The sequence below is a fragment of the Nicotiana tabacum genome, chromosome 9, assembly GCF_000715075.1.
Source record: "Nicotiana tabacum cultivar K326 chromosome 9, ASM71507v2, whole genome shotgun sequence".
NCBI lineage: Eukaryota > Viridiplantae > Streptophyta > Magnoliopsida > Solanales > Solanaceae > Nicotiana > Nicotiana tabacum.
In genome coordinates, this window is record NC_134088.1 from 279,720 (window position 1) to 351,808 (window position 72,089).

Consider the following 72,089-nt stretch of genomic DNA (forward strand, 5'->3'; position numbering starts at 1 on the left):
AACAATCATTTCTTTCCCAATTTCGAGAATTCCTATCCTCTTTTAGTGTTTCTTACTCTAGTTCTCTCATTATTAAGAAAGTCAAATAGTCACTTTTGTAAAATCTAATAAAATGGCAGCTCCGTGCACAAAATATTTGACATTTACGTAAGATTTAGAGAAAGAACACACCCCTATAGAGTATATTATAGACAACCTATTTTAAGGCCGACGTTAATAGCTGCTTCAATGGTTCGGACTCATAAGTTATAAATTACACGAAAATAGCTTCATCATTATTGCAAGGCCCCGTATTATAAAAACTGGTAAGAAAGTAAATATTGAGTTGTAAGATAAACAAAAAGGTATCATCATCACTGAGAAATACATCAGAAAGTTAAATATTTGATGAAGTTTTGAATTAGTGTTAACTATACAATCTATGCTTACAATGACAAAAATGAAGCTGAACGTCATTTTTAGTGCACCAAATGTGTAACTTTCCATCCTAATTAATAACCGTACTATACTTGCAAGTTTTTTTTATCATCAATAATGGAGTAATGACAAGGAAGTCACCGATAAAGTTGATGTCATGTTACTAGAAAGTTATGAATTCGAGCCGTGAAAAGAGCCTTTTATAAGACTGCATGCAAGATTCTTATGATTCGGTCCTTTCTCGGATCCCATATATAACGAAAGTTTAATGCATCATATTTTTTTTTAATGGAGTTATGAATAAACCGAGCTATTTATTAATTTAACCATTTTATATTCACAAACTTACCCTTATCTACTCAGCCATTTTATATGCAAGCTGTACGTCGATCACTCTTTGTTCCTTTTTACCTACACATGGCATCCATTGAACCTCCTTTTCAGGACACAATTTTGTCTCTTCCATTTTCATTCCTCTATAAAAAGGCAATGCAATTCCATTTTTCATTCTCATTCCACTAATAACACTTAAACAGTTTCCAAATATATACTCTGAAAATGACTTCTTTGTCTTCCTTTAATATTAAACTTAGTTTGCTTGTAGTAATATTTATAAGTTGTTTGGTTGTTGAATATTCTGCTAGTGATCTTAATCAAGATTTTGGTATTACGTGGGGAAATGATAGGGGAAAAATACTAAATAATGGGGAGCTTCTTACTCTTACACTTGATAATACTTCTGGCTCTGGTTTTGAATCAAAGAAAGAATACTTGTTTGGTAAAATTGATATGCAAATCAAATTGGTCCCTGGGAATTCTGCTGGCACTGTCACTGCTTACTATGTAATTTTTTTTTTTTTTTTTTTTTTGCATTAGATTATTATTAAAATGAAGTCTTGGCGTAACCATGTGATAGGAGGTTAGGGTTTAACCCATGAAAATAGCCTCCTGCATTTTCTAAGGTTGCGTACAATAGATCCTTGTGGTGATCTGGTCTTTTTTTCAGATCCCGCGCATAGCAGAAGTTTAGTAAAGTTGTCGTCACATGATCAAGAGGTTACTGGTTCGATCCGTGAAAACAGCCTTCTGCAGAAATGCAGGGAAAGACTGCGTACAATAAACCCTTATGGTCCGATCTTTTTTCAGACCTCGCACTGCGAAAGCTTAGTGCACCAGACTCCCTTTTTTAACATTATTATTATAAATTATTTTTTCCCAAAAAAAAGGTTTTGATATTTTATTTGTTATTTTTTTGATATGTTTTTTTTTTTTTTTTGTGAATTTAGTTGTCATCACAAGGATCAAACCATGATGAGATAGACTTTGAGTTTCTTGGGAATTTGAGTGGAGAGCCATACACAGTGCATACAAATGTGTATACACAAGGCAAAGGTGAAAGAGAGCAGCAATTTCATTTGTGGTTTGATCCTACTGCAGATTTCCACACTTACTCTGTCCTTTGGAATCCACAAACGATTGTGTAAGTAGTCTAACTATTTTTTTTTTAAAGAAGTTACGTGTTTCTTTTACATCTAAATATGTGTTTGTGTACCACGAAAATAGTAACTAGGCCAAGAGTTTTTTCCCCTATAATATGTACTCTTTAACTTATCTATATTGACATTTCAAAAGATTAAATTCAGAACTCATTTAGTAACACCTTATCACCTTATGTCGGCAACAAACCTGGTGAGAATCCCACAAGTAGGGTCGGGATCGGGTCGGGATAGGATGTACGCGACCTTATCTCTCGGGATAGAATGTACGCGATCTTATCTCTACTTTTATTCCTACTTTTATGAAGGTAAAGAGATTGTTTTCGATAGACCCTAAGCACAATAAAATATAAAAAAGAAACAATAGCAACAAGTACCAACAACACGATATTGAATAAACGGAAGCGAAAGAGACAATAAAGTGGATAGGAGAAAGAAATAGAACAACATATAGTAAAAACTAAGCCTAAAAGAATGCAAGAGCAATACGAATATTACTGGTATGGAAAAGAAAAAACGCTCAGTAACTTACTAACCATCTACCTAATCGTCAACCTTTACGTCCTCCTATCAAGAGTCATGTCCTCGGTTAGCTGAAGTTGTATCTGCTATCATATAATTTAGAATATATACAGTTCAAATCCTGGCTCCTTGCTCCGACTAATATGGTAACGAACCTTATTTTTCGTATTATTATTCTTGTCTTTCAAGAACAGTTAACGGTAGTTATCTTTTTGATGATCTGATAATGCAAAAAATATTCTTAAATACTATAAGTATGTTGAATTTAAACTGCACATATTGACAATCTTTTTTTGTCTCCAAATTCAATTTTTTTTTCAGATTTTCAGTGGACAATGTCCCAATAAGAGAATTCAAGAATTTGGAAGATAAAGGTGTGGCATTTCCAAAATCCCAACCAATGAAGTTATACTCAAGTTTATGGGATGCTGATGAATGGGCCACAAGGGGTGGTTTAATCAAGACTGATTGGAGCAATGCCCCTTTCTCTGCCTCTTATAGAAATTTCAATGCTCATACTTGCACTAATAATTCTAATTCTTCTTGCTCAATTTTAGCAGCAAAATTGGATCCTGTGAGTCAAGAAAGATTAAGATGGGTGCAGCAAAAGTTTATGATATATAATTATTGTACTGATACTAAGAGATTTCCTCAGGGTTTTCCTCTAGAGTGTAGTACCACTTAATAATATGTAGTAACTTAATTATGAAAAAAATTAGAAATAAAATATGTAGAATATTTAGTCTATATTAATAGCCTCCTCTCTTTCTGTGGCTTTTATTTTATTTTATTTTCTCCTTAATTTATGTTGAGGCTTAGCTTTTGTAGCTAAGTGGTAAGGGAGGAATGTTGCAATTCTATGTTTGTTGTTATTGAAAGTATTTGTGTAAATAATATATGTAACGTGTTAGTATTGCTATATATGAAAATGTTCTCCGCATTGACTTATTTATTTTCCTTTTGTTTTTGATAAATCGGTTCGAATTTGTACCATTTTTATACTCTTTACTAATATTTGGATTAATATCATATAAGTATTTCGTTTAAAATTTTACTATGAATTAGAAATATAACAATGTTTTAAGAAGTAAAAATATTGAATACATATATTATTATTGGTTTTTATATTCTTTTTTCTAAAAAGTGTACTCCCTTCATTTTCATTAGAAAATGTGGACTTTTTGCCTTTTCCAGGTTTTTGATATTTTAAAATATATATTTTTAATTGAAATTTCATGATTTGTTAAGGTTTTCCCCGCATTAAAAATTAAAATGCTTTGACTTATTTTTACCATGTTATAAGTTTCAACTATTTAGAGTTTGCTTACACATGACTTAAACATGTCGTTTCATGTTAATATAAACTATGTAAGTTCCTTTATGGGTAAAGCTAGCTATTTGTATGATGGTTGTCCTTGAATTTGATCTCTGTACAAGTGAAAGAAAAAACAGATTATAATTCCGTCCAATTTTATATGGGATTCAACTGTGGGAATTCGAACATAAAATCTTCACGTATATTAAAATATAATTTACATATTTAAAAATTATATAAATAATATTATAAGTTACAATAATTAGTAACTCAAAATATTTAAAAGACATACGAAAAATTACGGTTAAAGAAAAATTATTTTCGCTCATTTCATATATTTCACGTCCCAAATTACCCCTTAGACGTAACTAACACCCAGCACACACCACCCGCCAGGCGAATAATATTTTCATATCTTATCTATTAATCTGCAACATTTGATCAATTAAACGAGCATCTAAATAATCTGATAATTAATTACGAATAATTAATATCTCGAAATATATTAGAAACTATAGCCCAAATCACACCCTAGACCATGGAGCATCTAAAAGAATTACAAAGGATATCATATGAACAAATGATAAAGACTCTTTTGATAGCCTCCATGAACAATGCGGCGACTCACTTCAATAACTGAATCCACTCTATCGAACTCATCAGCTACTAGCTCCATCTTCTTAATATCTGCATAGACATGCAGGTAAGGAGTGAGTTGTACGTAAATATAACATAGTAATTAAGATCCTCGACCAGCTACTCTAACTATCTTTGGAACAAGTGTTAGAAAATACAAACACACAACGAGCACATAAATAATATGCACATAAATTCTTTCACCATATAATTACTCAATAAGGTCAAAACAATTATTCAACAACAATATTATATATCTCAGCGCAATTTACACTAAGGACTTGTCATAAATGGCAGTGCAGAAAATTAACTAGATACCGCAAAGAGTCCATGACAGTATACACAATGCCCCAAATCTACCACGGTGGCATACACAACGCCCCAAATATATTACGGCAGCGAAAAAATAATTTCTAATGCCTCAACGCCATAGCACGAGGCTATGCCACATCACATCACACCACATATTACTTATTAAATTATTTTAGCTTTTTACAAAATAATATATATTTGTGGCTGGTCAAAGACCACCGATTCTGCTAAGCGCACGCTCGTTCCAACACATAGACCAGACAGACAAAATATACTTTCAAAACGAGTTTTTGGAAAAGCATATCAAAGCTAAAGTCTCACTTACCCCGAATTCATAATCCAAGCACCTTTTCAATAACTCAAAACTATACTCTCGAGTCTCTGGATCACCTCAAACTACACAAAAACGAGTTTAGATAGAGGCTTAGGGGTAACAGACATAATAAAATGAAATGAAGCTGCTATTGCAAAATATGTATGGAATGTTGCTCAAAAAACTGACAATCTATGGGTGAAATGGATCAACAATGTCTACTTAAAGGAGAAGGATTGGTGGCAGTACAAATGCCCCAATGATGCTTGCTGGTACTAGAAGAAAATATGCAGGAACAAAGAAATATTTGCTCCTGGATATAATCAGAATTTGTGGAGCAGTGCCAATGGACAGTACACAATTAAGGAGGGATATACATAAGGCTGTATTGTGGTCCGGTCCTGGGCCTAAATGGGCTAAACGGGTCGGGCCAAACGGTCCCGGACTTTGGCGGGCTGGGCTCTGGCGGTCCCGGACCAAACGATCCCGGGCTTAACAGTCTTGGAGGGTGGAACTGGCCCACTGTGGTCCTAAGCCCACATGGTCCCGAGCTAAATGGGCCGGGCCTAAACGAGCCTAAGTGTTCAAGGCTATTTTTTTTATCTAAGGCAATTTCTTGTAAATTATATATATATATATATATATATATATATATATATATATATATATACATATACATACATATTAGATAATTTACAAGAAATTGCCATATATAGTATATTGCCTTATATAAGATTTTTTGATTTTTTTTTATCTAATGCAGTTTCTTGTAAATATATTATATAATTGTGACTAAAATCTTCTAATTCAAATTTAAACACACAAAAAATTGCAAAGAAATATTCAAGGGAATGCCTTATAATTTTTATTATTACAACATTAACAAAAAATGGCAATATCTTTCTTAGTCTTCCTCCCCCCAATGGAACGAGCACAACAAGGTGCTAATACCACCATTAAAAGAAAAAAAAACTAATGAAGATGTGCCAAAATACAAGTTACATATTAGTCTATGTATTATCTCTAACAAATTTCATAAATCCTTCAAGGTTCGGAGGAATTTCCGTTAGTGGTGGTGGAAAAGAAGCTTGTTCATCATCGTTTACGGGTGAAGCAACATCCTCCGCAAGTTCCGCTAGCATTTCTTCATAAGCTTCGTCTATCTTCGGTTGTGATTCAACAAGTCCAAAATTTCTTCTTTCCGAACGGATCCAATCTCTAAAGAGTATTGATTTTTCCAAGTAACAACTAAACTTTCATATAAGTAATTCCATCTAGTCGGACAAGGTTTAGGAATCATTCTTTCTCTAAGGTCAAATTCATCACATTTTTTAAAATATTCTCCAAGTCTACTTCTACGGTTTGAATAAAAAAGCCAATTAAGAGCGATTTTAACCTTTTTTAATTTCAACATTTAATATTTTCATACCATCACCGACGATTAAATGGTAAATTTGACAAATACATCTAACATGGAAAATATTACTAAATGCAAGATTTAGTGTAGTTGTAAGCAAGCCTATAGCATTAGTGTTACTAGAAGCATTTTCCATTAAAACTGACATTATTTTATCTTTAATGCAAAAATATCTACAAATATCTGCAACTGTGTAAGCAATAAATTTACCTGTGTGACGTGAATTAATTATTCTATAAGCAATAATGCATTTTTGCATTTTCCATTCCTCATCAATTCAATAAGTGGTAACAGTAAGATAATCACAGTCATTATCACTTCTACCAATATCAATAGTAATAACAACGCGATAATTTATATGAGTAAATAAATAGCGCAAATATTATTCATATTCATGTTTATATTTATAAATATCGTTCTTTACGGTTACGCGAGACCATCCTTTATAAGTAGGATTAAAAACTCTTCTAATATAATGTACAAAGTGAGGGTTAGAAGGAAAATTATAGGGTAAGCACATAACAGTAACTATTTTGCCAATTCTTCACGATCTTTATTTGGATCGTAATATAACATGCCACCGGTAACAGTATTAATTCCCCGTTGAATTAGATTTGACCCGGTACTAGGGTTAACCTCAGTACCTACACTTGTCCCCTCTTGCGCAGCTTTCATTTGAAGATATCTAGCTTTATCTCTAGGGTGTGTCTTTATGTGTCTAGTCAAAGTACCTGTACCGCTATGGTCTCCAATATATTTATGAGCCATCAAAGACCCACAAGTTTTACACTTAGCCTTATTTTGATCTCTTAGTTGAGTAAAAAAAGTGCCAAACAAAATATGTTTCGGGCCATCTAGAAGGTTGTCTATTCAAAGTAGGGGGTAATATAGGAGGGTCAGGCGGGGCATCATTTGAATTATTATCAGTTGGGGTAACAATAGGACTAGTAGGTGTATCATCTAAATCCGGTTGCATTTCATCTAAACCATCATTTTCATCGATAGTTGGATTACCATAAAGAGCATTCATATATTCATTATTTAATTGTTGACCTGGTGCAATATCATGGCAAAATTGACTATCGGTAAATTGAAAATAAGGGTTATCACTATCAAAAATAATAGGTGGAGGAGTAACAGGTCTGCGTCGGGGAGCTGGGGGAGGAGTAGTAGCTTGGCCACTAGATTCACCAATTTTAGATTTTCCCTTACCCTTACCACCAAATATTTTTTTCAAAGAAAAGTCCATATTAATTATAATTATACAAACTAAAACAAACAAAACTATAATATTAAAACTTAAGAGTTGGAACGAGTTTACCGAATTGACGAACAACTTCTTGAAAATTGTATATCGTTGAAGAATTGAATACTTCAATTCACCAACTTCACAATTTTTCACAAATTGCAATAATAAAGTAAGGAATTATAGAAGAAAATTAGAGAGAGATTGATGATTTTGTGAGTAAAAATGAAAGAATGAGGGGGTATTTATAGTTGAGAATAGGAAAAAAAGTGTAATTATAAAAAGTTTGGGGTTAAAACAAAGTTTGGGGGCCAAATGGATATTTTTTATAAAGCCAAACGGCTAAATTACAGGCCAACAGCTAGTTTTTAAACTTCCAATCGTTGGCCAATTTTTTTAAAAAAAATAGTCGTTGGGGCTGTTAGGCCCTGTTGAACCGGCCCAGGCCCGCCAGCCGATCCCGGGCTAGTCTCAACATGGAGGACCAGCCTACAGTGGGCTCCTAGGACCGCATGGGACCGGATCGTTTGGACCAACTCGTTTAGCCCATGGTCTCGGGGTCCCGGGCCGGTCCCGGGCTTGGCCCGGACCACAATACAGCCTTAGATATACATGGAGAATTGGAGAAAAGGAAAAGTGGGTATAGAGAAGATGAGTATGGAACAATATGAACCTACCCAAGCATAGTTTTATTTGCTGACTCACTATGCATCAAAGACTGCTGACAAAAACCAGATCATATCGTATGTGCATTAGTCAAGAAGATAGGTGCCCAATATGTGGAACAGAAGAGGAGACTATCCAACATTTATTCTTTGAATGTGTATTCTCACAGTAGTGCTTAAGGAAGGTGTTAAACTGAATGAGCATAGGTATACAAAAGACAGAGATAACAGGGATATGAAAAAGAGTGATCAGACTAGTCAAAGGAAAGAAATGCAGGGAAGTTGCTACTGCTATATTGGCTGCCCTGATGTACTGAATATGGAATGCTAGGAACACTGCTGTATGGAACTTCAAACTATCCACCACTACCTACATACTAAGTCAGATTAAACAAGAATGCAGACTGAGGAAGCTCGCCTATTTGAAGAGCAAGACAAGTGTTCAAGAAAGAGAATGGATTGAGAAGATAATGCAGAAATATAAGATAAGATAGATAGAAAAAATAATGTTTTGATGACAAGGAGTACATAGCTAATGTATATGTATATAGAAAGAAATAGGAGAAAAGAGGAAAGTACTGAGGAAAAAAGCCTGTAATAGTTTCGAGGTGATGAAATAAAAAAAATTTCTTCACCAAAAAGAATGATCAAAAACCCTTAAGTGAATATCCATTTAATTTTTAGAGCAAGTCCAACTTGTAGTCAAAGGTTGACACAAAAAGTTAACATGTCGGAATTCTCATGCCATGACCACCAACGGATTCTTTTCCACGAGAGGATTCCAGAACACTACTTAAAATCAAATTTTGATAACGTTTGTCCTTTCATATTCATGAATTAGGTTGAAGAACTCCAGGGCTAGGCTTTCGCAAATTCTGAAAATTTCTCCATATTTCTATCATAAAATTCTTCCCATAATTACGTAATAAACTCAAATAAAAGTTTAGGATCATTATCTTGAAGATTTGAGCAGAAAATCCCTATTTTTCTCTTCTCTTTTTCTCCCTTTCTTTTCTTTTCTCCTACTACATTTTCTTTTTCTGCTTTTGCGTTTTGCTTCTGTTCCAACTTTCAACCAGCGTTTATGTTTTTTTCGCTTCTTTTTAAGTGTTTTTTTTTTGTCTTCTTCTTTTATATTAATTAATTTCTTTTTTTTGGTCAAATTACCAAATAACCCCTAAATTAAATTAGGGTTATTACAATATAATAATTTTGTCGCATAAAATAAGACAGAGTACCTATCACAATAACACAGACGAAGTCCGAATGAAACTTCATTTATTACAAAACTCAAAAAACTTACAAAGACAAGAAATATTGTATTTGCACTGCGATTGTCCTATTCATGTAGCATTACATCTTATTACATGATTCTATTTGTAATTTATTATCTCTGAAAATGAATTCCGTCAATTACAAGAGGAATTTGATAATTACCAAGACTAATATACAAAACAATTTTAACTAGTTGTGGAGTTGAAATTACATTCTAGAGGAAAACCTTGAGGAAACCTTTTAATATCAGTACAATAATTATAAACCATATAATTTTTCTGCACCCATTGTAACTTAGCTTGGCTTGTTGAATCAAGTTCTTGAAAAAACCATGGATTTGTGCTACTATTACATGATGATTTTCCAAATTCCCAAACACAAGCATTGGCTTTGAAATTTCTAAAAGAGGCTATAAATGGAGCATTGGACCAATCTGTTTTAATTAGGCCACCCCTAGTAGCCCAATCATCTGCATTCCATAGACTTGCATATACTCTCATTGGTTGCTTGTTTGGGTATGGTATTCCTCTTGACTTCATGTTCTTGAACACTCTTATAGGTGTGCCATCCACATAAAATCTACAAAATTGGTAAATCAAACATAAAAATATATGTATAAGTTTTTGTCAATTTGTAGAAGCAGAAATAAAATAATGTCATGTTCAACTATTAACCAAGACAATTTGTTTTGGGACTGAGGCATAGGAGCAATAGTTATGGTGGTTGTTGTTGTTGTTGTTGCTGTTACATATTCAAATATTAAGAATTAACAATAATTTATTAGATTTAGTGGGCGCTTGAACATAAGAATTGTGAAATTAAAAAAAAAAAAGAAAAAATATAAGTGAAAATGTATTTGAAAATCACAGATGTGTTTGGACATGAATACAATTTGAGTTGTTTCTGAATTTTTGTGAGTGATTTGAAGTGAAAATTTTGAAAAATAACTTTTTTGGAGTTTTTCAAATTTTTGAAAAATTTCGAAATTCAACTGCAAGTGTAATTTAAAATTTTCATGACCAAATACTGATTCTGAAAAAAATAAAAAATAAATCGGAAAAAATAAACTTTTTTATGGCCAAATGGGCCCTTAATTAAATTCTCGTGCGTCCTGATTCTAACTAGTTATATCAATATTATGAACATTATTCAGCTTATAGTTTGCTTAATATTCCAGTATATTGGTTATTTTTATAAGAAATGTCAAATAGAGCAAGTCAAAATAAAGATAAAGTTAAATTTATAGAACTTTAGGAGCAAAAACCAAGAGAGATATATAAGTTTGGATATATGACACCATTACTATTTGAGGAGTTAAGCTAATTTTTTTTAACTTTAATTTCTCTTTTTTTTTTTTAAAAAAAAAAATATACATTGATTACTAACTATCTTAGCAAATCTTACGTAATTTTTTCCATAGTTTTCAAATTGTGTAAATTTTATTTCAAAATAAAATAAAATTGAAGGAGCAGTAATGGTTCTAATGAATAATGATATATGGTTTGTATAGTAAAAGGATGCTGACCAAGAGGTTGTGAGTTCGAGTCTATCCAAGAGCAAGGTGGGAAGTTTTTGGAGGGAAGGATGCCGGAAACAGACTCTCTACCCCAGGGTAGGGGTAAGGTCTGCGTACACACTACCCTCCTCAGACCCCACTAAGTGAGATTATACTGGGTTGTTGTTGTTGGTTTGTATAGTAAAAGGATACCTACATAATTGTTTGTGGGTTCCAAAGAATGGAGTAGGTATGAAAACCAGCAGTTGGATCAAACCATAAGTAGAATTGCTGTTCTTTGTCACCTTTGCCTTGAGTGTAAACATTTGTATGAATAATATAAGGATCACCACTAAGATTGCCCAAGAATTCAAAATCTATCTCATCATGTGTTGCCCCTTGTGATGATAACTACATAGAAAATTAAAATAAAACAAGATCTTAGTAATCATATGATATAAAAATAAGAAAAAAAATTACCATATGATCATAATTATTGATGTAGATTAAATGACAACATCACCAATAACTATGAGATAAGGCATTCCGGTACACAAAACCTATTCATGCAGGGCCTATGGAAGGATCACACCCCAAGGGATATAATATGCATAGTCTATCATAATACAAGCATTAGTGTCTGCTTCCACGGCTCGAATCCGAGACCTATAGGTCATAACGGAGACAACTTTACCGTTGCACAGCCTGATACATAAAGACTCCCGCATTCATGCAGGGTCCGGGGAAGGGTTGCACCCCAAGAAGTAATGATGTAGACAATCTACCATAATACAAGCATTAGTGACTGCTTCCATGACTCGAACCCGAGACTTATAGGTCACAACGGAGACAACTTTACCGTTGCACAGCCTTGTACATAAAGACTCCCGCATTCAAGCAGGATCCGAGGAAGGGTCACACCCCAAGGGGTATGATGTAGACAGTCTACCCTAATGCAAACATTAGTGACTACTTTCACGACTCGAAAAATAATTTTACCGTTACTCCAACACGTCCCTCCCCTTCGAATAACTATGATATAACACTTACGTAATATGTAGTAACAGTGCCAGCTGAATTTCCACGTACGAGTTTCAACTGCATATCAATCCTTCCAAATAAATACTCTCTCTTGGATTGAATACCGGAACCAGAGGCTTTGTCAAGGGAGAGAGTAAGAAGTTTTCCATTGTTGAGAACCTTTGCCCTACCATCTCCCCATGTAACATCAAAATCTTGATTAAAGTTATTATAAGCCAAACTATGATATTGCAAAGAGCATAAGGCAAGAAAAACCAAATATTGAGCTAACAAAGAAGCCATTGGGTAATTGATTTGGTTTTTACAAGTCAAAGATGGATTGTAATTTGTAACCAAATGCTATATATAGAGGTGTTGGGTTAAGGAATGAAAGTTGGTGGGGTTAAAAGAAGGTTTCTAGAAATTGGAGGGCCATTTTGGTAATGGAGTAGGACAGCTGGCAAATAGTTTATTCCCACTATAACAGTGGGTGGGCCCCATTTCTATGACGTGGCTTAATTTGATAGTTTAGCCAGCCAATAAAATAGTTTGGTCATCATTAGACATCATCATAGAAACAAACTACAAATTCTTGTACTAGTGGACACGGTTTTAGACTTTTCTTGTGTCATATTGAGTGATAAATTTTAATTTTAAAAAGTCTAATTAACTATTTTTATATGAGATTTTTACCCTGTATAACCGCTCAATCAAAATAATTGTCAACAAATACATAATATGTATATACAATTATATTAGTGTATAACTTATATATATAATAAATACAAATACTTTTGACCGAACAATCAAAAGTGTAACTTTCCCTTTTAATTTTGTTTTGAGGTGCTTAAGTAGTTCATATATTTTGAAATTGAACTCAGGAAACCATATTCTTAAAACTTTTTTTATTACATAGGGATTCATACAATCAAAAGTTTATGTTTTGTCTAATTTTACATTAGGAAAGGAGATGGACATATTTCACCACTATTGCAATTCTCCTTTGACATCTACAAATGCTAGACTTTAATGTTTAACGTATGGGTAAACAACGTATATGTGTTAAGAAATTAATTAAATATGTACAAACATTAAATTCAGAACACATAAAATTATTGTCGATCTAAATTCAGAATCCATAAAGTTAAAATTTTGACTCCGTCCGTAGAAAAAGGAAAACTCTAGCAATTTCTATAGGTTCATATTGAAGTTGTATTCACCAATAAAATATTTCTTTTGCGTGTATTCTAGTACATTCCTCATTGGCTTTTCAACGTGTTACTTTCTAGTTGAAGAATCATAGGTAAGTGTTGTTTAGTATATTACTAGAAAAGACCTTTTCATTTGGTCAATCAACACAGCTGGAAACCAACAACTTGGTGAACTAATGTTACTAGTTTTGAATAGTACTAGCTTTATTTACATGGGGAAGGTTCATATAAAGAAGTGACAAAGATCAAATTTGGTCACATATAATATTCGTTAAGCTTTTGGTCTAATATTAATTTCATTATTAGCAAATAGTCTCGTTCTTTCGTTAATCCCTAACGGAGCCCAACATGGAGGTATTCTTAAATCATAGTCAGAAGTGAATGTGCAAATTTGGTGAAAATAGGATGGGTTAGCCAGCTTTGGAACTGGTAAATAAAAAATAACTAGTGTTTGTAAAGTTATTAAAAAATAGCTATTATTTTGCTGTAACATTAAAAGTTTCAGCATAATATACTGGAGATCGGTGCACCTGTTTATGAACTTCCAGCATATTATGTTGGAACTCCAACACACGAAAAGTTCCAGCATAATATACTGGAGATTAGAGCACATGTGTATGAACTTCCTGTAAGATTATTAAATCACAGCCATAGCAGAGATTAAGACACAATTGTAGAATCAATCTAAAGTCAGAGTTTAAGGAAGAGTGCCGTTAAACTCCATGGATACAACAGCGACAACAAACGGCGATTAAGCCTGAGACCAACTTTCACGATCCACTAGCTACTCGCTCTCACAGCCCGGAGAACTTGACTGATGGGACGTCTACCGTTACCACGTATTCAAGAGGCAGAATACGCTAGGGTTTTCTAATAGCTAGGGAAATGGGGGTTGACCTCTATTTATAAAGAGTGCCTACCCATCACAAGCCAATAGTTATTGGGCCTCACTTATCCAACACACGATATTTAATATTAGGCCTTTTATTTATCCACCACTTGGGCCACGTCACTATCCTTTCAGGCTATAACCAATTAACGTAAGTCCAAATTCCAACATTCTCCCACTTGGACGCCAACATTAATTGAGGACAAGAAAACAATTTTAAATATTTGAGTTTTTAAGAAAATCATTTTGAAAAAGGATTTTAGACTCTACGGTGGCCACACTACTCACATAGCCAATGATAGAATGACCTATATAACAATCCATTCAATCTTAATAGGAAAGATTAACAATGAATCGTAGCAGGCATCACACCATTTTAAGGTATGAATTCTATCTACGACCATATATGCTAGAATTTCCATCAACATGGATCAAACATATGTGCTAAGCATTTTATCTTTCTAATCAAGGTGAATATATTCACACCTCTTAAAAGAAATAATCCTCCAAGTGATATTATAACCATATCACCTCAGGAGCCTCCAAGTGACACAAAATCATATCACCTCAGGAGGATTCCCTTGTGTCTTACCCGGGATAATAAAGGCAACAAGCCGCAAGACTCAAAGATATCATGAGTTTATGCAATGTCCAATTGGAAATAAAAATAAATAAATTATCATGTTAGTCATAAGCATAAGAGATATCAAATAATACAAGCTTGCATAAAAATAGGATTTATTAAAGGCAATATCTCAGTCAGCAATTACAAAGTAACTCCACTGACTAAAGCGCATCAAAAGACTCTAAAATACCCATATTTTTAGCATGTTCATTAAACACTACAGGTCTAAGACGTTTAGTCAAAGGATCAGCCAACATAGATTTTGTGCTAATATGCTCAATACATAAATCACCTTCTTTTACCATGTCTCTAACCTTAAGAAACTTAAGGCTAACATGCTTAGAGCCTCTTGTTCTCTTGTTATTCTTGGAGAAGAACACAGCTGCACTGTTGTCACAGAAAATAGTCACCGGCTTAGATATAAAATCCATAATTTGCAATTTAGTAAGAAAATTCTTTATCGAGACAACATGTGAAGCAGTCTCAAAACAAGCAATAAACTCAACTTCCATTGTAGATGTAATAGTGATGCTTTGTTTTCACTTTTCCAAGAAATAGCACCTCCATCCAACATAAAAGTATATCCAGAAGTTGATTTCATAGTGTCTTGACAACCAGCAAAATCAGAATCTGAATATACTAGAAGATCCAGGTAATCAACCCTTTTGTACACAAGCATGAAGTCTTTGGTGCATTGTAGATATCTCATCACTTTCTTTGCAGCCACCCAATGTGCCCACCCAGGATTAGAAGAAAATCTTCCCAACATGTTAACAACAAATGCAATATCAGGCCTTGTACAAACCTGTATGTACATCAAACAACCAACAACACTTGCATATGGAACATCTTTCATTGTTCTCATTTCAACTTCATTTTTCGAACATTGATCTTTACTAAGTTTATCCCCTTTTACAACAGGTGCAACACCAGGTCTACAGTCTTTCATATTGAAAGTTTTAAGAACACTCTCAATATAGGAACGTTGTGATAAACCCAATAAACCACGTGACCTATCTCTTTTAATTTCTATCCCAAGAACAAAAGAGGCTTCACCAAGATCTTTCATATCAAAAGACCTAGACAAAAATTGTTTGGTCTCATTCAACAAGCCCAAATCATATGTGGCAAGCAGAATGTCATCAACATAGAGAACCATGATAATGAAATTACCATTAGCTATTTTAAGATATACACATTCATCAAGCTTATTCTCCACAATTCAAAATTTTGTAATAATTTCATCAAATTTCAAGTAGCACTGCCTGGAGGCTTGTTTAATCCCATATATGGATTTGTTAAGCTTGCACACTAGATATTTTTTACCAGTCTCTTTAAACCCTTCAGGTTGAACCATGTAAACTTTTTCAAGTAGACTCATATTCCGGAAAGCAGTTTTAACATCCATCTGGTGCAATTCTAAATCAAAATGAGCCACAAGAGCCATCACAATTCTAAATGCATCCTTGGATGAAATAGGAAAAAATGTTTCTTTATAATCAATACCTTCTTTCTGAGTGTAACCCTTAGCAACCAACCTTGCTTTATAACGGTCTATGTTTCCCTTAGAGTCTCTTTTAGTTTTAAACACCCATTTGTAACCAATAGGTCTAAAACCTTCAGGCAGTTCAACTAATTCCCACACTCCATTGTGTTCCATGGAGCGCATTTCATCTTTCATTGCCTCACGCCATTTATCAACAAATGGAGAGGAAATAGCTTGAGCATATGATAAAGGATCAGTTAGCTCTCCAGTATCACTAAGATTTTCAGTCACATACACGATAAAATCATCAGAGATGGCAGACCTTCTTTCTCTTTGTGACCTGCGGAATGGTTCATTGTGTACATTTTGTTCAGGAACTATGGGATCTACGTCGTTATTCCCTTAATTCTCCCTATCATGAATAGGTTGGTTTACCACCTTTTCATGTATAACAGGTACAAGGACAATGACTTCCTTCTCTTTCAATATAATTTCCTTACCACATGAACAATCACAATCACAAACATCATGCTCAAGAAATTTTGCATTAATAGACTTAACGATTCCAGTGCCACGCCCAGGACAGAAAAACATAAAACCTTTAGAGTGATCAGAATAGCCTATAAAGAAAGAACTGGTAGTTCTAGGATCAGTTTTCTTTTCTATGGGTGAATAAATACGAACTGCAGCTGGACATCCCCAAATGTGAAAATGGTTCAAGCCAGGTTTTCGGGTTGTCCATAGTTCAAAGGGAGTTTTCAAGAAGTTTTTGTAAGAACTCTATTCAGGATATAGCTAGCTGTTTTTAAGGCTTCACCCCAAAGAGACTCAGGTAGGCTAGTCCTTGACATCATACTTCTCACCATTTCCATGAGAGTACGATTCCGTCTTTCAGCCACACCATTGTAAGCACGTGATTTTTGCCCTATATGAGAATTACTCCGAAAAAATTCAAAAATAAAATGATTTTTCTTTGGTGTGCAATTTTGTGATATTTTGAATAATTATTTGCATTTGTCTGTGCATGTTTATTTGCTAAATTAATAAAAAATACAAAAATATGTCGCATTTTGCATGTAGGATTTAATTCTACAATTGTTAGTAATTGAATTTGTTTTACAAAAATTAAAAATTACAAAAATAGGCATCGTTTGCATTTTTAGCATTTAATGTCCAAATATACAATTTTATGCTTAATTAATACTTAATTGTGCGTTAATTGTTATTGGGAGTTAATTTGCGCTTTTATAACTTAATTTAGTTCTTAATAATAGTTTAAGTATTTTTATAATTTAGTTTTAGAGAAATAAAAGAAGAAAAGAGAGCGAAAATATAAAGAAAGTCGGAATTGGGCCTCTTCTTCGATTTCAAGCCACAGGCCCAAAAAATGGCCCAATCTTCCCTACGACCCAGTCCATTTCGAACTGGGTCGACCCAGTCCATAACCCAAAAGACCCAATACCCCTATCTTGCATTTCAAAGACACAAAACAAAACAAAAAAATAAAAGGAAAACCCTAAAAGAGACCAAAACTCATCCGCCCCCCCCTCTCCTATCTTCTTCTTCTTCCTCAAGCTCACCTCCCTCCCAACCATGGCTGCCCGGCAACCATCCTCCAAATGATCAGTCCAAGCGCCGGAAAACCAGACCCCTCCACCGTCCGCCATTGACGAGCAACGTTGTTGCTGCGTTTTGCTCGTCGACCAGCTCAAACCTTACGTCCAAACACCCCTCGACGGACAGCTGCTTCATCGTCAACCTCCCCATCGCTGTTCTGCCGATGTTGCTTCTTCTCCCCGTCGTCCCCGTCATCGGACAGCTACTGCCATGGTCGCAGCTGTTGCTGCCGCGACGCTGCTTCTTCCCATCCATCTTCACGTCGAGCTGCTCGTCACTGCTGCTCACGTTTCTGCCATGGACGAGCAAGCTTGATGCTGCCATGGCCAGCTGCGGGCTGCTGCTCCTTTCCCTCCGTCTTCTTCGTTTGGTCGAGGGTTTTTCGTCGAGTCAAGATCTTGTACGTCGTGAGTTCATCGTCAAGTTCGTTGTTTGTTTGGTCGTTGTTCGTCGTTTCGATCCGGTACACAACTGAAAAGCTGGTTATTGTAATCCGAAATATGAAGCATGAATACATATGAAGAATGAAATTCCGAAGTTTTAATTTCGTTTTTCTTTGTTTCCTTTTGTTGATTATATTTAAGCTATTCCATGTATTACTAAATAATAACTGGAATAAAAAAAATAACTTAAGTTAGTCTTTAATGAATCAGTTCGGCAAAACATGTTAATTCACTAGTTATGAAGGTTTCAAGATTATCAACAGTAGGTTAATCATGAATAACTAGCTAAATTTAGCTAAGACATGAATTTAAATTAAAACTTCGTAAATTAGGCATTAAGGCATGACTTGAGTTCAAGCAAGACTAGAAGAACGTTTAAGTCTAACAAACTTTCTAATAAGCTTTAGTAATTATGGTTAAATCAAGTTTCAAATGGTTGTGAATAATTAATCTCAATAATTTTTTTTAACAATGCTGAGTTTTAATCTAGCTATATTTGATTCTTTTGGATATTAGTTGTTGAGCTTTTATTTTATTTATAATTTCGAAATTAAGAATAAAATTCCTTTTTCATCAATATTTGTATTAATCAAGCAATTAGCATGTCATGTTTTCTTAATAATAATAATAATAATAAATAAAAAACGTAATTAATTAGGATTTTCTTTATTCATTTTAGAGACTAATTTTAAATAGCAAAATGTAGTCGCTTTAAGATTTGTCCATTTAAAATAAATGAGACGAGCCTCGCTAAATAAAACACACAAATTGCGGGGGCCTCGATAAAAATTCAATTGATTACTTAAACTTCGGGATGGGCCATTTAGCAAATTTCACGGCCTTCCCCAAAGTAATAAAGCACTAATCGCTTTAGGCGCGATATAATAATAATACATTCTTAAACACGGGTACGCATTTATGCGACCCAAATCCAAATCCCAAAACATTGAATAAAAATATGTTCCGGATCGTGGATGCATTTTATGTAACGCAATCCAAAGACATGTTTTTAAACGATGTTCACACTCTTTAAAATATAATAATAACAATAAAAGCGGTTAAAAGTTAAAATTGCACTATAGTTTTTTTTGAACATGTATTAAAATCAGATATTTTAGCCATTACAACAGTTGAGCGACCATGCTAGAACCACGGAACTCGGGAATGCCTAACACCTTCTCCCGAGTTAACAGAATTCCTTATCCGGATTTCTGGTGCGCAGACTGTAATACATAGTCATTCTTTTCCTCGATTCGGGATTAAAATTGGTGACTTGGGACACCCTAAATCTCCCAAGTGGCGATTCTGAAATAAATAAATAAATCCCGTTTCGATTGTCCTTTAATCGGAAAAAACTCCCTTGTACCCTCGCGGGGGCGGAAAAAGCAGGTGTGACAGCTCTGGCGACTCTGCTGGGGACATCGAACCCAGAATCTCTAGTTCAGGGTTCAGAATTCGAGCTTAGATAAATTGTTATATTTAATTGTATCTGATTTTCCTACATGTTTTATGCTAAATGTGCTAAATGTTACCGCTTTTATATTATCTGAACTGTATATAAACTGTGCCGACACCCTTCTCTCTTCACCTCCGGGGATGTGCTTACTGGTTGAGACTCCCTATTCTGTTAGTGTCATACCCTGAAATAAGAAAGAGGTCGGACAAGTTACGAAGCCGGATGACCTTTTGGTTCCCGGTAAGTTGCCCCCTCCTCGACTTGAGTTGTCCGCTCGGGTACACAGTCTAGAACATCGACTCAAGTTTTGAACATAAAATAACATGACTTCATGCTGGATCCCTAGTAGGAACGATTATTTGCATCATGTTGTATTTGACTTAGGGGACTCAACACAGGGGTTGGGTCTGTCTAGGGCTAGCAACCTGAAATGAAAAAGACCATCTTGATGCATCCTATGTGCTACATGTTGCATTCCTTCAAGGGTAAAAGGGTCATTTGGTGGATCAATGATAAAGCAAATAGGGCCCGGTTATGTTTTGTTACATTTTTATCTAAAAAAAACAAATTTAAAAAAAATGAAAAATTCAAAAAAAAAAAAAATTCTTTGCACTTTTTATCATTTATGAAAAATCAAAAATAAAAAAAAGGGAAAAAGAAAATCCAAAAGATTTTACATGTTTCATCACCTTTTAAGAAAAAGCAAAAGAAAAAAAAGATATGTTTTCTCTGAATTAGTTATTTTTTTATTTCTCACCCGTATCCAATCTGGCCCGAACTACGCTGGTTTGATTCTCACCGGATGTGAGATACGTAGGCAACCTTCATCGGGTCCAACCCCCTTTTTTGCTAAAATAGTCAAAAACCAAAAAAATAAATAAAAAACGTGTCAAAATTTTTTATTTTGTCATAAATAAGTCTAGTGGTGTCCAACCTCCCCTTTTGCTAAAAATAGCCAATAAAAAACATGTCAAATTTTAATTTTGTCATAAAGAAGTCGGGTGACGCTGTTTTATCAAGACATAGCCGAATGTTCCCGAAAGGGGCGCCGGAAGGCTGACTTTGCATAAACAACCACCTTTTGGGTCATGTTTAGGATTTTTGGTTTAGTTGACCCACACAGCCTTAAAAATCTTCGTCCCCGAGGTGCTGAAGGGCCGTGTTTACAACACCCGGTTTTTATTGTAATTTGAAAAAAAAAACAACAAAGAGTCAGCGGTTAGGTGAATACCATTTGAATTTTTGGTCAAAATAAAGCCGAGCCAGCTTCCGCCGCGTCTTAAAACCGTTCTTGCCGAAATAGCCTTAGAGTATCTTTCAATCGTCAAAAGGTTATTTTCGTAAAAGAACGGACAAGTTTGTAAAGTGTCAAAATAATCCTCCCTGGCCTCAAAATTCATGTGAGATTTGGAAGGGGGCACATTTGCAAAAATAGCCGTTTGGTTGCATTTGTCAAACGGGGAAAGGAAGCTGGCCTTTTTGTTTTGAGGTTATAAATCTTTTGGCTAGAATATATGGGTTGTTTGATTTTTGAGTTTGTTGGTCATCTTTCAACCTTTGAAACCCAGTTTATTTTATTATGAAAATTGATAAAAAAAATGTGTCTTATTGTTGTTACCTTTCATTTGGTCCGAACTACGCAAGGTCTGATTCATGCGGGGTCATGATACGTAGGCAATCTCCATAAGATTCGACCACCACTGAAAAAGAAAAAAAAAGGGAAGAAAGAAAAATAAAGGAAAGCGCAAGTGCATCGCATCTCTGATAGAACGGTTTAACTGCTTAGGTGCATTGCATCTCTAATATATGATTATCTGTCAAATGCCCTGACACTAACGTGATGGCTTCCCTTTGATGTGTTCATATATAGAAAAGTGGTTGGTTGTGGTAACTCCTCCCTGCAAAGCAAATGACACAGAACCTCAGAACAGGGTGGGTCGGTACTGATGACCGACAACAATTGGTCGAACAGAACAACGGGTTGGTAGAAGAAGTGAAAATGCTGAGACAACATGTGGCAGACATGTATCAGGCATGGATAACTGGGAAAGCACCACCCCCACCACCGCCAAGCTTTTCAAACTCTGGCATTACCCATCCCCCATACTCTCCATCCCAGCCCACTTATGACAGCTTTCCTAGCTACCTGAGTAGCTCCATCACTCGTCCACGCTACTCCCCTCCCCAATGCTACTTCTCTCCACGAGATTCCCAAAGACGGGCTTCACTTTCAAAATACCCAGCTCCACATAAGGCCTATCCACCCTCACAAGCCTACCGGAAGCCCCCCGGATCAGGTTTCCGGCCCAATCAAGCATTTAGGAACGAAAGGTTGCTGAAACGAGGAAAGGCTCTCACCCTTATCGGAGTATCTTATGCAAGTCTGTTTGAAAGGCTAAAGCATGCTGGCTCGATTGAGCCACTCCCCGCATGTACTCCAAATCCACTTGCAAGGAGCTTTGATCCGGCAGCGCGATGCGCCTACCACTCCAATGTCATAGGGCACAACATTGAGAGCTGTCATAGTTGGAGAAGGGAAGTAGAGAAAATGATCCAAGAAGGGCGGGTTGTGATTAATAACAGTGACATGGTGCACTCGAGCCCCCTCGAGAACTTGCCAACGGATGTTGATGATATTGAAGCTGGTAATGGTCTTGACAGTATCGATGCAAAGCTCAGTGGCTAAGATGCCAGTCTTGATAAAGTGGAAGGACGCTCTGTTCCTTGGTTAACAAGAGAGAAGTTTGTGGTGGCTTATTTTGTTGACATTTATGTTGTTCGGATTATTAGGGTTATAAGTCGGATATTGTCTTGTCCAGTTTGTTTTAGGATTTTGTTCTGGATTGTTTTGTTTGTTTTGTTATTTAAACCATTTCACCGGTAGTCTAATACAAAATCCGGTCTTTCTTTATTTCCAGTCATCTCTTTGTTTGGTCCTTTTATCATTTTTGTTCAGTGCCGATTCTAGTGACATGACATGCGCACACAGTTTGGGCCTAACCTTAAAAGTTAATCGTAAAACCCTGGAAAGGCGATCAGACCATTTAAAGGAAATAAGAACGGTTTGGGATTATTTGAAGCCCGAGTCATGTGGAACTGGGGCAAGTTAAACACAAAGAAAACCGTTAAAATCAAGATTCTCCAAATTGGCGTGAGGGTCATTCATGATAATGAGAGTGTCGCCCAACGATGTTTTAGAAATAACAAAGGGAAAAGCAATTGTTTAACATAATTGTCAAGCCCAGCACCGTCGGAAGAGACTATAAATCTATTGTTTGTTGTGTTGTTTGCATTCGGCATGTTTTGAAGACTGGAATGACGAAGGCATTTTGTTCTGCTACCTAAACACTTTATCCTTCATTACCCCTTTTGAGCCTTACTTATTTTTCTTTCATACCCCTCGTTCGGAATCAGTAAAAACGACTAGAAAACGCGAGCATGGCATGAAAACATGAAAAAAAAAAAGAAAAGAAAACAACAAAACGAAAAAGAAAAGAAAAGAAAAATGATAACAAAAAAAAACAAAAGAAAGTCAAATGAAAAAAGAGGAATTGGGAACTACGTTTGACCTGATTCCTCAAAGAGGATACGTAGGCGCTTCACGGCTCGGTCATAGGGTGCTTAATGGCCACAATGGTCATAGTGTACATGGTGTAATAAAAATAATAAAAAATAAGTAAATAATCCCCAAGCAAGAAACTGGGTCAAGGGTTGTGTTTGTTGTAAACAAATATGATTTCGAAGGTTGTAATTTTGAACCCCAAATTTGATTTGTTTTTTAGCCTTTAATACCCTTTCTTTCTAGCCTGTCCAAAAACCCACGTTACGGTCCAAAGAAAGACCTTCTGACCAGTCTGCAAAAGATGCCAAGTCAGACAAATGAGAGTCTTACCGGCGAACATAACATTCTGTTCCACAGCAGAAAGGACTCTAATCTCCAGCAGAGAGAGTCATACCGGCAACACTCCAAATCCCCAGCTGGAAAGTGACACAAATGAGAGAGTCTTATCGGTGAAAATATTCACGGACACCATAAGGCGATGAAAGCTGAGAGAAAAACCAAAATGCGAGAGACTTGATAGTGAAAACCCTTCGGGCACTACAAGTCGAATAAGATTGAGAATCAGATGGGGAATTTCCAATTGAAGGTCTTGAAAGACGATTGACGATGGAAGATAGGCCACAAATGCATGCCATGACCATTAGAGTCGGTGTCTGCGTTTGATAGGTTTTTATTTATAGTTTCTTTTGTTACAGAGTCATCTTTTTCATTTGTCTTTTATTCTGTTCCCTTTTTATCTTTTTCCTTTCATAGAAAAACTCCCCAATAGAGTCTGTCTGGTCAAAACAAGTGTGAATTGACTTCAAAATATGCCATCAGCTTTCCAATTATGCAAGATAAGATCTGACTAGTACATCCAAGTGGTATAGTCAGCGAGGAACAAACGCGAGGCCAGTGTCAAAAAAAGATATCCCCAGCAAAAGGGAATTGACAAAAGGATTGACAAGTGTCAAGAGGGATACCCTTGCCGAAATCAAAGGTTATAAACCTCAAGGCCAAGGCCCGTTGAACAAAGCAAGGAGAGCAGTGAGCATGATTTAGGGAAATTTATACTAGACTAAAAGGTCGGGGAAATACTAGTTTCCGAGCTATGCCACAAAAGAAGAGGGATATCCCCAGCAGAAAGGGATTATCCCCAGCAAATAATATCATCCCCAACAAGTTGTGGAGCGCACAACAAGGAAGGAGAAAAGGAAAAGCCATCCCAGTAGGAGTATCACAACCAACCACCACGTTTTAAACTAACAAATTTTGTTTGATTTGAAACAGGTAAAGGAAATGGCATTGATGATAGAAATGCATGCCATAAGGGATACTGTCAAACTGGGGCAGAAAATTTTCCTTTCATTTGGAAAATTTTCTGGAAGTCAGGTACCCATTCGAGGAAGAATAAAGATAGCACCAGTCTCAAGGGAAGTGGTGTTTGAACCAGTGTTGCCCCAACATAATAAGTTTAAATGGAGGAAGTATTCCCCAGCAGACAGAATAAAGGGATGACACTTGTGCTCAGAAAAGCAAAAAGCCATTATCATCCCGAGCAGCTTCCAGAAGAATGAATCATCGACTTGAAGGGATAAAATTCCCCAGCAGCGTTATCCTCAACAACGTTATCCCGAGAAGATAACACTTTTATCCCCAGCAGTGTTGAAAAAAAAAATTGAATTTGAAGGAGGGGAAGAAAGGAGACTTCCCCAATAGTATTATCCCCAGCAATCAGGCGTCCACCTGGAGAACAAGGAAGAGAAGTTGGAGTATTAGCAATCAGGCGTCCACCTGGAGAACAAGGAAGAGCAGTTGGAGTATTAGCAATCAGGCGTCCACCTGGAAAACAAGGAAGAGCAGTTGGAGCATTAGCAATCAGGCGTCCACCTAGAGAACAAGGAAGAGCAGTTGAAGTATCAGCAATCAGGAGCCCACCTGGAGAATAAGGGAATACAATGGAAGTATCAACAGTCAGGAGCCCACCAGGAGAATAAGGGAATACAATTCAAATTTTAAGTAATTAGGAGCCCCCCTGAAAAACAGAATGGCGTTTTTATTTTTGACATTATTGGTTGAAGTCAGGAGCCCCCCCTGAAGAACAGAATGGCGATTTGTTGGTTGAAGTTGGAAGCCCGCCCATATAACAGAGGAATACATTCAGTCTTGTAATTTTTTTTTTAAAAACGAAAAAAAGAAGGGGGAAGTAGTTTGCAGAGGAATGAAACATCATACTCAAAAGGAAGTAATTTTGGAAGGAGTAAGATAACATATTTACTCAGCAGAGTTATCCACAGCAGTGTTATCCCTAGTGGATCATCAAGATGTAGAAGCATCCTCGACCAAGTTTCAAGAGGGTCGGACAATCCAGAGTGGGTAAGGAAGAAAAGGAAAAGTCATCCCCAGCAAAATAATCCCCAGCAGTTTCGAGGGAAGACAACACAGGTAAGTAAATAATTCAGGAAGAAGGAAATGGTTCACGCATAGGAGACGCACTTCCTAAGTGAAGATTTCATTAATAGGAGACGCATTTCCTCCTAAGTTTAGTTTTACCCATAGGAGAGACATTTCCTCCTAAGTTTAGTTTCACCCATAGGAGAGGCATTTCCTCCTAAGTTTAGTTTCACCCATAGGAGAAATATTTCCTCCTAAGTTTGTTTTTACCCATAGGAGATGCATTTCCTCCTAAGTTTGTTTTTACCCATAGGAGAAACATTTCCTCCTAAGTTTAGTTTCACCCATATGAGATGCATTTCCTCCTAAGTTTGTTTTTACCCATAGGAGAGGCATTTCCTCCTAAGTTTAGTTTCACCCATAGGAGAGACATTTCCTCCTAAGTTTAGTTTTTACCCATGGGAGAGGCATTTCCTCCTAAGTTTAGTTTCACCCATAGGAGATGCATTTCCTCCTACGTTTACTTTTACCCATAGGAGACGCATTTCCTCCTTAGTTTAGTTTCACCCATAGGAGAGGCATTTCCTCCTAAGTTTAGTTTCACCCATAGGAGATGCATTTCCTCCTAAGTTTGTTTTTACCCATAGGAGAGGCATTTCCTCCTAAGTTTAGTTTCACCCATAGGAGAGGCATTTCCTCCTAAGTTTAGTTTTTACCCATGGGAGAGGCATTTCCTCCTAAGTTTAGTTTCACCCATAGGAGATGCATTTCCTCCTACGTTTACTTTTACCCATAGGAGACGCATTTCCTCCTTAGTTTAGTTTCACCCATAGGAGAGGCATTTCCTCCTAAGTTTAGTTTCACCCATAGGAGAGGCATTTCCTCCTAAGTTTAGTTTTACCCATAGGAGACGCATTTCCTCCTAAGTTTACTTTGACTCATAGGAGAGGCATTTCCTCCTAAGTTTAGTTTTACCCATAGGAGACGCATTTCCTCCTAAGTTTACTTTGACGCCTGAAGAGAGGAATGACGATTATTTTCAAAGTTGTTGTTGAAGTCAGGAGCCCGCCTGAAGAGAGGAAAGGCATTTTTAAAAGTTGTTGAAATCTTGCCAACCTAAAAAAAAGGAATGGCGATGTATTGGTTGAAGTCAGGAGCCCGCCTGAAGAGAGGAATGGCGATTTATTTTCAAAGTTGTTGTTGAAGTCAGGAGCCCGCCTGAAGAGAGGAAAGGCGTTTATTTTAAAAATTGTGTATTTGAAGTCAGGAGCCCGCCTGAAGAGAGGAATGACGCTTATTTTTAAAAGTTGTTGTTGATGTGGGGAGCCCGCCCAGATAACAGAGGCATACATTTCAGTCTTTACATTTCAGTTGTTGAAGTTGGGAGCCCGCCCATAGAACAGAGGCATACATTCAGTCTTTACATTTCAAGCATTGAAGTTGGGAGCCCGCCCAGATAACAGAGGCATACATTTCAGTCTTTATATTTCAAGCGTCGAAGTTGGGAGCCCGCCCAGACAACAGAGGCTTACATTGCAGTCTTTACATTTCAAGCATTGAACTTGGGAGCCCGCCCAGATAACAGAGGCATACATTTCAAGTCTTTAATTTTCAAGTATTGAAATTGGGAGCCCGCCCAGATAACAGAGGCATACATTTCAAGATCAAGTCAGAGGACAATAAAACAGAGGGTTACAATAGGAATCCCCAGCAGGAAACAATAAAAATCCCCGGCACCGGGAAACAGAAGGTTGCAACAAGAGGTCACAGTACAAACTCAAGTACATGTGTCAAAAGAAGAAAAGCACCGGAAGAAATGCAAGCAGACAAGGAAGCAAGGCAATAAAAACAAATTGTACTCTAGCCTAGCTTCTTGTTTTTTTTAAGCATGGTGTAACAAGGAGATCGGTAAGCAGTGGTAATAGCATGCAACAACAGTAACATTGCAGTCCAACGGTAGTCCCAGCTACCAAAGTTTCCCCAACTACATTGACCTGATTCCTGTTTAGCCCAGGATATGTAGGAAAACCTTTGAAGCAAAGGTTCGGTCAAATCTTTTTCAAAAAATGTTTCATACGGAGTACTCGGATGGGCAAAAATCGCTCGCTTTATCTTTGAACGAAAACCCTTCGTGTCTTCGGGCAAAGAGGGGCAGCTGTAAGCACGTGATTTTTGCCCTATATGAGAATTACTCCGAAAAAATTCAAAAATAAAATGATTTTTCTTTGGTGTGCAATTTTGTGATATTTTGAATAATTATTTGCATTTGTCTGTGCATGTTTATTTGCTAAATTAATAAAAAAATACAAAAATATGTCGCATTTTGCATGTAGGATTTAATTCTACAATTGTTAGTAATTGAATTTTGTTTTACAAAAATTAAAAATTACAAAAGTAGGCATCGTTTGCATTTTTAGCATTTAATGTCCAAATATACAATTTTATGCTTAATTAATACTTAATTGTGCGTTAATTGTTATCGGGAGTTAATTTGCGCTTTTATAACTTAATTTAGTTCTTAATAATAGTTTAAGTATTTTTATAATTTAGTTTTAGAGAAATAAAAGAAGAAAAGAGAGCGAAAATATAAAGAAAGTCGGAATTGGGCCTCTTCTTCGATTTCAAGCCACAAGCCCAAAAAATGGCCCAATCTTCCCTACGACCCAGTCCATTTCGAACTGGGTCGACCCAGTCCATAACCCAAAAGACCCAATACCCCTATCTTGCATTTCAAAGACACAAAACAAAACAAAAAAATAAAAGGAAAACCCTAAAAGAGACCAAAACTCATCCGCCCCCCCCTCTCCTATCTTCTTCTTCTTCCTCAAGCTCACCTCCCTCCCAACCATGGCTGCCCGGCAACCATCCTCCAAATGATCAGTCCAAGCGCCGGAAAACCAGACCCCTCCACCGTCCGCCATTGACGAGCAACGTTGTTGCTGCGTTTTGCTCGTCGACCAGCTCAAACCTTACGTCCAAACACCCCTCGACGGACAGCTGCTTCATCGTCAACCTCCCCATCGCTGCTTCTGCCGATGTTGCTTCTTCTCCCCGTCGTCCCCGTCATCGGACAGCTACTGCCATGGTCGCCGCTGTTGCTGCCGCGATGTTGATGCTGCCACGACGCTGCTTCTTCCCATCCATCTTCACGTCGAGCTGCTCGTCACTGCTGCTCACGTTTCTGCCATGGACGAGCAAGCTTGATGCTACCATGGCCAGCTGCGGGCTGCTGCTCCTTTCCCTCCGTCTTCTTCGTTTGGTCGAGGGTTTTTCGTCGAGTCAAGATCTTGTACGTCGTGAGTTCATCGTCAAGTTCGTTGTTTGTTTGGTCGTTGTTCGTCGTTTCGATCCGGTACACAACTAAAAAGCTGGTTATTGTAATCCGAAATATGAAGCATGAATACATATGAAGAATGAAATTCCGAAGTTTTAATTTCGTTTTTCTTTGTTTCCTTTTGTTGATTATATTTAAGCTATTCCATGTATTACTAAATAATAACTGGAATAAAAAAAATAACTTAAGTTAGTCTTTAATGAATCAGTTCGGCAAAACAGGTTAATTCACTAGTTATGAAGGTTTCAAGATTATCAACAGTAGGTTAATCATGAATAACTAGCTAAATTTAGCTAAGACATGAATTTAAATTAAAACTTCGTAAATTAGGCATTAAGGCATGACTTGAGTTCAAGCAAGACTAGAAGAACGTTTAAGTCTAACAAACTTTCTAATAAGCTTTAGTAATTATGGTTAAATCAAGTTTCAAATGGTTGTGAATAATTAATCTCAATAATTTTTTTTAACAATGCTGAGTTTTAATCTAGCTATATTTGATTCTTTTGGATATTAGTTGTTGAGCTTTTATTTTATTTATAATTTCGAAATTAAGAATAAAATTCCTTTTTCATCAATATTTGTATTAATCAAGCAATTAGCATGTCATGTTTTCTTAATAATAATAATAAATAAATAAAAAACGTAATTAATTAGAATTTTCTTTATTCATTTTAGAGACTAATTTTAAATAGCAAAATGTAGTCGCTTTAAGATTTGTCCATTTAAAATAAATGAGACGAGCCTCGCTAAATAAAACACACAAATTGCGGGGGCCTCGATAAAAATTCAATTGATTACTTAAACTTCGGGATGGGCCATTTAGCAAATTTCACGGCCTTCCCCAAAGTAATAAAGCGCTAATCGCTTTAGGCGCGATATAATAATAATACATTCTTAAACACGGGTACGCATTTATGCGACCCAAATCCAAATCCCAAAACATTGAATAAAAATATGTTCCGGATCGTGGATGCATTTTATGTAACGCAATCCAAAGACATGTTTTTAAACGATGTTCACACTCTTTAAAATATAATAATAACAATAAAAGCGGTTAAAAGTTAAAATTGCACTATAGTTTTTTTTTGAACATGTATTAAAATCAGATATTTTAGCCATTACAACAGTTGAGCGACCGTGCTAGAACCACGAAACTCGGGAATGCCTAACACCTTCTCCCGGGTTAACAAAATTCCTTATCCGGATTTCTGGTGCGCAGACTGTAATACAGAGTCATTCTTTTCCTCGATTCGGGATTAAAATTGGTGACTTGGGACACCCTAAATCTCCCAAGTGGCGACTCTGAAATAAATAAATAAATCCCGTTTCGATTGTCCTTTAATCGGAAAAAACTCCCTTGTACCCTCGCGGGGGCGGAAAAAGGAGGTGTGACAGCTCTGGCGACTCTGCTGGGGACATCGAACCCAGAATCTCTGGTTCAGGGTTCAGAATTCGAGCTTAGATAAATTGTTGTATTTAATTGTATCTGATTCACCACCACGGTCAGACCTCATTATCTTAATGGACTTCCCAAGCTGTTTTTCAGCAAATTTTAAATTTATCAAGTGCTTCAGATTTTTCTTTTAAAAGATATATATAACAGTATCTTGAAAAGTCATCAATAAAAGTAATAAAATACTTATGATTGGTCAAAGTAGGTATATAAGGTCCACTAATATCAGTATGAATTATTTCTAAGAGTTCAGAGCTCCTAGTGGAACCCTTTCTCTTAACCTTGGTCATTTTACCCTTAACACAATCCATACAAGTTTCGAAATCTTTTGGATCAAGAACAGGTAAAATATTTTCCTTTACCAATGGTTCAATTCTTTCTTTAGAAATATGACCAAGACGCCTATGACATAATTGGTAAGATGTTTTACTCATAACAAACCTTTTGTGGGCAATATTTTCAACATGCATTGCAGAAAAAGTTTCATTCAATACATTCAAGCGATATAGACCATCACTTAAAAAGGCATCAACAATAGCATGTGAATCATAGAAAATTTTAATAATACCATTGTTTTGTTGAAATAAATAACCAGCTTTGTCCAAAAGGGAAACCGAAACCAATTTCCGTCTCATAGACGGTACTAAAACAGTATTTTCTAAAAGAATACTAGAATTATTTTAAAAGGTAAAATAGATGTCCCTATAAACTCTACTTTTGCTTTGAGTCCATTGCCCACAACAACACTGGCTTCATCCTCTTTTGGCTTTCGTCTGCTTACTAGATCCTGAAAATCATTGGTTACATGAACAGTTACACCACTATCCGAGCAAGACTAATTTCAAAGCAGACAAAAGCCAAAAGATTATCTGATTTCTTTTTCAGAGGACAGCCAGATTTCTTATGACCTACTAGTTTGCAATCCCAACATTTGGTTTCTTTCTTAACTATAGCTTGAGGACCAAGAGGATTATGAGACTGACCTTGATTAACATCAGGCTTTTTAGTATTACCACTATTACCACCTGGATGATGAGACTGGTCATGTTTTCTTTTGTGAAATTTGGGTCCACCTTTTCTTTTATAAGAGGGATAATCAGCTGATCTAAACGAACTAACAAAGTTCACTACTCAGGATCGTCCCTTTCTCTACCACATAAACAGTAATAAGGTTATCACCACTCCACTTATCTTTTTATGCATTATAGGTTGTCTTAAGTTGGTTAAACCGCTCAGGAAGGGACCTTAGAGATTGGTGTACAAGAAAATCATTGGTAATGGTTACACCTAAATTGTTCAGTTTGGTAGCAACGTTAACCAATTTCATAATATGATCACGGACACTACCTACAAGGTCATACTTTATGGTAAACAGGGAATCAATCAGGCTACCTATCTTAACTTTATCAGACTCTAGGAATTTCTGTCCAATGACACTCAAAAAATCTTTTGCATTCCCATTATCCTTAATAACACCTATTATGTGATCAGAAATAGATCTCTTCATGATCATGAGACTCAATTTATTAGCCTTCATCCATTTCTCAAACTTAGCCTTTTCATCAGCAGTGCTAGTAGTTGTGGGTTCAGCGGGTTTCTGTTGAATCAATACAAAGTCCAGGTCTATCAGGCCTAACACTATTTCAACATCCTGTTTCCACTTCTTGTAGTTGCTACTAGTTAGAGTTTCAACGGAATTCAACTGAGTAGTCGTGTTGTTAACAACTGTATAAGCAAACAACACAAAATTAGCTGAAATTATGGGCAGGAATATATAAATCAAAATAGCCAAAGACATTCCTTACACCCTTCCTTTGGGTATAAGATGCAATTGTCTCCCCCCTTTAAAAAATAAGGAGTCCACGGCATTCATTGCATCCTCACCTTTAGGCAAGAGATACAAAACCCCCTCTTTATTATCCAAGAGTACAAGGCATACATTATGTCCTTCCTTTATGTAAGAGACACAAAACCTCCTCTTACAACAAGTTATCCTTAGCATAGCGTCACTAGTATCAAAAGGAAAATCTCCAACACTAGTGTACACTTGTAAAGGATAATTTGGACATGGTACATTGAGAATATTTTAATGACTCAAATAAACAGACCACTTTGGTGGAAATTATCTAGTAATCATAACTCTCAATCCATGTATTAAATGATCTCATATGTATGTAGTATTAAGAACTTTTCAGTGACTCCAAATAAATAGACCACTTTGGTGATACTATTTATTAATCACAATTTCTTAGTTATATATGTTAATGCATGTGATAAAACACCCATATACTCAAACTCTTCTATATATCTTTATTAGTTTCATTCTCTGATTGGAAGAAATAAAAGTACCAAAGCAGAAGGTTTAAGGATACATAGTCAACTGCTACGTTTAGCATGCAGACAACTAAACAATTTCTTTTTCCTTTAATGAAAAGCTAAACGATCTGCCGCTAAAGTGAACGATCGAAGTGGCAGTAATAATAAGATCCTTGATTAGGGATCATACTATTTCTATAACAAATACTACAGTCATGTCCTAAACCAAACGTTGAACCATAAATTAAAAAATAAAAATATTATAATAATAAAGAACATGCCCTAGGATAAGAAGTATGTACAATACAAAAGAAATCATCATATTGTCTTCTGTCGCCATCGACTTTCACCAGCCAAAACATATGGATTAATTTATTTTAATCCTATCATAAAGGCCACACACATAATTAGAATTCCTTTAACAAAGAAAGTGATTTTGTTTCCTCCGCCGCCTCTAATACATTAGGCTAAAACAGTTACCAACGTGCGGCGATGGAAAAACTTTGGTGAAAAAGAATATCATACCATCGTCCAAGTTCACAACAATTGCTTTTCCGTTAAAACCCAAAATTAATTCATGATCGTAATCCCTAACTATGGTGGCTCTCATACTAACTTTAATATTATTAAATCACAGTCATAGCAGAGATTAAGACACAATTGTAGAATCAATCTAGAGTCAGAGTTTAAGGAAGCGTACCGTTAAACTCCATGGATATAATTGTGACAACAAACAGCGATTAAGCCTGAGACCAACTTTCACGATCCACTAGCTACTCACTCTCACAGCCCGGAGAACCGTTACCACGTATTCAAGAGGCAGAATACACTAGGGTTTTCTAATAGATAGGAAAAGGAGGGGTGACCTCTATTTATAAAGAGTGCCTACGATCAGGTCAATAGTTATTGGGCCTCACTTATCCACACACACAATATTTAATATTAGGCCTTTTATTTATCCACCACTTGGGCCACGTCACTATCCTTTTAGGCTATAACTAATTAACGTAAGTTCAAATTCCAACACTTCTAACATATTATGTTGGACCAGTATATTATGCTGGAACTTCAGTATATTATACTGGAACTCCAATATATTATGCTGGAATATTTTCCGGATTTTGAATAGTGTTTTCGTTCAGATTTATCTTTATATGAAAAGTGGCTAAATTTCAATTACTTTTGAAACTATGACTATTTTTCAATTACCACTTGTAAATCTAGCTATATTTGAATTCACCTCTAATACCTTATTTGCTTTTCGGAGAATTCGAACATGAAGTGGGTGTTCAGACATAAGAATTGTATAATTCCAAAAAAAGGTGAAATCTTTTTTCAAGTGAAATTAGAGTTGTGTTTGGACATGAATATAATTTTGGGTTGTTTTTGAAGTTTTGTGTGTGATTTGAGTGAAAATTTTAAAAAATAGGTTTTTAGAGTTTTTCAAAATGCATATTCAAGTGAAAATTTAAAATTTTATGAAGAAACACTAATTTCGAAAAAAAATAAAAAAAAAATTGAGAAAAAGGAAAACATTTCTTATGTCCAAACGGGCTCGAAGTCTCCTATTTCATGTTGGAGTTACTACTTTTGCTAATGACAAGGACAAGTACAAAAGAATTTGCTAATAATATACGAGTGAACCAAAAATGTTATAGGCTGTTTGGCTGAAAAGTGCTTTTTTTCAAAAGTACTTTTGGTGAAAAACAGTTTATGTTTGACTAATTACTTTGAAAAGCACTTCTGAGTATCAATTAGTGTTTGACCAAGCTTTAAAAACTGCTTCTAAGTGTATTTTTCTCAAAAGTGCTTTTGGAGAGAAGCTACTTTTTTCTGCTTCTCCAAAACTGCTTCTGCTTCTCCCCAAAAACATTTTTTTTCCTTTCAAAAGCTTGGCCAAACACCTTAATTTTAGAAAAAAATATTTTTGACCAAAAAAAGTGCTTTTGCCTCAAAAGAAGCTTGGTCAAACACGCTATTAGTATGAATTAAGTAATTTCGAAAGGACAATGTTGGACCTTTTTCCACGTAAAGAGACACAAGTCGCTGCAGTATTTATGTACTGTTCTGAGAGTGAAGGATAAATTTTTTATACGTATATTCGTCAACTTCTTTTGATTAATATATTTCTTAGCTCATGATAAAACTTTATCGAGTTTTTTTAATTGATTTTTGTTTTTCCAGATTTGACAAGATCATTAAATAGGAAATTCCAGCAAACATTGTTATGTTTAGCTATTATTTAGGTATTTGGTGGAATAGTGAGGTATATGCAAGTTAGAGCGGATGCCACTTGTTAGTAGGGAAAAAGATAATTTTGAAAATTCGGATCGGGTAATGGTTAATGGGTTGGTTAATTAAATCTGGTTGGGTGTAAATTAAAATTTCATATGTTAAATTATGAGTGGATAACTTATCCACTGTGGCAGCCATTTAAAATTAAAGAGGTTTCCGAGCCAAGAGTGTCACGGCAAGGTGGATAATGGGCCAAACTTCTAATGAGAATTATTTGTAGACTTTATCATAAAATTCAGGGGGGTATTTGGACCTTTTCCGAACTGAAATAACCAATAAGTCTTTTTGTTTTGCCAAGACATAGCAATTATTATGTTGACTATTTAAATGTTCAATTCAAAAATCAAAATAAAGAAATAAATGAAGTAAAAAAGATTGAAAATTATTTCTTAATCAGTTGGATTGGGCTTATGAGATATTCAACCCGAGAAAATAAATTTGAAGAATTAACTCAAATAACCGTCCACCCAACAACTTAAACTAGAAGTAATGATGGAGGTATAATATATACATAATTTATGTATTATATATGTATAATTGTGTATAATCAATGCATAATCTGCTAAAAAAATTGAACTGAATATGACCAGCTATTTGTGTAAAAATCCCAAAACATTTACGTAAAAATAGCACGGTATAGCCAGTTTTCGGACTGGTCATTCAAAAATAGCCAGCGTTTACCAAGTCAATAAAAAATAGCCACTATTTTGCTATAACAGAAGACGGATCCAGCATAATATACTGGAGTTCGGTGCACCTGTATATGAACTCCAACATATTATGCTGGACTGATATACTTTGCTGGCTCCAGTATAATATACCGGAGACTGGAGCACCGGTGCTCCAAACTCCAGTATATTATGCTGGACCAGTATACTTGTTGGAACTCCAGTATATTATGCTGGAGTTCCATCATATTATGCTGGAGTTCCAGCATACTTATGTTGGAACTCCAGTATAATATGCTGGAGTTCAAATATACTTATGTTGGAACTCCAACATAGTATACTGGCATATTTTCTGGGTTTTGAACAGTGTTTTCGCTCAGATTTATCTTTACATGAAAAGTAACTAAATTTCGATTACTTTTGAAACTGGGCTATTTTTAAACGACCAGTTATAAATCTGGCTATTTTTGAATTTCTCCCAACATTTACGGACCATAGTTCTAGGCCCAATGGCCCAATAACTTCTAAATTCTAAAGGGGACCAAAATGTTCCCTCCTCCTCCTCCCACGAATTCGAATTAAGAGGTAAAAATATATCACAAAAAAGAAAAAATTATAATTAGGTTCGAAGATTGATAAATATGTATGATTAATGCATAATCTAATCGGATCATAACGGATACATAATTTAATTTAATCTATTTCTTGAGTCAAACTATTTTAGAACTATTAAAGCAAATGCAATAAAAAGTGTCGATTATTATATCACAGATTCTGACTAATGAAATTTAAATTACAATTCTCAATTAATGACAATATACAACAGCTTGTTGTAGGATTCATCATAGAAAACTACAAAATCATAACTTAAAATAGAAAAAAGAAAAAGTAAAAACAAAAACAAAAAACAAAACAAGTAGAAAATCCCAAAATACAAGATATGTGTGAAATCTTATACATAATAAACAAACAAGTTATAATTTTCCTATATTGTTATTGAAGCTTGCATTCAGGCGCAGGTCCTTTAGGAAACCTCCATTTATCATTACAATAATCATAAATCATATGTTTTTTCTGCAAAATTTTCATTTTTGCTCGACTTCTTCGATCCAATTCGTGCGTTAGCCACGAGTCATTACCAAAAGGAGGAGAGTTGATATTGCACGAAGATGAACTAGTTAATCTTGAATAAATGCAAGCATCATAAGTAAAATTTTTGTAAGAAGCAATAAAAGGTGCTAATTTCCAATTAGTTTTAATACGACCACCTTGTGTAGCCCAATCATCTGCATTCCATAGACTTGAGTATAGTCTCATTGGTTGGTATTTTGGAAATGGAACACCAATTTTTTCTGCATTTTTGTATTCCCTAATTGGTGTACCATCAACATAGAATCTATATTGAAAAAAATAAGAAGAATAAATGAGGAAAAATCCCATTAAAGAATCTTGGAAATTAAGTTACTAATTGCAGTTTAATAACCAAAATGCTCAAAAAAGGGGGTCAAGATCAAATTTTCTAAAGCAAAGTAATCAATATGTTTAATAGTTTGTTTTGCCAAAATTTTAAAATTAATTTATTTTGAAAAGTACTTTTCTTAAAAGTATTTTTTAGAAAAGTACTTTTATAACTTATTTGGCCAAGCTTTTTTTTTTTTTGTTAAAAATGCTTTTTTTTTATAACCAAAATTAAGGTGTTATGGCCAATTTTTTTGAAGAAATAAAAGTATTTTTGAGTAGAAGCAAAAACAGAAGCAGGAAAAAGTAGTTTCTCTTTGAAAACACTTTTTTGAAAAGAACTTTTGAGAAAAATACACTTAGAAGCACTTTTTAAAAGCTTGGCTAAATACTGATCGTTGCTCAAAAATTCTTTTCAAATTAATTAGTCAAACACAAACTACTTCTCACCAAAAGTACGTTTTTGAAAAGCACTTTTGAAAAAAACACTTCTCAAAATAAATAGATTTTAGAAGCTTGGCCAAACAGGCTATTAGTGAGATGCAGTTTGGATTTGACGAATTAATTTGAAAAATACTTTTGAGCGGCAATTAGTGTTTGACCAAGCTCTTAAAAAGTGCTTTTAAGTTTAATTTTTTCAAAAGTGTTTTTCAAAAAAAAATATTTTTTGATAGAAACTACTTTTTTCTGCTTCTCAAAATTGCAGCTTTTACTCGAAATAATTTTTTTTCCTTTGAAAAAAATACTTTTGGCCAAAAAAAACCTCACCATACATGCTATAAAAGAAATCAGAAGCAAAGAAGTTACTGATAATAACTTACATAATACATTTTGGATTCCAAAGGATTGAATAGGTATGGTAATCTGCAGTAGGATCAAACCACAAGAAAAATTGTTGTTCTCTATTGCCTTGGCCTAAACTGAAAATATTTGTATGAAGAGTATAAGGATTTCCTGTTGAATTTCCCAAGAATTCAAAGTCTATTTCATCATGCTTGTTTCCTTGTGATGATAGCTGCAACAAAGACAAAAAAACATTATTCATAAAATAATTTTGTCAATTTTCTTTTGAATTTCTTTTCAACCAAGTAAACATTACAGTAGAGAGCAGCAACAACAACAAACCTAATGTAATCTAATAAATGGGGTCTGAAAAGGATAGTCAGATATGCTCAGAGGCGGATCTAGAATTTAATGTTTATGGGTTCTTGCAACGACGTCGAGTAAATTTCCAATAGTAACTGGGTTCACATTCAAATATTTATAGATATTTAGTGAATTTTTCGAACACATTTATACTATTTGGACAAAAGCTATTGTGTTCATGTGAACCCGTTGGTCGCAAGGTGGATCCACCCCTGGATACGTAGCCTTATGGACCTTGTGCAGGTTGAGAGACTATTTCCGATAGACCCTCAACTCAAACCACGCATACATAATCAGAACAGCATAGAGAAAGAAATGCAATAAAAACGTTGTATTAGCCCCCAAAAAATACTAAGGTGACATTCTTCATAAAATACTTTTAAAATTTCTTTTTAACCAATTAAACGTTATAGTAGAGAGCAACAACAACAATAAGCTCAATATAATCTCACAAGTAGGGCCTGAAGAGGAAAGTGAATACTGAATACACAGCCTTATCCCTACCTTGTGCAGGTAGCGATACTATTTCCGATAAACCCTCGACTCAAAGCAAACATACATAATCACAACAATATAGAGAAAGAAATACACTAGAAACGTTATATTATCGAGCACTTACGTAAAAAGTAGTAACAGTGCCAGCTGAATTTCCAGGAACGAGCTTAATTTGCATATCAATTTTGGCAAAGAGATACTCTTTCTTGGACTGAAATCCTGATCCAGATAGCTTGTCTAAGGAAAGTGTTAAAAGTTCTCCATTTTCATGTATCTTTCCTCTATCGTCTCCCCATGATAATATAAAATGCCGGTGAAATGTACCATTTACTAATACTACAGGTATACTGCATACATAATTCACCAAAAATAAATTCAGTTCCTTGCCATAGTAAAAGGACAAATAGAAACAAAAGACTATCGGGTCACCTAAAAGAATGTGCAAGAAACAAAGAGAACTAAAAAACTATTGGGTCATATAAAAGATAAAAGGGCAGCCCGATACACTAAGTATCTAGTGTTTACGCAAGGTTCGGGGCCAGTTGCGCAGCCACATGCACTTAAGGGGTGTCAACCGATATTCCTTTGTTCGAAAATTACACTGTGTAGTTAGGTAATATAAAATATGTATATGTATACTATGTATTGACACCCCTTGACTTCTTGGTGAGTTTATTTCTTTATATTTTGACCCCTCTTAATGAAAATCCTGGCCTCGGGCCCTCACGGGCCAGCCCATCATTGTGACCTAGGTCATGAGTTCGAGCTATGGTCAGCCACTAATATTTGCATTAGGGCATATGACCTACAGGGTCACTTAAAAATAATTATAGGTAATTCTCTGTAAAATGTGGGATTAGTAACCTGAAAATTATACCTGCTATATCATGTTAAGATAAACTTATAATGTAGAAATACTTTACATTATTAGTAGGCAAAATGGCTTCCTGGACACTTAAATTTGTAGGGCTTTTGAAAGCCGATACACAAACTTTAGTTTTTCCCATTTAAACACTCAAACTCGTGAAACCTATAACTAATAAACACCTTTGACCATTGACTATGCTTATGTGGCGGTAGCTTATCTTACGTGGATATAGTGCGTACAAGTCACATTCAAATGACGCGTGTATCTGTTACTATTCATTAAAAAGATTGTAAAATCAAAAAAGTAAACAGAAACTATAAGGAAAACCAAAAAAGAAGAAATCTCATCCGCCGATTTCCATAATAAAAACACTCCCCTGGATCTCGTCTTCTACATACCACTCCTGTATCTTTGCACCATCCCCAACGACCAGAAACAAGGCTTCACCCATAACCCACAGCAACGACCAAACAAACCCAATCAGTCCCTCCTCCCCATCTACGCCTAATAGCGCCTCCCCCCCTTCGAATTTTGAGCTTTTCTTGTTCTCAATCTAAAAGCTAGCCGCCTACCACCAGAAACGGCTGCAAGATAAACACACATACACACAAGGGACAGAGAAACAGATCTTGGGAGGGGGGGGGGGGGGAGAATGAGAGAAAAGGAGATGGGGAAGTGAGCGAAAAAACAAAGGGACAAAAATATTTTTGTGGTTGTTCGGTTTAAGTGTTGAGGACGTTCGAGATCGCTGGCGAGTTGTTTTTTTTCCGGTTCATGGTACAATTTAAAGATTTCTGTTGATCATATATTATCCATGTTTTTATTCGTTTTCTCTAATTCACTTGAACAGTTCTAAGTATCCATTATTATTCCTTTGTGTTCGATTTTTTCTGCCGTTGTACTGTGTAAATTATTTATGGCCCTCTTCGTAGTTAATTTGGTTTGCTGGGTCATTTTGGTACCTTGAGTTAGGTAAAAGTTGCACAACTATGGTGAAGAAGAAAATAAGGGAAATAGAAAAAAAAATTAGAAATTAATAAATTTATTCCAGCACAGCTATGGCGTTATTTTTCGCGCCCTTGACGTGTAACATTCCCATTGGTCATTTGCTGACTGGATGGACACGTATGAGAATGTGTAATGCACGCGCGTAGGGTCAAGGGTCAAATGTGTTTATTAGTTAAGGGTTTCACGAGTTTGAGTGTTCAAATGGGAAAGTTCAAAGTTTGTGTATCGGCTTTCAAAAGTCTTACAAGTTTAAGTGGTCAGGAAGTCATTACGCCTTATAAGTTAAATCCTTTGGTTTATTCTAATTTTTCGATGACTAACTCATTAGTGTAAAATTTGTTATATGTGCAGAGCAGTTCTCACATATTATTTTGTTAACCAATATTATTAATTAAGTAATGCAAAAATTAATACATAACCTTTTTCTAGTGTTTACTACTCCGTATTAGTAATTGACAACTGCAATTTAACTCAAAGCCTTAAGTAAAAAAAAAAAATACATGATCATGCCCAACTCTAGTCCTAAAAAGGATAAGCAGTCGCAACATATATAATTCGGTTTTCAGTTCAAATACTATTCAATATTGGGAAATGTGAAAATAAGGTCTAATTAAGTATTGTAAAAAAATAAAAATAAAAAGCAAATAAAAATTTGAAAAAGGAAAAAAATTGTGTACCTGTCATCAGTTTCTTGGGATTTAGACTTCACCAAGATATGATTAGGGGTGTTCTCCAGGTTGCGACGGGCTGAACTAAACGACTGAGATATGATAACATCTATCTGCTCATGTAATTAATTCCACAAATTAAACATGATTATGACATGACCCGTGCAGAGGCGAATCTAGGATTATTATAAAATGAGTGCACCACTAAAAAAAATTTTAAGTGTGAATTGATCCCTACACATCTAGGTAAATAACTCAACATTCAACAAAGTACAACATTTAACCTCTTTTGAAGCATGAGTGTCAGCAGATAACATTAGATCAATTCTAAAAAATATGTACATAAAATACATAGTTTGACCGAAAGACCATGAGCTCACGTGCCCTATATAATAGGCTATAAATCCACCCCTGGACCCGTGGCTGTAGCTACAATTCTGCTTACGAGTTCAGTAAAATGCAGTAGTTTTGACCAAGATCTTATATTTATGTTAAACAAGTCCACTTAATATGTAATAATTTATCCGAAACCGAATGATTTACCTTTTCAATAATTCGGAATTAATAAACTCAAAATCCTAGTTTCGTACATGACTATGCAATTATGCTAGAGGGAGATAGAGATAGGAGACACTGAATTCATATCCCTAGTTTTAAGCATAATCTTCATCTATTGGGATCTTTATTTTCAAGGATTAAAAAAAAAAAAAAAAAAAGAGGAAATGAGATGTGTGTTTTATAATCGAAAAGAAAACATGGTTTGGACATTCGATAAAATTGAAACGATTATAAGAAAAACACAAAAAGAAAATATGCACTTTACACAATCTTAAAAAAACAAAATCAAATTATTATATCGACTAAATTATCATATTAATACGAGTTAACGATGCAAATGAAGGATGATTATACAATATTTAAGATAATAATTAAGAAATTTATTAAAATTCTTACCTTAAAGACAAAAAGGGCAGCAACGAAGAGCAATATAATGTATGGAAGAGAAGACCTAGACCTAGATGAAGAAGATGAAAACCTTGCCATTGAACTAATTTGATAATATGAATTTTTGAAACTTCATATTGCTTTCTTTTTGTATTACTCATAATTATTGTATACAAATGGAATTTCGTTGTTCATTGATTAATTAGTATTTTTTTTCATCGTAGTGGCTTCATATTGGCTACCAACTACGTTCGTTCCTTCTTTCTTGCTGGCTCCAATCATCATCACCTAATTTTTTGTGGTCAAATCTTTGTATTTAGACGTAAAATACAGCCTCTGTCTCAATTTATATGAAAGTGTTCGGATTTCAAGAGTCAAATAAATTATACTTTAATTTTAATTTTTTATATATTTTTTTAAATATTTTAAATTAATTATTGTGACTTATAATTTTTTTTACGTAATTTCTAAATATGTAAATTTTATTTTAAAAAAATTAAAAGATTCTATGTCCAAATATATGGTTAAAATTAAAAGGTTTAAATCTGGAAAAGCTAAAAGGTTTAAATTGGAATAAAGGGAAAAGCATCTTCTTTTGTGCTTTAATAATTTGGTCTCATTTATTTATTTATTTATTTATTTATTATTCTTTTCTCTATAATATGGAATATACATGCTAGTTGTGATATTTACAATAATTAATTGCACCGCATCGTAAAAATTCTTTTCTTTTCTTATTGTCGGTGAGTGTGAGAACTCAACCTCTTTCTTTTATCACTTTAAAAGGCTGAATATCTTTTTATAATCGTATTTGACTTAAATAATTTCTCTCTCTCATACACACACACGTTGAAAAAGATGATATTTGATGTTGGAGAGTCTATTTTGATAGCTACAAATAAGGGGCGAAGTGCAACCATAGCCACTTTTAAGCCTGCTATTTAAAATATATTCATAATTTATAATGTATTTAAATGTTAGTCAATTCATCCAAACTTCAGGACTAAGTATCCTGAATTTTGAATTACTAATTTAAAATTTAGGACATAAGATTTGATCTGCTGGACACAATTTTCGAACTTTAAGATATGATATCCTGAAGTTTGAATTTTGAGGTTTAAACTCTAGGATGTAGTGTCCTGAAATTTAAGCGAAATTGGCTAATCTTTGCATACATTGTAAACTGTGAATAAATTTTAGGTAGCATACTTAAAAGTGGCTATCTGGTGTCATTTCCACACAAATAAGTTCCAAAATGTCTAAAATTTTGCATCAATTTAAGACGCTGTTTGGCCAAGTAATTGCTTATTTCATTCATCAAAAGTCAATTTGAATTTAAAGTTTAAAACGTCCAAATTAGAAACTGAAAATGGAAACTAGTGCTGCAAATTATATAGATCTTTGTTTGGGATTGTTTGCACTAGGGCTGTGCACGGATCGGATTTAGCATATTTCGGATTCGAATTTCGGATTTCGGATTCTAGAAAATGCAATCCGAATCTGATCCGAATTATATCGGATCGGATCGGATTTTAAAGTTTGGATCGGATCGGATATCGGATCGTATTATTATGCCTCAAAGTTAAACTAATATGTATATTTTCTTTGTAAAAGAGGCAATACATTAAGAAAAATTCATGTTTATGCAATTATGAGAGTACTATGGTGCCAATATAGCTAAATCTAGCAATTGTAAAGGTAATAACTTGGAGGTTGATGTAAATTAAAGTGTAGTATTTATACATGTCCTAATAATTTCGGATTTCGGATTGGATTGGATTAAAATATACCAATCCGAAATCCGAAATTTTAATAAACATAATCCGAAATCCGATCCAATCCGAAACCCAAAATTCAAAATTGAATGGATCGGTTCGGATTTCGGATATCCGATCCGAATGAACAACTCTAGTTTGCACCGAGTGACCTTTTCTGAGGCCAATCTTTATATTCTATCCGCCTTTAAAAGTAGTTCGGTGATTTCTTTTTCTTTTTCAGATAAATGTAATCCATTAAGCTAAGAATGGACACAATTTAAAGAGAGACCAAGAAAAGGCCATTTTTGCAAAAGCGCCCTTTGTTTGAAAGTCTGATAAGTCTTTAACCTTTAGTCCAATTTGAACCAAACTATTTAATTCGTTTTTGTGATAAAAGTTAAACAAGATAATCAATTGAGACAGTTTGTGGATATTCACTCTATTTTCTGTTACCACAAAATATTTTGAGATGAACTCATATATTTTTTAAATGAATATGATCGAATATCTTCAAACAGATTAGTACTATTAAAGTATTAATCAATTAAATTCTTTAAAATTAGTTTGGCCCTCCCGTGCATCAGCCAATTTAATTTGCACTACTTATCTAAAAATAAAGATAATTAAGCCCATACACTTAGAATGTAGTGTAAACAGACCTTACCCCCACCTCAACAAGGTAGAAAGGGCAAATAAGATAAGGAAAGACGACAAAAGAGAAACTGACCTATATTTTACCAATTAGAAACAAATATAGGCCCGTGCAAACAACAACATACTCAGTGTAGTCCCACAAGTGGGGTTTAGGAAGGGTAAAGTGTACGCAGTCCTTATCCCTACCTTTAAGAGAAACAAATATAGGCTCGTGCAAACAACAACATACCCAGTGTAGTCCCACAAGTGGGGTCTAGGAAGGGTAAAGTGTACGCAGTCCTTATCCCTACCTTTAAGAGAAACAAATATAGGCCCGTACAAACAACAACATACCCAGTGTAGTCCCACAAGTGGGGTCTAGGAAGGGTAAAGTGTACGCAGTCCTTATCCCTACCTTTAAGAGAAACAAATATAGGCCCGTGCAAACAACAACATACCCAGTGTAGTCCCACAAGTGGGGTCTAGGAAGGGTAAAGTGTACGCAGTCCTTATCCCTACCTTTAAGAGAAACAAATATAGGCCCGTACAAACAACAACATACCCAGTGTAGTCCCACAAGTGGGGTCTAGGAAGGGTAAAGTGTACGCAGTCCTTATCCCTACCTTTAAGAGAAACAAATATAGGCCCGTACAAACAACAACATACCCAGTGTAGTCCCACAAGTGGGGTCTAGGAAGGGTAAAGTGTACGCAGTCCTTATCCCTACCTTTAAGAGAAACAAATATAGGCCCGTGCAAACAACAACATACCCAGTGTAGTCCCACAAGTGGGGTCTAGGAAGGGTAAAGTGTACGCAGTCCTTATCCCTACCTTTAAGAGAAACAAATATAGGCCCGTACAAACAACAACATACCCAGTGTAGTCCCACAAGTGGGGTCTAGGAAGGGTAAAGTGTACGCAGTCCTTATCCCTACCTTTAAGAGAAACAAATATAGGCCCGTACAAACAACAACATACCCAGTGTAGTCCCACAAGTGGGGTCTAGGAAGGGTAAAGTGTACGCAGTCCTTATCCCTACCTTTAAGAGAAACAAATATAGGCCCGTGCAAACAACAACATACCCAGTGTAGTCCCACAAGTGGGGTCTAGGAAGGGTAAAGTGTACGCAGTCCTTATCCCTACCTTTAAGAGAAACAAATATAGGCCCGTACAAACAACAACATACCCAGTGTAGTCCCACAAGTGGGGTTTAGGAAGGGTAAAGTGTACGCAGTCCTTATCCCTACCTTTAAGAAGGCAGAAAGACTATTTTCGGTAGACACCTCGATTCAGAAAAAATATAGACAAGTGCAATAAACAAATACATAAACAAACGTATATTAGCGACAGCTAAACGTTCTATGACTATATATACATAGTGAAAAGTACATAAACGTAAACAAAGAAATAAATCATCACAGTAATATGAATAGATAATATATAGATACCTTATCAAATTTGGAGATGATTTCCAAAGAACTAGCACTAGATATAATATACAGAATATCAAGAGTCAGAGGGAAAAAACTAAAAACATCCTTAAAAGTTTATTAACTACCAACTAAACGAACTAATATAATTGCTAAAATCTAGATCTAACTAATATATATACGAATAATATATAAGTCTACTAATAAAATGCCCACATGTTAGCAACCCTACTTTCCAGAAATAGTATTTGATTGACTACTACTCTCACCATTCACCAAATTCTTCATGTTATATTCTGGTAAATACATAGTAGAGTTTACCATCTCACAATTCACAAGATACTGATCAATGAACTCACCACTGCCCATTTTTTCAAGTCCCATATACTCATAATCTTGCCCTATATAGCCACCAATACATGAACTAAAGCAAGGAATATCACCAAATCCTTTGCTTTTCATGTTATCATCTTGTCCCATGAAATTGTTATTAGCCATCATAGAAGATATTGGTTCAATCTTCATAGGTGAAGGAGGGTAGTGAAATTTATCATTTGTCACAATACTTTGGTAGTCATAGGCATTAGTTGTTGACCATGGCATGTCACAAAATTCAGGCACACAACTTTGAGTGAAGTTACCAAATCTAGTGGGAACTTGTGGGTGAAATGTCGGTACGTGATTGTTGGAATGTAACGTGTCCTGGATACAGTTTATGGAGTCGTGTCTGGTAGAGTCTTGACTTGTAGCTTCGAAAGTAATATTAGCAAATTCATTGCTTAAATTTCCATCAGAGGACTCACCAATTTGCCCATCATCATTAAATTCTTGAACAGAATCATTACTATTTCCTCTTCCTGTCTTAGTTTCATATGCATCCCTAATTCTCTTTCTTTGAGTGAACATGGTGTTATCCCTATCTGATTTCTTGTAGATCCTGCACAATACCCATTCATCCAACTACAAAATTTGAAAAAAAAAAAGAGAGGAAACAATGACATAACAATGTTAATTAGGACACAAAACAAGTAGATACTGAAAATAAAAAAGAAATCAAGAACTATTAGTCAAACAAAATCAAAAGGAAAACAATAAATAATAAAGATAGACTTTAAGTTTTATGTAATGACTATATAACAGTCATTCACTATAAAAGTCAAAATTTGCTTGGAAAGATCGAAACAAACGAGCATGTTATAGAAAACTTTGACTGTAGTATCTTTTCATATCAAGCATGATATGATAAGTTAAAAAAAAAAGTAATAATCTGTTGTGGCTGATTAAATGAGTTGATGCATGTGACAATATATATAACTTAAATACAGTATAAGAGGCTCGTTTGTTCCATATTTTTGAATGCTATAGCAAATTGCTGTTATAGAAAACATATATTATAACAGAAAATTAAATTTGGTTCCGAAAAAACTTGATTTTTATGATAAAGTGTTGTTATAAGAATGGTGTTATAGAGAGGTTCGACCGTAACTCTACACAAGTACGAAAACCAAAGCATTGGAGAACTTTTAGTTAAACAACTATAGTTTCGGTTAGGACATTTTTAGATAACATTTTTGATAAACCAAATAATTAGATTAGGACAAATATAGAAAGTAAGAATAGTTACCTTCCAGTCATTAATATCTCTTTCAGCCAAATTTGGAATGTCAGGGACTCTATACTCGTGCATAATCCAATTAGTCTTTTCTCCTTTTGGAGGCTTTCCAATGTAATAAACTAAAGACTTTTTTAATCCAATTATCACATTTTTATTATCCTTGATTTGTTTATCAGCTCCAGTAGCTTTCCAATATCCATCACCAGCAGCTCTATTTGGTCGATTTCCATTTCTGTACTTACGATCTCTTGGTGTTAAGACATACCATTCTTTTTCTTCAGTACTTGGCTTAACATGTGCTGCAAAAAAGATTGAAATAACAAAGTATTTAGCTTATATATTAGCGAAGCTAGAAATTTACCAAAGAGTGTTCAAATTTGAAAGAAGTGAAAAAAATTCTTGACAAAGAGTGTTCAATATGTTTTATATACCTCTAAAACGTAATATTTTACGTATATATATGGTGTAATTTTTCGACGAAGGGTAGTCAATGGACTACCCTTACTACCATGTGGCTTCATCCCTGTGCACTAATTACGATATCAGTATAGTTTAAGCTGTTGTAATGGATCATAGATTTATTTTTTAGGTTACGCTATCAATAGATTTTAACTTGTTGTAACAGATAACAAACTTATATTTCAGGTTACTAATTCCATTTTTTTGGACGGTTACTTATAGTTATTATTTAAGTGATCTGATAAGTCTAACATCTGTATATATAAATTAAACTCATTATATTTGAACATTACACATTTACACTTCTTGTTAGAACGTTACACCTCTAGTAATTAGAATGTAGATTAACATGTCTACAAGTAATGTAACACTCAATTTTCTAAATTTTAGATGTGAGTTTAACTTTTAATATATAATATCAATGTAAAAGAATTTTATACTATCACATCACCTAAAAGATATATATAACTATATATATATATCGGTAATAATATAACTATTATCTAAAATAGGTAAAGGTATTAATTAATACAGAGGATTTTATTAACCTGAGATATTATGTAGAAAAAAACTCGATCACTTGAAACCCTATACCAATGTTAGAACCCTAAACCCTAAAGCAACTTACACCAATTCACAAAACCCTAAAACAAGATATTGAATATAATTAAACAATCACATGATCAGAATAAAACACACTGTATACCTATATACAAGAAGAAAAAACACATAAAAATCTTAAACCCTTAAACCCTAGTCATCTTAAACCAAAATATTTTTAAAAAAATGTTCCAACATGTTATTAAAAAAATTATTTTCATACATACCAGCAATCAACTCAGGGTTGTACTTATAAATGTTGATTTCATATATCCTGTTTGGATACAAAGGCAAGTTATCCAACTTCCTCTTCAAATAATACGTAACGAGCTCAGAATCAGTAGGGTTAAAACGATAACCAGGAGGGAAATTATTGATATAAGCATCAATTTCTTCAGCAGAAGTAATTTCACCATTTTTGTTATTGTTGCTAAGAACTGCAATAACTTGAAGCTCATTTATAGGCATTTGATCAGTTAAATTTCCTTTAGAAATATTAGCATTGTTTGTAGGAGGAGATGATGAGTGATGGTTTTCCATCGTATAGGGGACTCTCTCAAAGAAATTATGAAAACCCTATACCTTAGATTAGATGAAAGATGTTAATTAAAAGTCTAAGATTAGAGTTTTATAATTATAAAAAATGGGGTTTAATGTATTTCTATTAGAAAAGGAGTGGCCAGAGAGTATTTTACTTCAACAAGATAACTACTTCCTTATGTATTTCCGATAAATTTTGTTGTTGATTAGATGGAATTTGGTAGCCAAATCTAAAATCTGTTTAATTTAATGATAGATAATCAAAATACAGTTGGAATATATAGGAGTAATTAATTTGAGAATACACCCCTTATTTTTATAAATCAAACACTATTCAATTTAACCAGCTGTAAATTTTCTTCAAAACTAATAGATAAACTTGAATTCCAAATATCAAACATCATATAAGCATCCAAGAATATAAATGTGGGGTATTTTTTCGTTACATGATGTTATATATATATATATATATATATATATATATATATATATATATATATATATTCTTAACGGGTTAACGGATTATCCGTTAAGAAAATTAACATAATTATGTGCATGCATAAGATTCGAGTTAGCTTTTTCAAAGAAGGGCTCACGAATATTGCCCTCCATACTTTTGTTTTGAAGGCCCTCTTTAGGAACAATTGAGATGAGTTGGTAAAAGCTACTATAATTTTCTAGGTTAGTCCCACGTAATGATGAATTAAATATTTCTTCAGATTTAACTCCAAATCAATGGATATATGACATGATATATATTTTTTAAACACACGTTTATTAATTTAATCATCCCAAAATTCACTGTAGTTGGAAGTAAGTGCTAATCAGCCAAAACAATGTCAAGGAGCTGATCTATAAGTTCAACGAAAAAGTCAATAACATATATTAAATTAAAATTAGGCATAAATAATAATAATAACAATAACAAAAAATATAATATATTTAATATGATTTCACAAGTGAGGTCTGAAGAGAGCAGAGTGTATGCAGACGTTATTCTTACTTTGTCTGAGGTAGAGAGACTGTTTCCGATAGACCTTCAGCCCAAGAAAATTATTTTCAAAATTGTAACGACTCGACCGGTCGTTTTGAGCTCTAGTGTGTTGTTCGGCGGTTTGATACCTTGAATAGCTTCACTTCATGTATTATGACTTGTACGCATAGTCGGAATTGAATTTTGGAAAGTTCAGAGTTGATTCAGAAGGAAATTCTCAATTCGGAAGCTTTAAGTTGGAAGAGTTGACTAAGGTTTTACTTTTGAGTAAATGACTTCGAAATAGGGATTTGAAGGGTCCAATAGGTTCTTATGATGATTTTGGACTTGGGCGTATGTTCGGATTGAGTATCAGGTCGCCTGGGAGCATTTCAGCGCTTATTGGGGAAAGTTGGCATTTTGAAGATTTTAGAATTTTCTATGTTTGGTTTGAAGTGAACTTTGGTGTTATCGATGCCCCTATGGGATTTCGAGCATTAGAATAGGTTCGTATCATGATTTTATGACTTGTATGTAATGTTTGGCGTCATTCTGGAATGTTTTGATATGATTCGGACGCGTTTGACGAGTTTGAATGTTTAAAAGTTGAAAGAAAGATATTGATTGTTGATTCATGATTTTTAATGTTACTCATGGAGTTTTGAGCCTTTGGATAAGTATGGATAAGGTATTGGGATTTGTTGGTGTGATCGAACGGGGTCCCTAGGGCCTTGTGTGTGATTCGAGGTGGTTTCAGACCAAGTTCGGTGTTTTGATATTGACAGTGTGCAGGTGTGCTTTGTGATCGCGAAGAAGGTTGATGAAGGGCCCCTGTTTTGCTCTCGCGAATGCGAGAAGGCTCGCACGAACGCGTAGAAGGGCCTGGCCCTACTTCGTGAACACGTAGACTTGATCGCGAATACGAAGAAGGCTGGGAGAGGGATGTTGTGAGGCAGAAAGCCTTCGCAAACGCGAGGCATGGAACACGAACGCGAATGGCAGGATCAGCTGGGCATCGCAAACGCGATCAGGTGGTCATGAACGCGTAGAGTAGCTGGGCAGCTAGGAGGAGTTTTCTTTCGCGATCGCAAGGCTTTTTCCGTGATCGTGAAGAAGAGCGGATCTGGGTAGATTTGATTTAATACAGGATTTGGCCCATATTCCTTTATTTTTACTTGGTTGGGTGATTTTTGGAGCTCTTGAAGAGGAGATTTTCATAATTTATGTCAAGGTAAGTAATTCCCACATATTGTTAGTTAACTACATAGATTCTACACAGATTTAAATATGAAAATTGGTAGAAATTGTGAGATTTTGAAAGAAACCTAGAATTTGGTATTTTTGAATTTTGACCACGAAATTAGATATGGAATTAGAATAAATTATATATTTGAATTCGTGATGTTATGGATAATGTTTATCTTCAAAAATTTTCTAAATCCGAGCATGTGGGCATGAGGGTTGACTTTGTTGACTTTTCTAGTGGAGTTGGAAATTATTATAAATTAATTAATTATGATGTTGGAGTATATTTTTATTGGTTTTCATGATTGTTTGAATAGTTTCAGATCGATGGGCATTGCTTTGGGGTGCTAGAGAGGCGTTGGAGCCGGTTATGGAACTTCGGAGTAAGGTAAGTCTCTTGTCTAACCTTGTGAAGGGGAATTTACTCTGTAGGTGTTTTGCTTATTACATGCTAAATATTACGGGAGCTACGCAGGTATGAGGTGATGAGTGTCCGAGTGTATGCTAGAATTCCTGACTATGTACGGGTCGACTTAGATTCACGTCATGCTTTAATTTTACTAATTGAGTTATTAATGGCTTTTTAATTACTTTTTTCGTATTATGACCTGAGATTAGACTCGCATAGAGTAATGGACTCGCTATTTTAGATATTTGACGAGCTACTTGATTAGCCGTGGGAAAATTGTACTTCCCTTATGAATTTCTTCCGCATTGTGCGTATCCATCGAAAAGTTTCCTTAAATTTCGTAACTCATATGTAATTCATGAGAGGGATCAAGTACCTGTTAAAGCTTCTTATTCTAATGGGATCAGGTTGTTCATCTCGGCAGGCTTATTATAATACACTCTTATGGGATCGGGTCGTTCACCTCGACAGGATATTGTAACACACTCTTATGGGATCGCGTCGTTTGCCTCGTCAGTATTACGTATCATATTCTTATGGGATCGGGTCGTTCGCCTTGGCAGAATTATTGTAATATGCCCTTATGGGATTGGACTATTCGCCTTGGCAGAATATTGTAACACACTCTTTTGGGATAGGGTCGTTCACCTCGGCATTATCACGTACATATTCTTATGGGATCAGGTCATTCACCTTAGCAGGATTACATATCATAATTTTATGGGATCGAGTCATTCACCTAGGTAGTTCTATGAAACACTCTTATGGGATCGGGCCGCTCGCCTCGGTAGAATCGTGTGAAATACTTGATACAGAGTCCACAGGCTCACGAGTTTCTTGACTTGAGATGTGGCCGTTGATTTGGTATTGACCATTACGTATTCCATTTGAGGAGGTATCCCCCCTCCCAAATAAGAACTTTATGTTTATTATTTAGCTGTAAACCATATTATTTGCCTATATTTATATTCATTAAATACGTACTATATTTTATACTTGTCTACTTTATTATATTTGATTTACTAGACTACTAGTAAGTGTCAATGTCGACCCCTCGTCATTATCTCTTTGGGGTTAGGCTAGATTCTCATTGGGTACGCGTTGATTTACGTACTCATGCTGCACTTCTGCACTTAATATGCAGGATCTGACAGGTTCATTTGGTGGTCACTTGGGCGCGTAGGCGCAACTGCCGAGGGAAGTTTATGGTGAGCTGCATTCCTTGCTACGATTCACAGTATACAAAGTCTCCATCATAATTATTTATTTTATCCTGTCTATCTTGTACTCCAGACAGATGTATTGTTATTGTACTTTCGAATAGATGCCCATGCACTTGTTACACTGGATTGGGTTCCTAGTGGATGTTCATTATTGTAGTTCACGTTATTAGTATCATTCATTTTTTGATTTATATTCGGAATGTGGTAAAGAAAAGTACATGTCTCTATGAGTGCCAGATTTTATTCTATTTATTTAATGAAATTCCCGATTTTAAAAATTAAAAGGGATAATTATTTAGATAGTTCATCGTTTGCTTGCCTAACGGCAACGTTGGGTGCCATCACAAGCTATAATAGATTTGTGTCGTGACAAAAATATATTTGAAAAATATAAAAGTAAAGAAGTTATGATAAAAATACTGAAGAAAAGAAAAGTATTATGATGTTGAGCATATTTCTATATGTTTTGATATTACTTTACCCATGTTTTAACCGCTTTTTGTAGCTATTTGGTGTAAAAAATGCCCAACATGGTTTAATTATTAGTTTTATGACTAATTGAGTTGTATATGATGAATTAGGGTATTTGGAGTGCAAAAATATGAAGAAAAAATGCTCTAGCTAGAGGAGGAGAGGTTGGATGCGTCGCATCTAACCTAGAAAAAAAATCATACTTGTGCACGCTTAGCAGTGAACTCGGCCCATAGCATCCCCATAGCATACGCACTTGGGCAAAGCTGAAATGGAGGAAGCGAAGCATCCACCCTAGCATGCGAAGCTGAGAAGCGGAGGACGAGGTGGATACGAAGCATCCACCCCAACATCAATCCATGAATCTGAGTCGGACTAGGAATAGGAGAACTTTGGCCCACGAATTTTGTACGCAATATATAAGCCAAAAATACATCTTTTAGGTCATCTAACACACTTTTTGAAGGGAATTCGACCTAGGGAGAGCACAGAGCCGCCGTGGAGGCGGAGTTTCATCTTTTCTTCCACCAAACTTTGTAATTTTTATGTTTCTTTGTATGATTTGTTGTTTTGCTACCATGTCTATGTGGAGCTAAACTTCACGTTAAACTTCACGTTCTAGGGTTGTGGTTCTTTCATGACTATTGTTATTCGGATATTGATTTTAATTTCTTAGTTTATTATATTTGTTTATTTATTTAATCCTGCACTAAATTATTTAATTGTTTGATCACCAATTGAACACTATCTATGAATCTTGAATTGAACTCGAAAGTGGGAATTCCAGATTGCATATAGGATTGAGTAGAGCAAGTTCTTGAACCTGGGCATCGGGGAACAGATTCGCGGTTTGGATAGACATATACCTAATTGCCTTGCTTGGTTGATTTACAGGAATTATAAATGCGTTCTTGTTGATTCTAATTCCATAGACATATAGGAGTTAGGTTAGCTTGAATAGGCGAGTAAGAACTCGACAGATTCTTATGAGCAATATTAATTAGTCAATTCAATTGAAGAATACAATATGATTGTTTGATAGCCCATAACCCTAGATCGTTTTCATTACATTAATATCATAAAAATATGCTCTTCCTTTGTTGAAAGTTCATTATTTATATTTCTTTATTTAATTAGTTTAGAATCAAATATTTCTAGGTGTAATTCTTGTTTAGATAGTTAGGATAGTCTAATTTAGTTAATAGTTAATCACAAGTCCTCGTGCATTCGACATCCGACTTTTAATAATTTTATTACTTGACGACCGCGTATATTTGCGTGTGCGTTTGGCCTCAACATATTAACAACAAAGATAATAAAATAATCAAAGCTAAATAAATAACAAGAGTAATAAAAATGGAAGAATCTGGCATGAGAATGACAAGCTAAGGTGGAAATTTCTTTCTAATACCCTTTCACAAACGAAATCGTTGGGAAGCCCTTTGAAAATACTTTGGGAGAAACTATCACGGTCAAGAGTTTTGTTATTGTGCACTAATTGTGTAATTTTCTTAATTTATATTTTATATAAATTATATTTCAGGTTACTAAATTAGTCTTAATTTCGAGAAGTGTCTATTATTATTATTATTATAGATCAATGAATATTGTGTAAATATTTTACATTGTACATAAAGTTATAAACCTAATCTGATAACTTGGAAAATGAAGTGAAATTACATTTAACACTGTAAAGCATTTTTGTACGGTTAATCCAAATAAATCAAAATCTTAGTAGGATATCTACAATATCATTTTGTATCTTATCAAAGCTCATATGATTCTGTTTGGTGCTACAATGGTTATCTTATGCAATATTCTTCTCGGCCTAAAAAGGACAATATCTAAGTCGGTTCTCCATTTTTCGTATTTATTCAATTATGGAAAATAGAGTAAAATTGTCTTGTTTTATCCCAGTGCCGGCTCAAGGGCCAAGCAAATGAAGTAATGACTTTAGGCTCCCAAATTGGGGCCCCAATTTAAGATTAATACTCCTATGTTAATTCTATGGTAAATTCCTTTAAGAAATATTAAATATCTATGGTAAAAGATTATAAGAGATGCATAAAATAGGAAAAGAATTATTTTGTCAATGTGATAGATGATGACTAATAGTTAATTTATATTATAAAAATTAATATTTTATTTTTTCTCATAATAAAACTCGTATTTTATATTCACTTTTTTCCCTCTAATTACTAAGTTGTCTATTCTCTTAAAAACAAGGGATGAATTTAAAAAAATCTATTATTTTTAAGTCCTCAAGCATTACAACAAACAAATTAAAATAATAGAATTTTATGGTGATATCAAATTATAAGCTTCTAGAATCATATTCTACTATTCTAACTTTCTATCTTTGAATTTTAGATTTACACTTTAGTATTTATATTCTTATCTCATAATAGCATATTACTTTTTATTATTTATCAGAATGCACATATATCAACTATATAGCATTAATCAAATTACTCAATATGATTTTTTTAATAGTTTGAGGCATCGTAATAAAATTTGGCTTTAGGCCTCCAATGTTCTTGAGCCGCCTCTGTTTTGTCCAAGACATACCCTTATCAAGAAGTTGGTTCTCCAATATTTATTTTTGATCTTGCTGAAGAAATTACAATTGCGTAAAAAGAGCGTATTGATTTTCACCTAGAAAAAAATTAGAAAAGAGAAGACTTATTAGTTGTACTTTGAGCAAAACAAAATATTTTATGAATTTCTAATTTTGATGTATTTCAAGAAAAAAATTTACACTTTTTTTCGTTCTTTCTCTCGCTGTTAAAAAAAAAGAAATCAAATTTTTTACTCTAAATAGAAAAAGTTGATTGAAAAAAAAATGAATCTCGTTATTTGAGGGGCGAAGATGTCGACAAAGACTTTTATTCTATTTTTCATAATTAAGGAGTAAATCTGAACTAATCCACTAATAATAATTGTATGTTTATGTCCAAACTCAAAATAAGGTCACTTTTGCTATGTTTCCATTATTGAAGGGGCACCATCAAAGTGAGTAATGCAGTGGATGGAGCTGCTCCTCCCTTAACCAGAGGTCTCGAGTTCGAGCCGTGGATATCAAAAAATCCTTGGTAGGGAGTGCTATTCTCCGAATGAAGCCCTATCCGGCGCAAATTCGGATATAGTCAGGCTCCAATTCGAGTACCGGACATCGGGTGAAAAAAAAAATAAAAGAAGGGGCACTTTAGGCCCCTTTTCCTTTAATAAATACCTCGAGTACAAATGTTTTGATTTTCGTTGTGCCTTCGGTTCAATAAATGATACAAATTCCTAAGCATATTGTTTTCATGTCCAGAACACTTAAAAATGAATATCTCAATTTCCATTGATTATACAAATCCAGTGCAAAATTAAGCTGTTTCTAAAGTTGTATGCATCTTCTACTTGGTACAAAATAATAAAAGAATCATTACAATAGTTTGATTTATTATACATTTAGCATTATGCTGATTTGTTTGTTTACAACCTTAGCTTCTAGCCCAATCCTCTCTTTATTCTTACGATGTGTGAAAGAATATTCATTTAATTGGCACTTAAAATTAGTTCTGCTTATGCAGAGAGGCAAAACCAAAATTCGAAGGTTACGGGTTCAGAATTCTAATCCTTTTGATTTATTGGATTCTAAATTAATAATTAGTGTATATTTGATAAATTTCTTAAGACATATACAAAGTTTGGACAAAAACTATTGGGTTCGGCCGAATCCATAACTAATAGCCTAGCTCTGTCCCCGTGCTCATGTAACATGTTTTTGTGCTAAATGTATAGTAGGTAAAAGCTAACACTTTTTATAAAAAAGAAACCAATGTGCAAATTAAGACTTAATTAAAAAATATAGAAAACAATAGAAAAAATAATATGAGAAACTAGTACTAAGGCACACTTATAAAATAATATAGAGTATCAATTTTCATTGTTCAAACGAATTTGGTACAATACTAAGCTGTTCTAATCTTCAATAATCAATGCATCATCAACTTGTACAAGATAATATAATAAAAGAATCATTACAATAGTTTATAGAGCTAATAAATAAATAAAGAATATTTTCAGGGTCTCAGCTGTTATATAGCACAATCTGCAGGAAATCCTTGTGGGAATCTCTTGGAATCATTGCAATAATTATAAACCATGTAATTCTTCTGCACCCATTTCAGCCTTTCTTGACTTGTATTATCCAACTCTTCATTCAACCATGAATTGCTGTTGGCTGCAGAGGTTGAAGTTGCAGATTTGAAGTTTCTATAGGAAGCACTAAAGGGTGCTTTACTCCAATCAGTTTTAATAAGTCCACCTCTTGTAGCCCAATCATCTGCATTCCATAGACTTGAGTATATTCTCATTGGTTGGTTTTTAGGATATGATACTCCAATTGATTCTGAATTTTTGTATTCTCTAATTGGTGTTCCATCCACATAAAATCTGTTCAACCAAAAAAAACAAGAAAATCCCAAGTCAAAATTTATTTCCAAGAAAGTCAAAGATTTTGAAAAAAAAAATCTGTTTGTTTGGATGGTCGTTAGAAATCGTTTCATAATGTATCATTTTGTATTATATTATATTGTACTGTATTGTTTTGATAGATACAATATTTAGATAGATTGTATCGTTTGTTGTCGTTTCATAATATCATATACTAACAATATGAAGAATAAACTTGCAATACTACAAAAAAAAGGTGGTTAGAAAATAAATTATTATATAAAAAGGTAAGTAAGGATAAAATATAATTATTTAATAATAAGGAAGCAAAATAAGATAAAAAATAAGGTAACAATGCGACCACACCATATCAGTCATTACATAAAGTGTCACTTTTCGTCACTACATAATACGATACAATAAAAAATATTGTATTTAACGTAACAATACAATAGATAACTTACATGATGCGTTGTGGATTCCAAAGGATGGAATAAGTGTGAAAATCAGCAGTAGGGTCAAACCAAAGATGGAATTGTTGCTCTCTGTTGCCTTTGCCTTGGCTAAATACATTAGTATGTAAAGTATAAGGATCACCACTTAAATTTCCCAAGAATTCAAAATCTATCTCATCATGTGTTGGTCCTTGTGATGACAACTGCAATAATTTTTTTTTAAAAAAAAAGAAATATTAGTTTCATTTCAACTACATGAACATCAAAATGTAGCTAGCTAAAAAATGATTTAGACAAAAAAAAAGAAGGAAAAACACTTACATAGTAAGCAGTGACAGTGCCAGCAGAGTTACCAGGGACAAGTTTGAGCTGCATGTCTATTTTACCAAAGAGATATTCATTCTTGGATTGAAAACCTGAGCCTGAGATTTTGTCAAGTGAGAGAGTTAGAAGCTCTCCATTATTTAGCATCTTTGCTCTACCTTCACCCCATGTTATTTCAAAATTGTCATCAAAAGTGCCTGCAATTGCAACAGCAAAAGCACTAACTATAAGAGCTAGTACTAATTTAGAAGAAAAAGAAGACATCTTTAATTCCTAAGATTTCAAGATTATTCAAGTTTGTTTGGATGATTTAGAGTTGGATTACTAGGTAGGTTTTTATAAGGGGTTTATGCCCCCCACCCCCCACCCACCTCACCAAGAAAGAAGTAGAGCGTGTGGGGTTAGGCTAGAGGAAGTGAAGAGGAAAGTTCAACGTAAAAAGAAAACAAGAAAAAAAGATGTGTATTGCTGGAGACAGATAGTTTTAGGTAAGTGGATAGGAAATGATGCCATAAAAAAGCCAAGTGACAGCCCATATATTATTGTTTAATGTATTTAACTGATGAAACTCAGTCTTTCCAAAGCATCTTCATTGGAAGTTCAACTTAGTGTATGGACTTTGCAATTTGCCTATTTCTACTTTACTAGAAACTAGAAATAATAAAGATGGAGGGGAGAAAGTCAGGACCGGAAAGTGACACTCCTCATTGAAACACGAAATAAAGTATTATATGCATATTCATTATTTATATCAAACTATATTAGTCTATATGATTAAGTGATACATTAATGTGAAAATATGTATTATTAGGACCAATTACTTTTTGTCCAGTGGTCAATTACTTTTTGTCCAGTGGTGAAGCACCCTCCGTTTCCAACCAAAAGGTTGAGAGTTCCCAGGAGCAAGGTGGGGAATTCTTTGAGGAAGGGATGCCGATGGTCTATAAACCCCAGGGTAGGGGTAGGAATAAGGTTGCGTACACACTACCCTCCCTAATTCCTACTAATGAGATTATACCGAGAGATATGGATTCCAACTTTGTGACGACCCAAAGAGTCATTACCTGTTTTCTTATCCATTCTGTGCTTTCAAGGCCTTGAAAACCTCATTTAGAGTCGCCTCGATTTGCGTGCGCAGTCTGGGCGCGTAGCCGAAAAGCTTAAATGTGAAATTTTGTCGAAAATGCTAAATTTTGATGTTAAAATGAATAAATTTGACTTCGGTCAATATTTTGGGTAAATGGACTCGGACCCGTGATTTGATGATCTCGGAGGGTCCGTAGGAAAATATGGGACTTGGGCGTATGCCCGGAATCGAATTCCGAGGTCTCAAGCCCGAGAAATGAATTTTGTGAGTAAAATTGTTTTTCTGAAATTGTTAAGGAAAAATTAAATGAAAATTGTTTAGAACGTGTTGGTATCGGGTCCGTATTTTGGTTCCGGCGCCTGGTACAGGTCTTATATATGATTCAAGATGTTTCTGTGAAGTTTGGTTAAAATCGGACGTCGTTTGACGTGTTTCGGGCTTAAAGTTCTAAATTTGAAACTTAATGAAATTTGAAGAAAAACTCTTGATTTTGAGGTTTGATTCATTATTTTGATGTTATTTTGGTGATTTGATCGCACAGTTAAGTTCGTAGGATGTTGTTGAGTTAGTGCATGTGTTTGGTTAGGAGCCCCGAGGGCTCGGGAGTGTTTCGGAGTGGTTTTGGAATTATGAAAATTGCAGATTTTGCTTCAGGTGTTGCAGACCCCATTCCTTCTTCACGTTCGCATCCTATCTCCCCCGTTCGTGAAGCTTTAAATTTTTCTTTCTTCGCGTTCGCATCCCAGCCCTCGCATTCGCGTAGTATTATTTGACGCTGAGGGCTGAGTCTTCTTTTCCTCATCGCGTTCGGGTGCATATACTCGCGTTCGCGTAGCCTTGCATGATTCCCTCTTCGCGTTCGCGTGATGGCCCACGCGTTCGCATAGAACAATTTCTGGGCCACAACATTTTTACTCTCCCCGTTCGCGTTCCTCTTCTCGCAATCGCGATGGCCCGCTAAGTGTTACTCATCGCGAACACGACCAGCCTGTCGCGAACGCGATAAGTAATTTCGCCTAGTTAAATTTTAAAATTCCAGAACAATGTCATTACGGGATTCACCAAATATTTCACAAAACCTTTCTTCTCCAGACTCTTGGGCGACCATTGAAGCAATTCCTCATCAAAACCTCTTGGGTTAGTAATTCTTAGCTAATTTTCTTCCGTTTCCATCCATATCTATTGAAATCCTAAGCCTAAAACATTTAATTTAGGGTAGAAATTAGAGAATTGGGTAGAGTTAAGGCTTTTTGATTTTTCTTGATTTAGACCTCGTTCTGGGGTCGAATTTGAAAATAATTATATATTGGGGCTTGTGGGCGAATAGGTGATATGATTTTGGTCCGAACCTCGTGTTTTGACCAAGCGGGCTCTTGGTCGATTTTGGTGATTTTGATAAGAATGCTTGGAAAGCTATAATTAGACATTGAGTTCGCATTGTTTAGCATTTATTGATGTATTAAAGTCATTATTGTATAGATACAATCGATTTGGAGCCGAATTCGAGAGGAAAAACGATAATTGAGGATTGATTTGGCCGTGGAAGTTTGAGGTAAGTGTTTGGTCTAACCTTAGCTTGAGGGATTAGGAGTTGAGTCTTATTTGCTACGTGCTAATCGCCGAGTACGACGTATAGGCATGGTGACGAGTATCTATACGTTGGTGTCTAGCATGATCGTGAGTCTTTATATTGCGGATATTCTGATTTTTACCGTATCTTTCGTGCCTTAATGATGATTTCTATATGTTGTAAAGAGCACGTGAAAGAAATTGTGATCTTTGAACCTTGAGGAGCATTGACTCGAGTGGTAATACGAATTGTGAAAGTATATGAGATAATTGAACCCTTTAGAGCATTGGCTCAAGTGGTAAAGTGAGTTATAAAGTAATAAGTGAAAGAAAGAGAAAGAGTTATTGAATTGTTCCCTTGCCGGGATGTTTGTTGCTTTGTTGATTATCTCCCTTGCCGGGATGTTGAGATTTATTGATATTGTTCCCTTGCCAGGATTTAGCTGTTTAATTGTACTCCCTTGCTGTGATTTCTACCATTATTTGTCTACTCCCTTTCCCCTTTGTTTGTGATTGTTGTTTGGGTGAGGAAGAGTGTTAAAGCACGAAGGGTGATGCCGTGCATTGTTTGCTATTGTGAGGAAAGAGTGTAAAGCACGAAGGGTGATGCCGTGCTGTACGATGTACCATTCCGTACCGATATTCATTGACTATATTGTGAGGAAAGAGAGTAAAAACACGAAGGGTAATGCCGTGCACATTATTATGATACGATTGATTTGGTAAGAATGAGAGAAAAAGAACGAAGGGTGATGTCGTGCACATTTTTATTATAAATATTGCTTGGGTGAGGACGAGAGTAAAAGCACGAAGGGTGATGCCGTGCAAATTGTCGACTTTTGATTCTTGTTGATATTCTAGCTTTGTTGCTTCTTTCTTTCATTGTGGATTTCTATTTGAAACTGTTATCTCCCCACCACACGTTTCCCCTTCCCACATTGACTGGTTAATTCCTGTATTTTTTTTCCGCTGTACATGTATATGTATTTGAACTGCATAGGTTATTTGGTGGTCTGGTCCTAGCCTCATCACTACTTCGCCGAGGTTTGGCTAGTCACTTACCAACACATGGGGTCGGTTGTGCTGATACTATACTCTGTGTTCTTTTGCACAGATCCAGGTATTGGACAACACCAGTAGCGGGGGAGCCAGCCTTCAGTCCAGTGAGACACCGAGGTAGCCTTGCAGGCGTCCGCAGGCCCGGCGTCTCCTCTAGCTTTTATTTCAGTCTCTTATCTCATGTATTCGAGACAAACAGTTTATATTTTTCCTTCAAATGGTTGTATTTAGTACTCTTAGAAGTTCGTGAGTAATGTGACACCAGTTCTTGGGTAGAGGCATATGTTGATTTTTGCATTATTGTTCAGTTTCTTTAATTTAAGTCTTTCGCATATTTATTTAAATCCGTTGTTTTCATGATATTACTGATAATTGCTAAAATAAGTAATTTGTTAATGAAAAAGGTAGTTAAGGGTTGGCTTGCCTAGCTCTCATCAGTAGGCGCCATAACGACTCCCGAGGGTGGGAAGTTCGGGTCATGACAAGTTGGTATCAGAGCTCTAGGTTACATAGGTCTCACAACTCACGGACAAGCTTAGTAGGGTCTGAGGGATCGGTACAGAGACATCTGTATTTATCCCCAGAGGCTACAGAGTTAGAAAAAATTTCACATTTGTTCTTTCTTGTTGTGCGGATTTGTTCCTCAAATGCTAATTGGATTTCTACTCTGTTCTTTCGCAGATGACAAGAACACGCACTTCCTCATATATCGCTCAGCAGCCCGAGCCCCTAGCAACAGCTCCCACTAGGGGCATAGGGTGAGGCCGAGGCCATGCCAGAGGCCGAGGTAGGGGCATAGCTCAGCCCCGAGCAGCAGCACCAGTAGAGGAGCCTCAGGTTGATTTTGATGAGGAAGTTCCGGCCCCAGCAGTTTCGGTGGGCCCATCTCAGGTCCTAGAGGGGTTTATTGCCACCCCAGTTCTTCAGGACGCTCTAGATCGATTGGTGGGCCTTATGGCCAAGACTTGGTGGAGGGATTACTGCTTGGCTAGACCAGCCGGTTCGCCATTTTTGACTTAGGAGCAGTTCACAGCGTTGTTTTTGGAGAAGTTTCTCCCCGTTACTCAGAGAGAGGCCTATCGGAGGCAGTTTGAGCGCCTTCAGCAAGGTTCCATGACGGTCACCCAGTATGAGACCAGGTTCATCGATCTAGCTTGCCATGCTCTTGTCATACTTCCCACTGAGAGAGAGAGAGAGAGAGGGTGAGGAGGTTTATTGATGGTCTTATTCAGCCGATTCGTCTTCAGATGGCCAAGGAGTCCAGGAGTAAGATCACTTTCCAGGAGGCGGCCAATGTGGCCCGTAGAGTTGAGATGGTTCTATCACAGGGAGGTGGTTATGGGTCGGATAAGAGACCCCGTCATTCAGGCAGATTCAGTGGTACCTCGCCTGGAGGTAGATATTCATACGGTAGAGGCCATCCTCCTAGGCCCTTTCAGTCAGCTCTCCAGGTCTCACATGGTACTTCAGGTGGTCGTGGTTCTCAGACGCATTATTCTGATCAACAGCCTTACAGTGCACCACCAGCTCCCATCAGTGCACCGCTGCTTCAGAGTTTCCGAGGTGGTCATTCAAGTCGACAGGGCCAGTAGTCTCAGCAGCCGAGGGTTTGTTATACTTGTGGTGATCCGGGTCATATTGCCAAGTTTTGCCCTCGAGCGCCAGGTAGCTCTCAGCATCAGGGTTCTCGTGCTGTGGTATAGGCGCCAGGTGTTCCACATCCCGCCCAGCCGGTTAGAGGTGGGGTTGAGGTGCTAGAGGTGGAGGTAGAGGTCCTAGAGGTGGAGCTCAGGCCGCCAGAGGTGGAGGCCATGCAGCAGCAGGCTGTCCTAGAGAGGTAGTTTAGGGTGGTGGGGCCCAACCCCAATGCTACGCCCTTTCAGCTAGGCCCGAGGCTGAGGCTTCAGATGCAGTCATTACAGGTACCATTCTGGTTTGTGATAGAGATGCTTCAGTGCTATTTGATCCAGGGTCTACGTATTTGTATGTGTCATCTTATTTTGCACCATACCTGGTCATGCCTAGTGATTTATTGAGTATTCCTGTTTATGTGTCTACACTGGTGGGTGATTCTATCGTGATCGATCGAGTTCATCGTTCTTGTATTGTGGTGATTGGGGGTCTTGAGACCCGCGTTGATTTGTTGCTTTTAGATATGGTTGACTTCGATGTTATATTGGGGATGGATTGGTTATCCCCGTACCACACTATCTTGGGTTGCCATGCCAAGACTGTTGTCACACCTCCTTTTTCCGCCCCCACGAGGGTGCAAGGAGTTTTTTCCAATTAAAGGACAATCGAAACGGGATTTATTTATTTATTTCAGAGTCTCCACTTGGGAGATTTAGGGTGTCCCAAGTCACCAATTTTAATCCCGAATCGAGGAAAAGAATGACTCCATATTACAGTCTGCGTACCAGAAATCCGGATAAGGAATTCTGTTAACCCGGGAGAAGGTGTTAGGCATTTCCGAGTTCCGTGGTTCTAGCACGGTCGCTCAACTGTCATATTCGGCTTATTTATCTGATTTTAATACAATTATGAACCGATGTGCCAATTTTAACTTTTTACCACTTTATTATTATTATTTTTAAAAGAATGTGAACATCGCTTAAAACACGTCTTTGGACTGCATCACATGAAATGCACCCACAATCCGGAACACATTTTACTTGATGTTTTGGGATTTGGATTTGGGTCGCATGAAATGCACACCCAAACTTAAGAAAGTAAACTATTACACACGCGCCTAAAGAGACTATCACGTTATTATTTTGGGAAAGCCGTGAAATTCGCTAAACGGCCCTCCCGAACTCTAAGTAATTAACACATATATTTTTGTAAGGGCCCCGCAATCTGTGTGTTTTATTTGGCGAGGCTCGTCTCGTTTTATTTAAAAGGATAAACCTATAGTGACTACATTTCTTCTATTAAGTTCGTCTCTAAAAATAAAAGGAAATCCCTCAATTAATTACATGCTGAAAAAGTCGAACTTATTAGTTATTAGTTTACGGCTAATGCAAATGGAAAATTGCAATCGAGTTTGTACAAAGAGAGATTGCTTCCGTTCTATATTCTATTATTTAATAACACTGGAACATGAGATTTACGCACAATAATATCAAAACAGATTACTTGTTCTTTGATTAATTTAAACTAACATTATTATATGAAGAAGTTATGCAACCTTGTTACTCATTAATCAGTCAACTACATTTTTATACAAAGAAAGGAAAATTATATTCAAACACAAATCTAAACAGGAGGAATTCAACAGGAACAAAGCCTGATTAATATTTCATTTCGCTTCAAGCCGAGAGTGTACAACTGTGTACCTGAAAATGGCAATACAAGAACAAAAGAAGGAGGAGTCAGCAGCAGCAATAACACAGCAACAGAATCCCGCATCAAATAACAGCAACAAAACCAGCAATAACTAGTGTAACAATGGTCAGAACCAAACTGAAAAAAAAACCCCCGGAAAGCCTAACTGAAAATCAGTAACACTAAACGCAATCCACAGAGGCAGTAACAAAGTTCTGATTTCAGTAGTAAAGAAAAGGACCTCACTTTCAGTTTTTAGCTCTCAAAGACTGATTTTTAGTTCTGAAAAATTAGCCTATTTCTCCCTTTTAAGTTCTGAAAATTTTTCCTCTCTGAATTTTTTCCAGTCCCCTTCTCTATATCAACTCCTCCTATTTATAGGCTAGAACTAAACATTATTTATTCAAAGTTTTCACTTTCAACATGTATATTCCCTCTCATGTGCATCTATACACTTTTATCATTAATCCCATGCTTATTTTCTGATTTTCCACCCTTAAAGATACCAGACAGGGTGTATTCTGCACTACTAATTCCTTTTTCATTAAATAATTCCTTAATTTAATTATTCACTGAATATTCAACTGGCAGACTACTAACACTAAACATTTTAAATCTTTTAAACACCCAAAAATACCCCTGAAAATCCTCTATTATTATTGCCTTGCCCTCACTCTTAGCAATATGTATTTAAACCTCTCTGATTTACAACTACACCAAATCACTACACAGCAACAACCAATCCTTAAGTCAAATTCACACAAATGATTCAAGCATCAAAACAGACCAACGAAGTGATTCATGCTGTATTCATCCAAATAAAGCAGTCATAAACTAACTATTCGACGAAGTTGTTCAAATCGAATGTAGCCTATAACGCACACTCAAACAAACAGAAGAAAAATCTTGACCAAATAAAAAGGTCTTGAAGAAGAAGGAGAACTAATGAACAAAACAAAATTACAAAATAACACTTTAAACAAAGAATCAATAATCCGAAAAATAAAATGAACAAAACAAGATTACAAACAACACTTAGAACCAAAAACCATAACAGAAAAGTAGATCAAATGAACTAAATAATCTTTAAAAAAAATTTGAAACTTGAACGAACCCAAGTCGAAACTCGGATTTGAACTATTGGAGGTCGAACGGACTGTGGTGGATTAGCATGGAGGGCACCGGTTTCAGGCAGTCATGGTCGTTGTTTGGGGTGGTATTGACGAAGGGAAATGAGGGAGAAGGTTGTTGCTGTGGCTGTTCCCGGTTGATGAAGCAGCAGCAGAAGCAACGCACGAATGGTTTAGTGTCCGTTGCTTTCTCTGTCCGGCAGCTATGGAGGTTCGACGGTGGGAGTTCGGGCTGGTTATGGAGAGGTTTTGAGGGGGGTAACGATGAGGAAGCAAGTGGCGAGATCGTTTGGACAGAAAGAAGAAAAAGCAATGGCCCCCTCCAGAAGTCCTGGACTGTTTCCTTTTTTTCGTCATTTCAAACGAAGAAAAAGGTCCACAGTCCTTCCCATTTTTTGGTTTTAAAAGTTTTTTCTCCCTTTCTTTCACGTTCTCTCTCCTCTCTTTTTTCCAAAAATTTTCAGCCCTCTTCTCCTTCCAAAAGTTTTTTGCTTTTTCAAACTTTTCTTCTAAATTTCTCAATCCCCCCCCCCCTCTCTTCACGTTTTGTCCCCCCCTTTTCAAAAATTTCAGCCTTTTAAAATTTTCCTCCCCCATGTGTTTTGTCCTTGTTCAAAGGACATGGACCCCATGTGTGTAGGGGTCCAAGACATGTGTCCCCCATGCGCGGTGGGGTTCCCCGTGTGTGGTGTTCCGTCCATGTTCCCCACTCGTGTCCCCCACGTGTGGTGGGCTCGGATTATTATGGGCTAAGTCCGAAAATTAGGCCTAAAAACGGGTAGTTTGAACCCAAATATTATTCTTTTGCCCGGACCCGAGAATAAAACACGATGTTATTCAATTAATCCTATGCAAGCAAAATAACTACAAAAATAAGACTAACTTTTAAAACAAAACTATTTTTTTTATATAGTATTTTTCAAGATTAAAATAGCTACAAAACATAAATAAAACTATTTTTGTCATTTTCGTTTTTATATAAAGATAAAATATAAAGTACTATTTTTTTGTATTTTTCAAGATTAAAATGGCTACAAAACGTTAATAACTCTTTTTTTTATAATTTTCGAAATTATACAACGATAAAAATATAAAGTACTATTTCTATATTTTTTAAGTTTAAAATGACTACAAAACATTAATAAAACTATATTTTTTATAATTTTCGAAATTATATAAAGTATAAAAAATAAGGTACTATTTTTTGTATTTTTTCAAGTTTATGAAAAATACATAAGCTAAAATTTACATATATATTTTTTGTAATTGACGAAATAAGGTAAAATATTCAAAATAGCTATATTAGACTCAATTCAAATATTAACGTTTTGTAGCCCTCTTTTTTTCTTTTTTTTTATTTTTTTATTTTTGATAAAACTAAAATTCTAAATTAAGCTACAAACTAAATTAACTCCAAAAATACTAATTAAACTCCTAACAAAAATTATCATACACAATTAAACACCAATTAAAATAAAATTGCATAATTTGATATTAAATGCTAACAATGCAAAATATTCCTATTTTTGTGACTTTCATTTTTTTTAAAACAAACTTAATTAAATACTAAATGAAAATGTGATATATTTTATATTTTTATTAATTAAAACAAATAAACATGCACTCATAAAAATACAAATAATTATACAAAAATACCACAAAAATAACAAAAATTGCACACAAAGGAAAATTATTTTATTTTGAATTTTTGGGAGAAATTCTTTCATAGGGCAAAAATCACGTGCTTACAACTGTGACTCTAGCATTACCGAATTTGCCCCATTTAGAGTGGAGAGGGACTCCTGGTCATTGTACCCGCAGTGTTATTTTGTATGTGAAGGCTTGGCGTATAGTCGAGAAGGGGTGTTTGGCCTATTTGGCTTATGTTCGTGATTCTAGTGCCGAGGTTCCCTCTATTGATTCGGTGCTCTTGGTTCGTGAGTTTCCTGAGATTTTCCCTTCAGACTTGCCGGGTATGCCCCCCGACAGGGATATTGATTTTTGCATTGATTTGGCTCCGGGCACTCAGCCCATTTCTATTCCGCCGTATCGCATGGCCCCGCCTGAGTTGAAAGAGTTAAAGGAGCAGTTGCAGGACTTGCTTGAGAAGGGTTTCATTAAACCCAATGTTTTGCCTTGGGGTGCGCCGGTGTTGTTTGTTAAGAAAAAAGATGGTTCGATGAGAATGTGCATTGATTATCGGCAGTTGAACAAGGTCACCATCAAGAATAAGTATCCACTGGCGAGGATTGATGATTTGTTCGATCAGCTTCAGGGCGCCAAGGTATTTTCAAAGATTGACTTGAGATCTGACTACCATCAGTTGAGGATTAGGGCATCCGATGTCCCTAAAGCAGCATTCCGCACTCGGTACGACATTATGAGTTCTTGGTTATGTCATTCGGATTGACAAATGTCCCAGCAGATTTTATGGATTTGATGAATCGGGCGTTCATGCCTTATTTGGACTTGTTCGTGATAGTCTTCATTGATGATATTCTGATATATTCTTGCAGCCGGGAAGAGCACGAGCAGCATCTCAGAGCGGTTCTTCAGACTCTGAAGGATAGTCAGCTATATGCGAAGTTCTCGAAATGTGAGTTCTGGTTGAGTTCAGTTCATGGGTCATGTCGTATCAGCAGAGGGTATTCAGGTTGACCCGAAGAATATTGAGGAAGTCAAGAACTGGCCTAGACCAGCATTAACTATAGAGATTCGGAGTTTCTTGAGATTGGCAGGCTACTATCGTCGGTTTGTGAAGGGATTCTCATCTATCGCAGCCCCGATGACCAGGTTGACCCAGAAGAGTGCCCAATTCAAATGGTTGGACGAGTGTGATGCGAGCTTTTAGAAGCTCAAAACAGCTCTGACTACGGCACCGGTGTTAGTATTGCCCATAGGTTCAGGGCCTTATACAATCTATTGTGATGCTTCCCGTATTGGGCTTGGTGCAATGTTGATGCAGGATGACAAGGTCATTGCTTATACTTCGAGGCAGTTGAAGATTCATGAGAAGAACTATCCCGTGCATGATTTGGAGTTGGCAGCCATTGTTTACACATTGAAGATTTGGAGGCACTATTTGTATGGCGTGGCATATGAGGTGTTCACTGACCACAAGAGTCTTCAGTACTTGTTCAAGCAAAAGGAGCTGAATTTGAGGTAGAGAAGGTGGTTGGAGTTGTTGAAGGATTATGACATCACTATCTTATATCACCCAGAAAAGGCCAATGTGGTGGCCGATGCTTTGAGTAGAAAGTCAGCCAGTATGGGCAGTCTTGCTTATATTCCGGTCAGTCAGAGGCCGCTTGTTTTTGATGTTCAGGCCTTAGCCAATCGATTCGTGAGGTTGGATATTTCTGAGCCTAGTCGAGTATTAGCTTGCACGGTCGCTCGTTCTTCATTATTGGAGCGTATCCGTGATCGGCAGTTTGATAATCCTCATTTGTGTGTCCTTAGAGACACGGTGCAGCATGGAGGTGCCAAGCAGGTTACCTTAGGTGATGATGGGGTTTTGAGATTGCAAGATCGAATTTGTGTGCCTAATGTGGATGGGCTTCGGGAGTTGATTTTAGAGGAGGCCCATAGTTCCCGGTACTCTATTCATCCGGGCACCGCAAAGATGTATCAGGATTTGCGGCAGCATTATTGGTGGCGTAGAATGAAGAAGGATATTGTTGCACATGTGGCTCGGTGTTTGAATTGTCAGCAGGTTAAGTACGAGCATCAGAGGCCTGGTGGTTTATTTTAGAGGATTGAGCTTCCCAAGTGGAAGTGGGAGCGGATCACTATGGACTTTGTTATTGGACTTCCGCTGGCTCGGAAGAAGTTCGACGTAGTTTGGGTCATTGTTGATAGGCTGACCAAGTCAGCGCATTTCATTCTTGTGGCAGTCTCCTATTCATCCGAGAGGTTAGCTGAAATCTATATCCTGGAGATTGTTCGCCTTCATGTTGTACCGGTATCTATCATTTCGGACCGAGGAACGCAGTTTACCTCGCATTTCTGGAGGGCAGTTCAGCAAGAGTTAGGCACCCAGGTTGAGTTGAGTACAACATTTTATTCTCAGACGGACGGGCAGTCCGAGCGGACTATTCAGATATTGGAGGATATGCTCCGAGCTTGTGTTATTGACTTTGGAGTTTCGTGGGATCAGTTCTTGCCTTTAGCAGAGTTTGCCTACAATAACAGCTACTACTCGAGTAACCAGAAGGCTCCTTATGAGGCTTTATATGGTAGGTGGTGTCAATCTCCGGTTGGATGGTTTGAGTCGGGAGAGGCTCGATTGTTGGGTACGGATCTGGTTCAGGAGGCCTTGGACAAGGTCAGGATCATTCAGGATTGGCTTCGTACAACTTAGTCCAAGAAAAAGAGCTATGAAGATTGTAAGGTTCGAGATGTGACTTTTATGGTTGGTGAGCGGGTATTGCTCCGAGTGTCGCCTATGAAGGGCGTGATGAGATTTGGGAAGAAGGGCAAGCTTAGCCCTAGGTTTATTGGTCCATTTGAGATTCTTGATAGAGTGGGAGAGGTGGCTTATAGACTTGCGTTGCCACCGGGCTTATCAGCCATGCAACCAGTTTTTCATGTGTCCATGCTTCGGAGGCATCACAGTGATCCATCCCATGTGTTAGATTTCAGCATTGTCCAGTTGGACAAGGACTTGTCCTATGAAGAGGAGCCGGTAGCCATTCTAGACCGGCAGGTTCGTCAGTTGAGATCCAAGAGTTTCCCTTTCGTTCGTGTTCAGTGGAGAGGTCAGCCTCCTTAGGCATCGACCTAGGAGTCCGAGTCCGATATGCGGAGCCGTTATCCTCATCTATTCCCCGACTCAAGTACTTCCTTCTTCTGTCCGTTCGAGGACGAACGGTTGTTTAGAGGTGGAGAATGTGATAACC

The 72,089-nt window shown here is 35.8% G+C and overlaps 5 protein-coding genes across 5 annotated transcripts; 1 reads left to right on the top strand and 4 right to left on the bottom strand.

Annotated features, from left to right (window-relative positions):
• The first annotated feature begins 911 nt into the window (after positions 1-911).
• Positions 912-3,356, top strand: LOC107803964 (putative xyloglucan endotransglucosylase/hydrolase protein 25). Its single transcript, XM_016627766.2, has 3 exons — positions 912-1,260; positions 1,704-1,897; positions 2,757-3,356. The coding sequence occupies exons 1-3, from the start codon at positions 976-978 to the stop codon at positions 3,118-3,120; spliced, it is 843 nt and encodes a 280-aa protein (XP_016483252.1). The 5' UTR covers positions 912-975; the 3' UTR covers positions 3,121-3,356.
• A 6,350-nt stretch (positions 3,357-9,706) lies between these two features.
• Positions 9,707-12,466, bottom strand: LOC107803969 (xyloglucan endotransglucosylase/hydrolase protein 24-like). The gene is given in 3 exon segments (NM_001325746.1): positions 9,707-10,193; positions 11,327-11,520; positions 12,160-12,466. Coding segments are annotated over 3 exon segments (861 nt in total). The 5' UTR covers positions 12,433-12,466; the 3' UTR covers positions 9,707-9,799.
• Positions 12,467-36,599: 24,133 nt separating this feature from the next.
• LOC107803963 (xyloglucan endotransglucosylase protein 7-like) lies at positions 36,600-42,648 on the bottom strand. Its single transcript, XM_016627765.2, has 5 exons — positions 42,455-42,648; positions 41,510-41,613; positions 39,081-39,303; positions 38,137-38,330; positions 36,600-37,253 (listed from the first exon to the last, which is right to left on the bottom strand). Exons 1-5 carry the CDS (start codon positions 42,542-42,544, stop codon positions 36,851-36,853), a joined length of 1,014 nt encoding a protein of 337 aa, XP_016483251.1. The 5' UTR covers positions 42,545-42,648; the 3' UTR covers positions 36,600-36,850.
• Positions 42,649-46,407: 3,759 nt separating this feature from the next.
• On the bottom strand, positions 46,408-49,525 carry LOC107782291 (uncharacterized). Its single transcript, XM_075222320.1, has 3 exons — positions 49,167-49,525; positions 47,890-48,179; positions 46,408-47,225 (listed from the first exon to the last, which is right to left on the bottom strand). The coding sequence occupies exons 1-3, from the start codon at positions 49,477-49,479 to the stop codon at positions 46,494-46,496; spliced, it is 1,335 nt and encodes a 444-aa protein (XP_075078421.1). The 5' UTR covers positions 49,480-49,525; the 3' UTR covers positions 46,408-46,493.
• Positions 49,526-57,704: 8,179 nt separating this feature from the next.
• On the bottom strand, positions 57,705-59,339 carry LOC107782292 (xyloglucan endotransglucosylase protein 1-like). The gene is made up of 3 exons (XM_016603160.2): positions 59,020-59,339; positions 58,708-58,901; positions 57,705-58,243 (listed from the first exon to the last, which is right to left on the bottom strand). The coding sequence occupies exons 1-3, from the start codon at positions 59,284-59,286 to the stop codon at positions 57,886-57,888; spliced, it is 819 nt and encodes a 272-aa protein (XP_016458646.2). The 5' UTR covers positions 59,287-59,339; the 3' UTR covers positions 57,705-57,885.
• Positions 59,340-72,089: the final 12,750 nt, after the last annotated feature.

Excerpts from the sequence above, each read along its gene's own strand:
- LOC107803963 (XM_016627765.2), bottom strand. The coding sequence starts at position 42,544 with ATGGCAAGGTTTTCATCTTCTTCATCTAGGTCTAGGTCTTCTCTTCCA. Across the intron at positions 41,614-42,454 it reads CTGCCCTTTTTGTCTTTAAG|ATAGATGTTATCATATCTCA; the intron begins GTAAGAATTTTA and ends TTACATGAGCAG. Across the intron at positions 37,254-38,136 it reads TGGAATCCAAAATGTATTAT|ATTCTATGTTGATGGTACAC; the intron begins GTAAGTTATTAT and ends TTTTCAATATAG.
- LOC107782292 (XM_016603160.2), bottom strand. The coding sequence starts at position 59,286 with ATGTCTTCTTTTTCTTCTAAATTAGTACTAGCTCTTATAGTTAGTGCT. Across the intron at positions 58,902-59,019 it reads GCACTGTCACTGCTTACTAT|TTGTCATCACAAGGACCAAC; the intron begins GTAAGTGTTTTT and ends AAATTATTGCAG. Across the intron at positions 58,244-58,707 it reads TGGAATCCACAACGCATCAT|ATTTTATGTGGATGGAACAC; the intron begins GTAAGTTATCTA and ends TTGGTTGAACAG.
- LOC107803964 (XM_016627766.2), top strand. The coding sequence starts at position 976 with ATGACTTCTTTGTCTTCCTTTAATATTAAACTTAGTTTGCTTGTAGTA. Across the intron at positions 1,261-1,703 it reads GCACTGTCACTGCTTACTAT|TTGTCATCACAAGGATCAAA; the intron begins GTAATTTTTTTT and ends TTGTGAATTTAG. Across the intron at positions 1,898-2,756 it reads TGGAATCCACAAACGATTGT|ATTTTCAGTGGACAATGTCC; the intron begins GTAAGTAGTCTA and ends TTTTTTTTTCAG.
- LOC107782291 (XM_075222320.1), bottom strand. The coding sequence starts at position 49,479 with ATGGAAAACCATCACTCATCATCTCCTCCTACAAACAATGCTAATATT. Across the intron at positions 48,180-49,166 it reads CAACCCTGAGTTGATTGCTG|CACATGTTAAGCCAAGTACT; the intron begins GTATGTATGAAA and ends TCTTTTTTGCAG. Across the intron at positions 47,226-47,889 it reads GAGATATTAATGACTGGAAG|TTGGATGAATGGGTATTGTG; the intron begins GTAACTATTCTT and ends CAAATTTTGTAG.